The sequence below is a fragment of the Taudactylus pleione genome, unplaced genomic scaffold (genome assembly GCF_031769625.1).
Source record: "Taudactylus pleione unplaced genomic scaffold, aTauple2 ptg000848l, whole genome shotgun sequence".
In the NCBI taxonomy this organism is placed as follows: Eukaryota; Metazoa; Chordata; class Amphibia; order Anura; family Myobatrachidae; genus Taudactylus; species Taudactylus pleione.
In genome coordinates, this window is record NW_028285250.1 from 833,028 (window position 1) to 905,116 (window position 72,089).

Below are 72,089 nucleotides of genomic sequence, written 5' to 3' on the forward strand. Positions count from 1 at the left end.
GATCCCACTGGGCATGAGGCGGCATCGAGACTACAACTACTTACAGAGGTTCAGACAGAAGTACAACCCATTCTGGAAACAGAGGGTTAAAACAGCAACTGGAAACCATCAGCGAGCCCAGGCGAAGTCCACTTCGCCTGGATAAAACAGCCAACCTCTGGCAACAGCGATAAAGAAAACCACAGCAAAAAAACCCACACAACAGATGACTTCAAACGTGATGGAAGTGTGTAGTCAGTACCAGCTTTTGGCCTGAACATAGTATGAAGACAACCGGAATACCCTACCAGTAAAGAATCACGGATGCAACAGCCACCCAGGGAAAGCGAGCTGCTAATACAGGGAAGCATCCTATACAGCGAGGCTAGAGCACTAGGACAATCATGATGGTACCTGTCAGTGTAATGAAAGTATCAACAGATACTGAACAGAAAAACCAACAAGGCTTCCCTGCTGTCATAGGAACCAAACCTGTGACTGTCACACTTTAATGTAAACATGTGCCCTAGCCCATAGATGCACCTCAGACCAGAATGTAGCATAACCCCAACAGATTCTAGTATAATAGTGTAACAAATCTCTATGTTGGAACTATGAACCCACTAGGAAAGCTCTAAAGTGTAGAGCAACTGACGTGATCAGGTACCATAAAAGGGCAGATGGCTGCTAGGACAGCAGCTAGGGTGCGGAAGGGAGAATAATGTAATGTCAGTAATAGGGGCATCTTCCGAGGCTTTAATGGGGCAAGCCCACTTACTTGTGAGTGACCAGAAGACCTCTGGATGCTAGGTAGAATATCACTGACCTTTTCCATCTCACGGCAATTTGCCTCGTGAGTCAGGTATCTAAGTCCTAATGCTCTACAGCTTTGACTTCAGCCTGGAGATGTTGCAATAGAAAATACTGTAGAAACTAGCAGAATTGTAAAAGGAGACATGAAGGTCATACAACAGGACCGCATTCTATGACTTTACCTGAGGGTGTTCCATTAGGGATGTGTATCCATATACCCCAAAAAATGGTCTGCTAGTGTAACATTAACACTTATAATGGTGAAGTGCGTATTAGCCAAAGAGGCAGAATCACAGGATAGCGTAAGATATTAACTAAGATCCTGTACCGGTCAAGGTACACATAGAAATATCACATATTTGATAATGGATCCCCACCAGTGACCCTTGACATTTATAGAGGTCACAACAAGAGGATTATTGAAAACAAACAGTAAACTTGAACCACAGGTTCCAGGATTTACTTGGTGCCCACCAATATAATACAACCCAGGTCTGACCCTGACTAAACTCTTGGCGGGTGGCACTCAGGCCTTCAGACATAGTAAATGCACAAATAAATTGAAGCGCTGATGTTTGAAATACCACACAAAATTAATAAATATGGAAAGTTTATTAAAAACAACAATATATTCAACATATGAATTTTCAGTACTAAGATGTCACATAGCTGCCCACTCAATATGACTGGGGTAACATACACCGTATATCCATAGATGTTATATGGCTCAATAAAAGTCCCATATAGAAATGCTTGTTGATATATAAATGTCACAAAGGATGATTCACAGTGGCCAAATGTTGACCATTCCTTTAATAAATATAAAGGGCTGCTATATGCAGTATGATTGCACACACAAGTTTGTTCGTAATTTATATTGGGATGCTCACCACTCCGATTGTGTAGAGACACTCGCCGCTCGTCAGCGTGGGTCTGTTAGCTGGTCACCGAGGTGTTTCAGGCGACGGGAGCAAAAGAATAGACCTCCGACTTCTGTGGACAGGTCTCAGACTCCGTACGGCTGCCGGGGCACCTGGATTCGTAAGAAGCGAGCAGCCGCTCCAGCTTCTATGGGTGCACTTGTATAGTATACCGGCTCCTGAGGGTGTAATAGCCGGGAGCGGTGTCCCACAGTGTAACAGTCAAACGACTGTGTGCTCTGGGTAGAAAGTAAGTCCAGCCTGGAACCACATCCAAGGTGTGCCAATATGAGCTCGTACTGCGACTCCAAACTTGCTAAATAGGCACCGGGTAGATAAGAAATAGTAGTGAACCAAATAGTCAGCAAGAGCACTAATGTGAAGGTCCTTGACGCGTTTCTCTGGGTTCCAGCGTCCCGGTTTCATCAGAAGGTGAATTGTAAGACTCCTGCACCAGGAGATCAGCATGCTTATAAAGTACTTATAAGACACTAAGAATGCAATATTCTAAGTACCGGGCACTGCCAAGTGTGCCACTGGAGTTAAATTACTGCAGTTTTAAATAGCAATAGGCCCCCCGAAAGGGGCACCTTAAATATTAACTGAAGTGGACAATACTACTCTAGATATTGTCCAAGGTCGCGATGCTATAGCCCAAAACCTAAGAGTTGTGAGGCAGAATGCCCCTCTTAGAAAAGCCTGAGCTGAACCTAGACACCTAGTGCCCCAGGAGCACCTATGTGAATACATATCTTTATATACATGTGTGGAATTATAGGTATACCTATATATCTATTTTAATATATAAATACCTAGGGAGAGATAGTGTAAAGTGGAGTTATTGCACCAAACTACCGCACCAGGTGAGCCCAGCCTCCAATCGCAACATTGTTCCTTTTAAAATATGTTTGGTATCAGACATAAACTGATAAGAGCAGATCCTACGCTTGCCTTTAGGGTAAGGACAAGAAGCGATACATATATATATATATATATATATATCAATGTAAAAAGAGAGGAGAGCGCTCCATGGTGCAGATAAACACAAATTTTATTTGGACATATACACACTTAGGCACTCTATTGGGTGCCGCTTGTACCTTAAAGCAAACTGTGTGGGCTGGTTACCACGTGATGTGTAAAAATACTCCACCGGTTGCTGTAGGCGTTGTACCAGAGGACCGCCGGGCTCACACACCCCGCTGCCGGATACTACGATGTAGACCACAGCCGGTCGGACCACGAGCGGCTGGGACAAGCTGGAGGCAACTGGGGATTCCTACGATGTGCGTCACAGAGGCCCCGCCCTAACGCGTTTCGTCATGGACTTCGTCAGAGGGCTGGGCTCTGTGACGCTGCACACACCTCTTCTAGGCTGGTTCAGCCAATCAGTGTGCAAACAATACGGGCACATACCCTGACATTGCCATTCAATAAAAAACATCATGTAAAATTTGTTTTTTTTAAAAACATGCATTCTTAGTTATTTATAGTGCGCTAATTATAACTAACTCTTCATGGGCGACTTGCTGTAATATACTCTCAACAAGTCACCTACATTGTGCACACTGTAGAAACACTCATGCATAATTATAATTACTATATGGTTTACAATTCTGGTATATTTGTGTACAAGAATCTGAAAAAAAATATATAAAAACAGATACAAATATGCATAAAATACTATAAAAAAACATGAATTATTTTTAGATAAATAGCAGGAGAAAACTACCAAGACGATTTATTACCTATCACGTATGAAGGGAGTAATTTCTATCCCTTCATTCAGACCGTTGGGAGTCAGGGTATCTAAGGCTAGTATCCAGTGGGTTTCTCTTTTCATCAAATAATTATTCAAGTCACCACTAAAATCCTTGGTGTTTATCTTTTCAATGCCCTTAAATTTCAACAAATTGGGATTACTTCCATGACACTCCTGAAAGTGTCTCGGTATACTATGATTCATAATTTTATTTTTTATATTACGAGTATGTTCTTAGATACGTATTTTCAACACTCTCTTGGTTTTGCCGATGTATCTCAAACCACACAGACAAGTTAACATGTACACAACGTACATAGAATTGCAATTGATAAAACTTTCTATAGGATGAATATGACTCAAATTTTTTCCACAAAAAACATTATTTGTACCCCGTTCTGCTAGTTTACAAACTTTACAGCTACCACACGTAAAGAAACCTTTTATGTCTCCAAGAAAATGTTTAGTGGATCTATTCGGTTTTATAGGCAGATTTAATTTACTTTTGGATACGTATGATTTAATATTCCTCGCTCTATTATAAACCATACTGGGACCAGTAGGTAAATGTTCAGCGAGTATGGGGTCTAGTTTAAGAATATGCCAATTTTTCTTAAGCAGATTCTTAATTACATTTGCCCCACCGTTGAAGTTAGTAACAAACGGACAAAAGAAATCTTGGTCCATCTTTGACTCCCTGACTTTATCTTTTTTATATATTAAAATGAAACAAATAATGTTTTTTGTGGAAAAAATTTGAGTCATATTCATCCTATAGAAAGTTTTATCAATTGCAATTCTATGTACGTTGTGTACATGTTAACTTGTCTGTGTATAATTATAATTATGCATGAGTGTTTCTACAGTGTGCACAACGTAGGTGACTTGTTGAGAGTATATTACAGCAAGTCGCCCATGAAGAGTTAGTTATAATTAGCGCACTATAAATAACTAAGAATGCATGTTTTTAAAAAAAACAAATTTTACATGATGTTTTTTATTGAATGGCAATGTCAGGGTATGTGCCCGTATTGTTTGCACACTGATTGGCTGAACCAGCCTAGAAGAGGTGTGTGCAGCGTCACAGAGCCCAGCCCTCTGACGAAGTCCATGACGAAACGCGTTAGGGCGGGGCCTCTGTGACGCACATCGTAGGAATCCCCAGTTGCCTCCAGCTTGTCCCAGCCGCTCGTGGTCCGACCGGCTGTGGTCTACATCGTAGTATCCGGCAGCGGGGTGTGTGAGCCCGGCGGTCCTCTGGTACAACGCCTACAGCAACCGGTGGAGTATTTTTACACATCACGTGGTAACCAGCCCACACAGTTTGCTTTAAGGTACAAGCGGCACCCAATAGAGTGCCTAAGTGTGTATATGTCCAAATAAAATTTGTGTTTATCTGCACCATGGAGCGCTCTCCTCTCTTTTTACATTGACAGATTTTGTGGACTTGGCATCCATCCTTTCTCTAGTGGAGAGCTGCGGTCCGTTAATATCTGGGACCTGATGGTATATGGAAATATTCAGTCATCGCCCTAGATTGGTGCTTTGAATGCTGGACTCATTAGAGACTATAATTTCTGGGCAGTGTTTTGTTACAGAACATGCGCAATCACTGAATCTTTTTTATAGGGATGTGCAGGCTCGGTTCTACTCGGTTCCGTTCGGTTTTTTTTCCCGAATCTTATTGGGTTTCAGCTGTCACGAGTTTTGTATAGCCAATAAGATTCGGTAAAAAAAAAACGAACGGAACCGAGTAGAACCGAGCCTGCACATCCCTACTTTTTTTATTGTATATGTATATATATATATATATATATATATATATATATATATATATATATACAGGTTGAGTCTCCGATATCCAAAATGCTTGGGACCAGGGGTATTTTGGATAACGGAATAGTCCGTATTTTGTAATAATTGCATATCATAATGAAATATCTTGGGAATGGGACCTAAATATTCACACAGAATGCATTTATGTTATATACGCCTTATACACACAGCCTACAGGTCATTTTATACAATATTTTCAATAATTTTGTGGCTCAAACAAAGTTTGTGTAAATACATAAAATTAATTTGTTTCATATACACCTTATACACACATCCTGAAGGTAATTGTATACATTATTTTTAATAATTGTGCCTTAGAGTTTGTGTACATTGAACCATCAAAAATCAAAGGTTTCATTATCTCAGTCATGCTAAAAAAAAATTCCGTATTTCGGAATATTCCGTATTTCGGAATATTTGGATATGGGAGACTCAACCTGTATATATATTACACATACCTGCATGCAAGATTAATAGGGGACGTTCAGTGTCGGACTGGAACATGAAGGGCCCACCTGGTGAATGCAATGTTTGAGGCCCATTGAAAAACTAACAACCCGCCACATAACACATTTTATTGTCCTTTCAAAAGGACCTCTAAGTACCAGCTGCATGAGCCAGGGACTCGGAAATGTAGCTAGCATACCTCCCAACTGTCCCGCATTCAGCGGGACAGTCCCGTTTTTATGGGACTGTCCCGCTATCCCACCCGCGGGGGGCCGCGGTGTCCCGTGGTGGGGGGGAAGTTGGTGGAAGCATACACAGCTGCTCTGCGTTTATGCAGAGCAAGAATAGATGCTGTGCGCACGCGCACAACATCTATTCGCAGTATGGGGGGGAAGCCCGGGGGCTGCCCAGCATCTCGGAGATGCCAGGCATGCCCCAGAGTGATGAAAAGAGGGCGTGTCGCTAGACCATGCCCTCTTTACGCATAGGCCACACCCCCTTTGGGGAGTGTGCGGATGTCCCGAATTAGTACTTTTAAATGTTGGGAGGTATGAGCTAGTACAATCACGTTATGGAACGCAGACAGGACAGGCAGACACAATATAAGGAACACAGAAGGGACAGGCAAACACAATATATGAACATATAGAAGTTTTAGAATAGCTGGAGGACACCATCCTGTCCGCCTCTGCTCAATAATAATACTGTTCAATTCCTAAACAATAGACCAACATGCCTATCCAAATCATATAGTGTGCATCTAGGACTTTATTGTACAGTATACCGTACACTCATGCCAGTTTCCCTATCAACATGAAAAGAGCTAAGCAGGCAATATGGCAGAGTCACAGTGTATTATTTATCAGATTAATAATTTACTCTACAGTTACAAAGGGGCCCATTTATCATATAATATTTGCGGTGCATTCCCGGAAAAAAACGCCTGTTTTCTGGGGATACCCGCAAATATTAAGTATCCCCCTAATGTATTATGGAGGGATCACAACAGATAGCTCCGATATCTGCTGCTGTCCCTCCAATTCCGACGGCACCGCAACCCCCATAGGTTTCTGTAGGGGTTGCAATGCTCTCAGATTTATCAAGTTCCGGAATGTGTAACCCGCCTTAACTTATGGGCTACATATCGCAAATCTAGCCGAGAGTAGGGGGTTCAATAGGAATCCTCCCCCCGGCAATGGCCACCATGCTTGTGTGGTCACTAGACTGCGCATGCACAGGACTCCCAGCACAGAAGTGAAGAGACCGCTGATGCTGTCACTTCACTCCCAGCACATCACAGGGACCCTTGTCCCTACATGTGCTTTTCATGATCGCATCCTGATCAATAATTGCGAATGGCATCCAAAGAGGTTCTGCATCAGCCCTGGTTATTATTAGCCATCACTTTCTAGTGCAGTGGTCTAGCTCAGGTAAGGGAAACCACCAGATCCCAGGGACATCTGCAGGAACACTGCACAAACAATTCACAGCACAAAGAAGAATAATGAAAGGAGAGAATTGCAATAACCTTACAGTTTATTATCGCCTGGGTGCAGCTGCCGGCAGTGGCGGAACTAGAGAGTGGTGGGCCCTGGTGCAAAAATATGCTATGAACGTATACCACATACTACATATGTATTTATCCCCGTATGCAGTATGTATACCATTATTATGCAGTATTTATCCCATTATTTCACAGAAATCTCCAGCAAAGTGCTAATTAGCACTGCAGATCGCAGTCCCCAGTATTATGAATGGGGACTACGATCTGACCCCCTGTGTACTAAACTCCAAACAGCGAAGCTTTTCGGAGTTTGGCCCCAGTAGTTTACTCCATCTTCAGATGGTGTAAACTGCTGTAAGCCTATGGGGGCTCCCGATGCAGGAGAGAGATCTTTAGAGGTTGACGCTGTGTGCATGCGCAGTGTAAGCTTCCCCCGGCGAAGTCTTTCACAAACGTGAAAGACTTTTACTAAATGCCAGGAATATATCTCGCAGGGACAGCGGTTACTGCAACCGCTGTCCCTGCGAGTTTCCCTTTGTACATAGCCGGGACATTTTCATTAACAATGAAAATATCCCCTGCAGTATGGATCCTTAGTAATTGCGGCAGTGCCACGATTATTAATACATAGGCCCCATAGTATTTAATACAATAAACCATAAACAAATTGGGCATACATATAGAATAGAAACTCAATGTTAAACATAGAAATTAATTCATACACTCTGAGAATCAATATATACCAGAGTTTCCCAAAGTCCGCCATTACAGTCCACGTTTTAGGGATAGCCATGCTTGAGCACAGGTGATTTAATTAGTACCTCAATCCATTTGATTTAACCATCTGGACTCAAGCTTGGATATCCCTAAAACGTGGACTGTAATGGCGGACTTTGGGAACCTCTGATATATACCCTCTGTTTATTGATGGGTACAGTAAGTATATAGTATTGTCATTCTCTAACATAATGGTGTGCTTTGGTGATTTCAAAGCAGCACCAATAAATGAGAAGAGTTATAGCCTGGCCTGTACTTAATCCAGTAATCAGTCAGTAATGCAGCACAACACTTGGACTTGAATGCATTTACTTACCAGGCCTCCTGGATAACTGCAGCGCGTGGAAATGGCTGCCTGCTCCTCCTCTCCTCCCTATACTGAGACATAGTGGCGCCGGGGACAGTCACAAGATCCTCACATCATTCAGCAACGAAGGTAAAGACACCCCCCCCCTCCAACTGGTCCTCCTGTGGGTTGGACCGCAGATAAGTGGAGGAAGGGGGAGAAGTGACGGTGGCCTCCCCCTCCTCAAACATGGACTGCAGCACGGACAGCACTACTGTGCATGCTGCCCCCCCCCAATCTGCTAAGCCCCGCCCCCTCTTAGAAAGTGGTCTGGAATCAGTAGGGCCCACAGGGGAATTACCCGGCGGCCCAGTACGAGCCTGGGGACGTTTATAATTTAAAGTAGAGCAGGAGAATATAGTTAGAGCCATGGAAGGAACTAACCAGAGACCTTGGTTGAGCCAAGGACCTAGTTCCAGACATGTATATGTTCTAAAGCAAAGCTTAGGTAACTGTGTTATATACAGTAAATACAAATATATACATGTGGCTTACCTCCACGCAGGGAGACTGCTCATGTGCCGCGTGTGTACTGCTGTCATTCTGCTACGGCGTAGAGGGCAGGATATGAACCCGCTTTGGTGGCGACCCAGACGCAGGACGAATGCACGGGCCACCATACCAGCCTGCGTTAGCTTATGCAATAGCAAACAAGTTGGGTATTTAATTCAATATACTATGAGGCCAGCAAGGTGTCAGAGTTCAGCTGGGGATCGGCCGTCCCTTTCCGTCCCGCCGGCTTCCTCTGACTTCCCGGGCAGTCGGGCGGCTGGTGTGGCGACGTGGGAGGTGCTGAGCATTCTCCCTGATGCTGGTGTGTCAGGCGGCCTGGTGCGCGGGGATCGGAGTCTCCGTCATGGGCGCCGCCATGACACTTCCCCTTGTGACTTGCCTTCCTTCCCTGACAGTCTGGCCAGTCAGCTGACGCTGTGGACCAATCAGCAGGCTTCCAGGGGGGTATACATCCGGCTCCTGTGTAATTGCCTGAACAACCATTGTTGCTGCTAGTGTTACTAGTGGTCTCTCGTTCCAGGTTCCCTTACTTCCAGTGAGCTAATCCCAGCGTGTCAGTATTCCACGAGCAACAGTGCTTTACCACCGCAGCCTGTGTGCAGTATACCATCCATCTCACCAGTGCTTTACCACCACAGCCTGTGTGCGTTATACCATCCATCTCACCAGTGCTTTACCACCGCAGCCTGTGTGCAGTATACCATCCATCTCACCAGTGCTTTACCACCACAGCCTGTGTGCGTTATACCATCCATCTCACCAGTGCTTTACCACCGCAGTCTGAGTGCAGTATATCATCCATCTCACCTGTGCTTTACCACCGCAGCCTGTGTGCGTTATACCATCCATCTCACCAGTGCTTTACCATCACAGCCTGAGTGCAGTTATACGTATCCACCTCTCCAGTGCTTACCACCACAGTCAAGGTCCAATACCACTACCCACCTCGTCACTGGTCTCTGTGGTCGCTACCTGTCTCACACGGTATTGCACCGTGGTGCATTCCTTCCGACCGGCAACCCGGTAGGGTGTGTGCGCAGTCACACTCCGTAGTGTACTCTCCCTTGTACCTCAAGTACAGTATCCCGAACCGGGGGTTCCATCCCAGTTCCTACATGCCTCCTCCTGGCACCTTGCCCTTGGGCCACAGGTGTTTGTTTCTCCTTTTCCCGCGGGGCTTGGTCACCGAGTCAAAGGACCGCGACCTGCTTACGGGGTGCAGCTCAAGCCCATATCCCCCACCTTTGACTAGGTCTCACCAACGACCAAGACCCGTAGAGCTTATAGCAGTCTAACCTATAGCCGCGCTGAAGTGTAAAAGCCGGCGCCGGCAATTCTATCATACAAGCACCAGCGCGGCAACTAACAGTCACCCTTCAGCCATTTATCCTGGTAAACAGGCACTAAGTGCAAGGGATATTAGTGACGCCCTTGGTCACCCTGGAACCAGGTGTCTGATTCAGACCACTACTGCATCCCCTATTAAAGGGAAGCCTGACAGGAGAACTGAACCGACCACCAGCAGTAGCTGACAGGATACCAGCACCACGTGCGGCCTGACCAAGGTGAAGGACTCACAACTGAGCTATCGTTCCCCATAGCTCAGCGGTTTTCAACCGGTGTGCCGCGGCACACTAGTGTGCTGTGGCCGGTTGTGAAGTGTGCCGCAGGGATGTCCGAGCCACTGGGCACATTTTACTGTACTTCAGCATCCCGGGCCGCTGAGCTCCAGGCGTGCCCGGGTAGTGACCTGCAAAGACGCAGCGGCATGACATCACAGGTTACGCACGTCGCGTTGTCCACTGCCCTCCAGCCTGCTTTGCCAGCCAATGCCCTGCGCCAATCAGCCAGCCCGCGCTCTGTCTCTCTTTACCTCCCGCCCGGCGCCAAACAGCCAGCCCGCACTCTCTCTTTATCTCCCGCCCGGCAGCCTGCCTGGAAGCCCACCAGCACGCGATCCTGCTGCAGTGTGAGTGACAAGGGGGGAAGAAATGTGGGTTTTGTTTATGTCGGTGGAGACCAGACATTTTTTTCTTCTTAGTGGGTACCAGCCATAGTTTATTTTTTCGTGGGAACCAGTCATGTCACTTTTTTTTTAGTGAGAACCAGCCATATGTTATTCAGCCATATATTTGCCTATTTAGTGGGGAACAATGTTTTTTTTTTTGTTTCTGTGGGGCCAGCCATAGGTTTCTTTTTCTGTGGGGAGCAATGTGGCAGTTGTCTTCTGTGGAGAGCAATTCTGTGGGGCACAATGTGGTATGGTTGTTTTTTCCCTGTGGGGCGTAATGTGGTATGGTTGTTTTTTTTTGTGGGGAGCAATGTGGGTTTTTTTTTCTGTGGAGGCCAGCCAATGGGATTGTTTTATTCTTGTGGGGGCTAATGTAGTGTGTTTTTTATTCTTGTGGGGGCCAATGTAGTGTGTTTTGTTCCTGTGGGATCCAATGTAGTGTGGTTTTTCATAGTCCGCGCACACCGCATAGTGTGCCTTGGCAATTTTAAAATCTTGCGTAGTGTGCCGCGAGTTGAAAAAGGTTGAAAATCACTGCCATAGCTGTTCAAAACATGACCGTCACAAGCCGCCGCGTTGTGAAAGCAGGACGAGGGGAACGATGGGCGATCGTTCGCTGAACTCTTCCTACCAGCTGTTCATCATCCCTGGCCCGATCTGGATTGGCTCCTGTGGCTATTTCCTGCTGGTGTGAAGGCTGCTCTGATGCCAGTGATAGTTTTCGTATTTATGGTTCTGGCATTGTCTCCTGTGATTTAGTCGAGCTCCAGTTTTCCTGTCTGGATTGTTATTCTGACGTTTGTATCATCCAGGTGGCACAATTCACATACCATTTACCTGCCGTTTGTGTCATCTAGGTGGCACGGACAGCACTCTGTGTCCAAAAGTGCGCAGTCCTGCGTACGCTGCTTGTGTCAACCTGGCGACACAGGCCACACTCCAGCGTCAGCTGCTTGTGTCAACCCGGCGGCACAGGCTGCACTACAGCGTCCATAGTATGCAATCCTGCGCACCAACGCCTGTCTCTCCTGTGACATTAGTCCATCATCTGCCGCATCTATCCAAGTCATACCAGCCCTCAAGGCTGCTGCATGGCCCAAAGGCTGCATCTTGTCCTACGGCCCAAAATCGGCCGATTGTTGCGTTCTGCGCATGCATCGCAGTGCACGAGTCGGCCACTACGATTGCAGTGACTACACAGACCCATTGCAGAGTGATTGACAGGAAGTGCCGTTTGCGGGTGGTGACGGTGCCAGTGCGTTTGGTCGATGCAGGGGCGTGCATAACTTAGCCACTGCGATGCCCTATGCAGACTGAGGCCTCATAGCGTGCGTGGAAGTTAGCAATTCCTGAGTAAGGTCAGAGCTTGTGCAAGTGTGCGTGAGGCTGCAATGGTACTCCATTATACCGATGGTTTCGCAGTCTTGCTAAACATTACCGATGTGTGCAAGGTAAAGTAGGCGTCCTTGTGTTGTGCTGCGATGTCATTGCGATCGCAGTGGATTAGCATACTATCGCAGTTAAGTGGGAGACACAGGTGGGTAATATAAACAGATATGCTGGAGGTGGTGACTACCAGGGTATAAGGCGTCACAGAGATGACACCAATACGATTAAAGCCAAAATAGCTTGGAAGAGTGAACATTACATTTGCATGATTAAAAAGTACCATTTATATTTAAATAACAACAATAATACATTAATACTTGCTGCAAATGTATACATTTATATATCGGTCAACTACAGGGAATTGTAGGCTTGCGAGCGGGGCCTTCCTACCTATATATTTGACTATTATTACCGTTTTGTTCTATAAATGTTTCCAATTGTATAGCGCAAAGGAATATGCTGCGCTATATAAGAAACTGTTAATAAATAAACAAAATAAAAAGCTGGGCAAGCTACTATCATTTTTTTTTCTTTCCTAAGTATCATGCTAAAAAGACAAAACAGCTGCTTTGCTGCCTGTGGTAAACATAACAAAGACACTGTGCCATGTAATTGCTGCTGCGCACATATTTCCGCCGCCATTGCTCTCCCATGACGGTATTGGGGACCCGAGGAAGGGGCGGGGGGCGGCTGGTGGGGCCTCATAGCACGGGGAGAAAACACAGTAACACACGTCCCTCTACCAGAGCGCTCAGCAGCCCGTTCCCCCTCACCGCCCACCCACACATGACTACACCACCATCCCATTGCCGGAAGTGTTTTTGCTGCAGGTAATAGTCCGCGCAGTGACACGGCCCCATCACCCCCCTCTCCTCAGCAGCGGCCCGTTGCACGGCGGCGGAGGGATCCCGGGCGCGCGGCGCGGGGAGGGTTTATAGGAGGAAGGAAGGACGGAGGCCGCCATTTTACAGCTTCGACTCAGAAAAACGCTCGGAGAGGAAACAAACAGAATAATAATAATAATAACTAGTAGTGATATTACTATAAAGCGCTATAAATATATATGTATAGAGAGAGAGAAACAACAGCGAGACACGGCCGGAAGAAGAGGAGAACACGGCGGGGAGGAATCGGACGTGTTCGGGGTGCGTTGTGTGAGGGGGGATCCGGGGGTTGACGGGCTCGGGCCTTGTGTATAAGGAAGCGGGGAGCAGAGTGAGAGGTAGGGGGTGATTGTCCTGACTATGGCTATTTCCCGTACTGGGGGCGATCAGCTGTGGTCAGGCTTTGGGTGGCAGCTAGGCCTCAATCCCCCCCTCCCCCCTTCTCTCTTCACCCCCACCTTGTGACAGGTTGGCTTGTTTGTTTATTACTCTTGTCTAGGTGGGCAATAAGCGCTCCTCCCCATCTGTTGTAGAACTATACATACCAGCATGCCCTGTCACAGTTTTACTGTTTGGCCATGCTAAAACTGTTGCAAGACATGCTGGGATTTGTAGTTCGACAGTTAGGAGAGCCGCTTATTGCCCACCCCTGGGACTCTAGTAGGACTAGATTGCTCCTATCTAGCACTGCAGGCCTCCCCTGTAGATGTCCGTGTGATCAGGCTGTAAGTGCTGCTGGGCCTGTAGGTATAAAGTCCTATAGAGAGGTTTGGGGTCCTTTTGCTTGTGTAAATATAGATATGGATAGTAATAGTGTCATTCATGATCTGGGAAATGTAACTATTGTGTATAACTAATACTTTCAAATGTTACCACTAAACTGTACTATGTGTGTGTGTCCGTGTCCTCTATCTGTTTACACTGTACACTCTCTTTCCCAGTATAGTTTTGTTAGCTCTTTTTTCTTTTAAGTACACAAATGCATTATTTCTGTTTTTCTAGCGAGCTGGGCCATTAGGTAAACTCTTGAACTATGTTTCGGCAAAATACGTGGCCAGCTGGGCATGTATCGGCTGATTATGGTATCCCCGGAGTTGCATGTCTTTCTGTGCTCCTCTATGGGATGCAAGGCAAAACCTGCAAATTTGGTGGATGTAACTTTTTGTTCCAGAATGACAAAGTCCCTTGTCAAGAAATGTTTCCCCCAATCCCTCTCCTCCTCCCCCGCACCCCCTACATCTTCAATACAGGTTTATGCAATATGGAATGATCATGTAATGTTAATTTGTGTATTATGTTTGCATATTGGGCTTGGTTTGCCTGCAGTGAACTCAGATGGGCGTGTTGAAAATGTTAATTTTGGCTAGTTCCTGGGTACTATGGGCACAATTCAGTTGTTTTGGCCCCTTCTCACGCCCGACGAAGCTATTCAATTGTTGCTCCTGTCGGGTGCGAGCTGCAGCCGGCATTTCAGCTCGCACCCCCTGTAGCACCCAGCAAACTCCCTGTCAGTTTAGACGGGAGATCAGGCGCACTAAAACAATTCAATTGCGCTCTTAGGGGGCGATTCAGTTGTTTTAGGCACCCTCCGTTGGGCGTCTATATGATTGGGCACCCGACAGAGCAATTCTGTTGTTCCGTTCAGACCCCTAAAGCCATGGGGGGGACACATTTCTTCTCACAGCCTTATGAGGTGGCAGAAGAAATGTATGTAGTGTCTGTTTAGTGTTCACTCTAGCTCTGGTGGCAGGCAGGGCGCCGGAGCTAGAGAGGGCAACCTTATGCGCGCCCGCCTGAAAAGTGGGCGTGGTCATGAAAAGGGGCGTGTCTATAAGCCGCGTCCCCTTTTCGTCATACTTGGGGGCGTGCCGGGCGCTTACGGACATGCCGGGCAGCCCCCAAGCGCTGCAGAAAGGGAGAATAGATGCCGGGACACTGCGTCCCGTGGATGAGAACGGCACCCGCAGGCTGTGAGGGCAGGGCGCTTTTTGCCCTCCAGAAGGAGGGCAGGGTGTCGCGCCCCGCTAAAATAGCCTAGCGGGAACGCTATCTGTTTGAGCGCAGCCTCCTGAGATGGCAAGCAGAAATGTGTGCCCTAACGCGGACTTTAGACAGGTTTTACGCGGCTAAACCCGGTGCTTTTAGGCGCGACATACCCAATGAGTAATGGGCACCTTTTGGCTTAACGCGGCTAATCCCTTGCATTCTCGCGTAAGAAAGGGGCTGGTCACGCAAATAATTAAATAGCTCCTAGGCAACTTCGAAAGGAGCTACAAACCATTGAATCACCCCCTTACACCTTATGCCATTTCCAACAAGCAACTACTACAAAAAGTAGTTCTGGAATTAAATGTTAAAATTAACTCATGAATTCTATGTTCTGTGGATCCGAGATATATACCAGTGCTTGTAATGTCCTGAGCAGGATATTATGTCTCCTGCTCTAGTAGGCCTTATTTGGGTTGAACTGTGAACAGGGTAGGCTGCAGCAGGGCATTTGTCGACCCTGGGTCTTGCTGTGTCATCACATGGCTCTCAGCTGCTGACATTTAACCATTTATAATGTAGAGACTTCAAAAGATAATTTAACATTATTAGAATTTATTTGTAAGGCACCACAACTTTAAGGCATCAATGTACATCAACGTACATAGTATCAGTTATATAGCTCCAGTATATTTAATTGAACTTTACAATTGGGGAGAAAACAGTAATACAGCAAGACTGTAAAGACTGAAATAGCGGTAAGTAAGGTTACAAAACATGGTAAACAATGAAAGCAAGTCATATTCTACATAAAGTAACATATTTACTTAAATGTAAGTGCAGGCATAGCTGTAGCGTATGCATATTGGCTGGGGGTGTATGGAGGAGGGGGCCATGTTGCAGGAGCTGACCTTCTGAAAGAAGGGGTGACTGGTGGATGGTATAGGGGAAAAACCAGGTATTAGCGGAGCGAAGAGGAGATCAGGTATCTGGTACGCTGGGTGATTCCTTAAGCATGGACATTAAGGGAAGAATTCAATTGTTAACTCGCCTGCAAATCCGAACTAAAGTGACATTCAATTTAGTGTCACCGGACGCGAGAGCAGTGGGTGCCCATTTTCGTGCAGGTTGTGCCTAAATGCATCGGGATTAGCTGCGTAAAGCGCCTAAACTCATGCAAACTGCTGGGTGTGCTGACCGTACAATATTCTGGATGCCCTAAAGATTTTTGCTCGCCTCCTCAGGAGACTTAAACTATTTAATAACTCCACTCCCTTTAGACTGGAGCTGCGGGCGTGAGTAAATTTAATTCCCCCTCCTTGTCTCCTATACAATTAAGAATATAGGAAATTAGTGGACTCACAGGACCCCAGCATGTTCCTCTTAGTATGTCTTAACTGCCACTTTGATGTGCACGAGGCAAAAGCCTTTTAACAAAAACTTGATACCATACATTGTTTGGGGCAGCATGGTGGTACAGTGGTTGGCATGTCTTAGTTCCCAACCAGGGCTGTATCTATTATCAGTTATTTATATAGTGCACACATATTCCACAGCGCTTTACAGAGAATATTTCCCCATTTACATCAGTCCCTGCCCCAGTGGAGCTTACAATCTATATTCCCTATCACATATGCATACACATTATGGTTAATTTGTTTTGGGAGACAATTAACCTACCAGTATATTTTTGGAGTGTGGGAGTAAACCGGAGCACCCGGAGAAAACCCACGCAAGCACAGGGAGAATATACAAACTCCACACAGTTAGGGCTGTGGTGGGAATCAAACCCATGACCTCAGTGCTGTGAGGCAGTAATGCTAACCATTACACTGTCTGTGCTGCTCATCTTTTGTAGACTTTGTATGCTCTCCCAGTTTTGTACAGGAATAAGTGATAATTACTGGATGCCTGTTGGGGCAATTTGATTGTTATGGGTGCCCATTAAGTATCGTGCTTATTGTGCCAAATAGGGTAAAGCCACGTATAGTCCATGGACACTTCGCACCTTTCTGCTTGCCACCTCAGGTGGCTTCAAGCAGTAATGCCAGCGGCTCTCACGCCCTAACAGCAACAATTGAATTGCTCAGTCAGCTGCTCATCACTGACAATTGAATTCCCCCCCAGGATGTCTCTGGCAGTGTTATGGAGTCATGTTATTTGGGGCTTATCAGGTACTATGGGGCTCTATAAAGAGCACCTCACTGTCCTGAATTTAAGTAGCCAAGTTACCGGTAAGTATACATTTTACTGTGGCTTGTGTCACTATGCAGTGTTTTCAGAAATGTGTGCTCCCGCGCCTGAATGGAGCAACGGGCTACCCCCATGCTGTCCCTGCAGTGTAAACCGATGCTGTGTGCACAGCATCCATTCACTCGGCGGTGATTGTTTCACTGCAATGAGCTCCGCTATGAGTATTTTTTTAAATAAAACAATTGATTTCTCCCCTTAGGGGTGATTCAATTCAGCGCAATGCTGAATAGCCCCGGGAAGAAGTTCCCAGAGCTATTAAATTGACCTCGTTAAGCCAGACTACAGGCTTTCTGCTCGCACACTCAAGTGCCAGCTGCAATGCTGTTTTCCGGGGGTATTCAGCATAGCTCTGAATTGAATTGCCCCTTAGAGTGATAGTTTTCCCACTTAAAAATGCAGGTGCTTTCTAGATGTCAAATGCTACTGCAGCGATGTCTTTTAAAAATAATAGCACAATGCACACTACAGCATTCAGCTGATTGAATATAAGCAACTTTGTGGTTTATACACTAAGATTTATTTGCGATTGTGTTGGCATTCCCTGATGGCTGTTAGTTCCCTGTTGTCCTCTCCCCTGTTTAAAAGTGACACTGGGTGTTACTACTCCCATGTGAATTTTTCCTCCCAACTTCCCCATTCTTGTTGGATCGGTAAGACGTTTAGAGTGCAGCTGTAGATGAGATGTTAGCGGCTAATTTCAGGTATAATGGCTTGTACACAAATACCACTCAATTTATCCATTCTTTTTTTTAAATCCTTTTAATAATTTGTTTTTATCAATTTATACTCTTTTTGCATACTACTGAAATCCACATTTGTCACACCAGACACCTACAGTTTAAGCGCTCCTACCCATTTGTGTATCCCCTTTCTTGTGACTGTTTGAGGTACCATTATTGCTGGCCTCTTTTCTTTGTACAGAATTGGATTTGTGGGGCAATTTAATCTTTTTGTCTGTACCATTTGCGCCAATTACTTGTTGCGCCCAATTGTACAGAGTTTAGCCGCGTAATGCAGCTAAACCCATCAAAACTATCGAATGCACTGTTCAAGCGGTATTTGCACATAAGGACAGTGCAAGCAGAACTGGACATCCTATCGGAGCACCAATCCATTGGCCCATTACTAACTAGTCCCTAAAAAATGTTAATTTCTTTCTTAGGGGGAAATTCAATAGCTTTGTTAGGTGCTCTAAGTAATGGGCACCCAACGGGGCAATTCAATTGTTGCTTCAGTCGTGTGCTGCAATTATGGTGTGATTGACGCTCTCGACCAGTGCTGATGGCCTACTTTACGCGAGGCAGTGTCACAAACCATTGAATTGCCCCATAAAAATTAGATTATATTGGCAGTATGTTTGCTGAAGTGAAATCTGCAGTTTATATAATTAGGCCATTGCTAGTGCTCCGCTGGATTTTATAGTGTTTGGCTTAATAATTATAACTACAATTTGGCCAGACTTGATTGAAAAGCTTTTCATGTTAGATGTTTAAATCCATTGCCTGCGGAGCTCTGTGACACTTTTATATATGGCTGCACATTCATGTACCTGCAGCCTATCCAGGGGCTGCTAATGGCAGCTGAATAGTATCCACTCTGGAGGATGCAAGCAGAACTCTGTATTAAGTGCTGCCACAGGGCTAGTCACAGGCCGCTAATTGGGTAGCTATGGGTACGTTTACTCAGGAGCTGAAGCTGCAAGTTAATAGCCCGTGGCTAATTCAATTCCCCCCAAGTGTCTTGTCCAGTGACAGGTTAGGAGAATTGAATTAATTTTACACTAAGGTGCTGATTCAAGTAGCCGAGAAAAGCAGAGGCCGGCGAAAAGCACAATGTGTTCGCCTGTTTAGATGCGATGTTTTCTAAGCGTCCCCGCTTTTCGCCATATTCAAAACATGCGAAAACAGATAGGCGAATGTAGTGAATAGCGAAAATGACTTCATATTTTGGGGAAATCTGTCTGTACACCATAAAAAGCCTAACTGACCCTGGGAATCCATATAGAAGAGTATAAATAGCCCTAATAAAAGAATTTGGTGATCTTCTATTGCGTCAAAGGGCTGTTGTATGCATATTTGCATAAGTGTGGAAAAATTATATAAGAGCAATGTTTTTGGAGAAAAATAAGTACCCTAGGTAATTTTGGGGTACATATACATGGGTACTAGTATATTTTGGTGTCTCTAAAGTGAAGATTTTAATAATACAAATAATAAAATTACACCTGCTGCAGCTTCCTACAATACTAAAAACACCTGTCTCAACCTTATAGCCCACCCCCCCTCCACCCAAAATATCAGGCCCCCTACTTTACCCATTTTCTAACACTTTTTACAATTTCGCCCCAAAAATGTTTTTTTTTGGGATGTATTAAGATAATTTGTTTGTCTAATTAGTCATTAGGGGGCTGTCCAAATGGTTCTGAACCAAGTCCCTACATTTGTACCCCAAAATATGGGTTTTGCACTTGTCTCTGGCCTTTTGCTGGAGAAACGTCCTGTAATTGAATTCAGAGATACTTTAAAATACAGGCGCAAACCGAGCATCAGCTAAAACTTTTCGCCAAACTCAGCTTTTCGCGGCTAATTGAATTCGGCCCTAAGGGTTAATTTTTGGTGTTAACCCGGTTTTGTAATGAGGTACCTTTCCATTTGAAGTATATGCAGTGAGATACTTGACATTTGCTTCTTGCTCTACGCTTTGCAGCTCCCATCTAAAGCTGTGGGCGATATTCAATTGTTTGTGCTATTGGACTCGAGTGCCACAGGCAACCATTACGCATCACGCATGTCGCGCCCAATTACATCAATGTTTATCGCGTAAAGTGGCTTAACCTGTGCAAACTAGTAGGCATGCTGCCCAAATTTCTGCTCCTTACCTCAGGAAGGTGTGAGCAGAATAATGGGCACCAGTGGCACTCATCCAGCGACACAGTTGAATAGCTCCCGGGAACCCAAGACTAGAGCTGCGGCAGCGCAAGCCAATTGAACCCCCCCCCCAATAGTTATATGGACTTTCTGGAAGCAATTAAATAGTTTTTTCGTGCCGATCTCCTGTCTATAGTGACGGGAGATCAGGGTGCTATGGTCATTTGGGCGCCCATATTTTTTTTTGCACATGTCGCGCACAAATAGACCGCGTATAGCTGTGTAAAGTTTCTAAAGTCCTGGTTTGTGCTCCCAAACAGAAGTTGAGCCATCCAATAGCAGCAGGCGCAAACAGTTGTATTCCCCCTTTGAGTTTTCTGCACTTAGTTTCTTTTTTAAAAAGTGTTGACTGAAAAAAAAAAAAAAATTTGTATCAATAATTCTATATATCAATAAGTCCATGTAACGCTTGTGTAGGATGACCTGAGATGCATGACACTGCTTCGTCACATGGAGGACTAGCTGGTTTCTCTCTATTTACCTTATTACTTTATTTTGACATGCCCTCAAGGTAACTAGGTCAGTTTAAATAGATGAAGTTTTGAACAATCACTAGAGTTTAGGGCAATACTCGCTATCTGCTTTCTTCTTGAGCATCATTTGTATCAGATTTGCTTGATCCATTTGTTTTAGGGCAAATGAAAGTATGGGATTTGCTTTGGTTTGACTGAGTTTCTAAAGAATAGATGGGGGAGGCTATTGGGTTTGTGTGAGGGAAAACTGAAGTGCAGTTTAGTACACTGGGATCTGTTGTAAGGGTGCGGTGTATTTGATTAAATGTATTTAAAATGTTTACATAGATTAAGGCAATGTGTGGTCACTTTGAAGGCGGGAGGGCAGCATTAGGCACGAGTGTCACGGATGTCTGGATTTCTGCTCGCACTCTCCTGAGGTGGCAAGCAGAAATCCCCGAATAGTCCGTCTTTTTGGCACTCACATGGCTGTTTGGGCACTCTAACCAGGACTTTAGATGAGCAGCTAAACCCAGTACGTTTGAGCACAATAAGAATGGCCGCCCGCGGAGCTTGCGTCCGATCGTTCCAACAATTGTACTGCTCTGTCGGACACCCATTACTTATGGTTGCGCAAAAAAAAAACATTTATTCCCCCACCCTACATTCTCCTATAGTCAAATGTTTTTTAAAATATACATTTGTGGAGTTGCAGCAACAGATACAACCCTAGGTGTAATTAAAATGATGTATGAGCTTCTAATGAAGTGTTTTGCTTTGTTCAATTAGGTTAAAAAAAAAATGCTGTAACGTTTAGTGCAGTTACAGGATCTAATGACTGACTGAATGCATTTCCTGCAGTTCAGTATTATCTGGTCACTTTAGGTGTTTGCTGTGGTAGCAGTCTTCTTATTCCACCTGACTGATCAGTCTGTCAACATGTATTTGAGACAAATCGTGCACACGGACATGTTAGAAAATGCACTATGGTGGCATTTAGAACTGAAAGCAGATGTTCACATACAACTTAGCAGGAATAGTAATGAGTACATGACTACTAACAATCTGGGATACTAAACCATGTTGTACCAGTTATCTGGGAATATTAAAATCAGATCTTTGTCTAATGCGTTATCCCACAATTGTTGCTTGGAACGAACCAAAGCGATGTGGAAGCGCATTTAGTCTTGTGGCTACACTGACATGCATGCAGTTATTGGTTGATGTAAAGCAATGTGCCTGTACAGTTGCTGGTTAGGTTCTACCCCCCAGATGACTGCAAAATGTCACCATCCTAATGTGTATCTAAAACTAAAAGTGTGTACCCAGTGATGTGACCCCCACTTGCTGAAGGGCCCACATATTGGACACGCTAGACTATCCAGTGCTCGATATGTTGTCGGCCCTGTCGCATCCCGCTGCATGGGGTCGTCAGGTTGGACTTCATGTAGGGCCGACCTGACTATGCGGCTGACGACCCCACGGGAGTGCGCGCCGCTTGACTTAGTGCGTACTCACTTAACGATTTGTCATTCTGATCCGTCTGAATCGGGCAAATCGTTAAAAAAATCGTCTAGTGCAGTGGTTCTCAAACTCTACCCTCGGGACCCCACACAGGTCATGTTTTCTGGGTTACCCAGCAGGTGCACAGGTGTAGTCATTACTCACTGACACATTTTAAAAGATCCACAGTTGGAGCTAATTATTTAACTTGTGATTCTGTAAGGAGACCTGGAAAACATGCACTGTTTGGGGTCCTCAGGACCGAGTTTGAGAAAATGTGTTTAGGGTGTATGCACCTTAACTCAACGGTTTGTGTGTGTTTTATGCTTCATGACACTGTTAAAATGCCTCTGTGAACAAGGCTTATCCCTGCCTTTTAAAGCTTGTTTAAAAAAAAAAAAAATGCATACTTACTAAACAAAGTTCAAGGGTGAAGCTGTCTTTGATGAACAGTTTGTTCTCAGCAGATTGGTTTTTGGTGTTACCGCTTGCTCAGAATTGCTTAGCAGCTTTATATACCCTTTATTTGTCATGTATGATGTGTCTACACAACCCCTACAGTCATAGATAGTAGTTTGTAAATATTTGTATTTCTAGTATATATTCATTGTAAATGTTCTTAAGAGAAAATGACTTTATCCATAATTCATGTTTGTTATACCCCTTTAACACCGGCCTGAAAATCCCGGCTTGATGCACGTGAACGTACGTCAACCCGAGATTTTTGTCAGTGTAAATGTATTCACCCGGGTCCAGGGACCCGGGGATCTAACTCGGGTAGTTTGCAGGGTTGACCACGGGTCGTTCCCGTGTCACCCTGCAGTGTTAACGGCACGGCAACCAGCGCTGGCTCGAGCTGCGCACCCCACCCTCCCTTCCTGCCTCTGGAACGCTGCGGAGTGAGATAAGAGGGTCGGGAGGGGAAGAAGTGCTGCTCACATGCGCCAGAAGAACCTTATCAGTGCTAACCCGGCTCCGGCAAGAACGATGCGGCACCGTGGTGTAAAAGGGTCTGATCCAGGTTGGAAACGTGTTCCAAATCCCGGGTCAGACCCGGGACTTTGGTATAAAAGTGGTATTAATGACTGGGTTATACATCAGTGGCACTTTGTAGTTTGCGTACTCGTTAGTGACGACGTAGCCTGACATCCAGTTGTGGTCACATGAGAGCACTACTGGGCCTGAAATGTGCTTCTGTCCAACAAACTAGTGAAGACAACGTTATTGAGCAGTGACTATGTAATTGGATTAAGTAGTGCAATGTAATAACGGGAAAATAAATGAGCACCACCTCCTAGTGTTTAACGGTCTGAAGGTGTACATCTTTATCAGCGTTTGTCCTTGGTACAGGGTAACCAGTTAGGGCCTCATCACAATACAAGACCACCTTCATTAATCTGCTCATTAAAGCTGGGGTGCACACTGACTGATATATTGGCCGATCAGTTGATCGATATCTGGTGTCCGTCGGCAAGTGTGTACCAGCGATTAATGACGTTGTGCAGACATATCGCGTTGGCTATGCTGCACAGCCGATGGACCGATATATCTGCAGATATCTCGGTTCATCGGCAAGTGTGTACGGGCATCCTCTACAGATATATCTCCTAATTGCTCGATCTGCAGATATATCTTTGAAGTGTGTACCCACCTTTTTGCTTTGTACATAATTGTCAACTTCTGTGAAGATGTTTCTAGCACAAATCAAGAGCATATAAATGGCTGTGCACAGAAGTCCTCCTAAAAATGAGATGCACGTTTGCTCTTATATTTTTGTGTCCGTTTAATTTGTGTTGCTGTTTTCTAAATGCAGCTTCCATTTCAGTGTCCTGACTCCTGTCAGTGTAGTTGCAATCCTATTCATAGAAATGGGAGTGTATTGTAAATGTAGTGAAAGGTTTGATTTAGATCTGCACTTCCCCATGCATTTGTTTTGTACATTGTAAATGCTGATGACATCGATTTTATAAATGAGTCTCTAAAACTGGGTGCACACCTAAGATATATCTGCAGATCGATTGATCTGCAGATAGTTGTTCAGTGTGTATGAACCACAATCTGGCCAGGGGTCGCGCCCCAACCCCCTCCCAGCGGCCTCCACTGTAAGTGTACGAGTGGTCGGCTGACCATCCGTATACACAGCACGATGGACAGATATAGCTGCAGAAATATCAGCCATCGGCTGTGCAGCAAAGCAGATGTGATATGCCTGTGAACAACGTCGTTCAGACATTTCGCTGGTACACACTGGCCGATAGGCACAGGATATATTGGCAGGTCAATTGATATATCTGCCAGTGTACCCAGCAGGTCCGGCGGCAGGCAGGATGCCAGGCCTAGAGCTAGGGCACTTTTGCTCGCGTGCCCAAAAAGAGGGCGTGGCCAATGAAAAGGGTGCGTCTTTATAACGCGTCCCCTTTTCGTCACTCTTGGGCACGTGCCCAGCACTTACGGACATGCCGGGCAGTCCCCAAGTGCCGCGGTCACTGAATGGATGCCGGACACGTGTGCCCGGCATCCATTCACCAGCGGTGACCGCTGCTCTGCCGTTTCCCCACCTGCGGGACACTGCGGGCGGAGGACAGAACCCACAGGCTGTTTCAGTGGGGCGCCGCGCAGGAGGGCAGGGTGCTTTCTTCACTTCACAAATAAAGCAGGGTGCAGTGCCCCGCTGAAACAGCCTAGTGGGAACGCTATATGTATGTGTGTGGTTTTATTTAAGCTTTTACTCTTAACGTTGTGCTAATAAGGCATTGATGCAAACACCAGTGTATGTAGTCTTCTGTGGAGCGGGCGTCGTTTTTTACAAAACTGATTTGCAATGTCTGGATTTATTTGCAACGTATTGTACATGTTATAATTGTTGTTTCTTTTCTTTTAGAGAGCATTGATAGAACTTAAGTGAAATCTATGTCTGAGGGCTTTTTTTTATAAAGAAGGTTGATTTGGTGCATCAGAACAAGTGACTTCACAGTTCAAAGACTTTTAGCAAGAACAAGCACTTGTTTACGTTGCAATAACAAGGACTCATTTATTGAGCAAGACTTTATCTCTTCATTTTGAAGAGTCCTATAAACTGTTATTACAGTCTCTGTACTGACTTTCAAACCTTGTGAAGTTGAAGAAAACTTTCAAAGGGACACTTTAATAGAAAACAAAAATGAGCACCACAAGAACAGAGAACCCTGTTTTAATGGGTCTGTCCAGTCAAAATGGGCAATTGAGGGGCCCAGTGAAACCTAATGCAGGTCCTGGAAGTGGGGGAACACAGACACAGCAGATAAACCAGCTGAAAAATGCCAGCACAATCAATAATGGAAGTCAGCAGCAAGCACAGAGTATGGGCAGCGGTATTAAGTGAGTATTACACCTTTTTTATGTCTTTCTCTTCTGAAATTCTCTTTGCATGAATGCAGCTCCCGGGTGAAGTGCCCAGGGGATTGAATTGCTCGATCTGTAAACCTGAGACTAGTGTATTTCTGCTTGCCCCCCCATCTGAGGTATGGGCAGAAATCTGCACTGACTAGTGCCCGGGGCTAGATGCAGTATTTCAACGTGCGGTAACAGCATCGTGCCCTGCATTTTCCCCAGGAGATGTAGTTTCCCTGGGCATTAGTCGCGATATGGTGCATCTCCTGGGCTAAGTGTCGGTCAATGGAATAGCTCCGGGCACTTATCCTACATCCTCGAGAAAAGTTGATCGGAATCGATTTTCCCCCACCTTAATTTACAATCTTATTTGTAATGCTTCTGTACTAATCTTGTTTTGTGTTTCTTGTTCTACAGACTGCACATATTAAGCAGGAAATGTATCTTGTTCCTACAGTGTGGTTGTAGTAGCTTGTTTTTCTTGTTGGGGTTGGGGCTTTGTAGTTATGCTGGGTATACACTAGCAGATATTTTGGCCAATCAATTGATTGGCCAATATATCTGGTGCCCGTCTGCCAGTGTGTACCAGCGATATGTATGTGAACGACGTTCAGACATACCGTATTAGCTGTGCTGCTCAGCTGATGGCAGGTATATATTGGGGCATCGTGCTGTGTGTACGGGCAGTCAGCCAACTGCCCTTAAGCTGGCCACGCACATAGCGATATTTTACCCGATCTACATTCCGACACATTGGAACGACAGATCGTGTAAAATATGGCCAAATTGAGAATAAATCGTGAGTCCCCACTCACGATCACGATGCGAGTCCCCGCTGGTCGCACATCGCATCGTCAGATCTGCCGTGCAGTAGGACAGATCTAACAATCTAGGAAGCGATGCACTGTGAAAGTCTGGATGCAGGAGAGATCGTATGAAGATTGGACACCAAATTGTGTGGAGATCGTGTGCTGAGCTGCCGGGGAGAGTTTCAAGGAAATCGTACACATCAGCTGATCGTGTGCACATCGCTACGTCTGTGGCCAGCTTTACCTTTCCTGCAGAGGCGCATGGAGGGGGTTGTGACGCAACCCCCATCCAGTGTGACCCGCAGCCAGATGACAGTGTGTGTACAACAATCCTCTGTAGATCACTAGATCTGCAGATATATCTGTTACGTGTGTACCCAGCTTTAGGGTGCACCCTCCACATCTGCTTTCCTCACTTTGACATTTATATTTACCCTGCTGATGTTCATTGTCAGGCTAAATGTCACTGGGCAATAGGTGTATTTCCAAGAAATTGGGACATTATAAATGAAAACTGGTGCACTTCAGAGAATAAGGCGGGTATGTTACAAGGTGAATGCTTTCATTTTGTAACTGGAGTCCAGAGTGACTAAATTATTTTAGATTAGTACCATGTCCCTGTAAAAGGAAAAATACATTTTTGCGGGTTCGTGAAATCTTATTGCATAATAAGACCAGAAGCTGCTTAACTGCAAAAACAGGAAACCTGAAATAAAGAACACAAACTTGTCCTATCAATTATCTCAACATTCTATAAACAATCAGTCAGTTACCGTTGCAAACAACTGTCAGGGAATGTCTAGAGGGACTAGTTTGCTCACCTTTACAATAAGTTCCTGCTTAGGGGGGTATTAGATTTAGCGGCAAAAACAATTTTTCTCCAGACCAGGCGGTAAAAAAAAACAATCCCTATTTTTGGCTAAAAATGTGGGGATTTCTTTTAGAACCCTTTGGACAGCCCTCCCCCAATGATTTACCCCCAAACAATTTCGTAAGTTGCGCACACTGGTGAAAAACTACTGTGCAATTTTGGCTGAAAAAAAATAAAACCGTTGAAAATGATAGGAAGCATTTTTTTTCCAGGAAATTACTGTTCCACCTAAACTTGGGGTACGTTAAAATGGATGCAAGTATATTTTCGTGTCGTAAAAACGCAAACGACGTAACAAAACGCCTGCTGCGACAGTGTGCGATGTTTAAAACACTTAACACATCCATACCGCCCCCTGAAAAATCAGACCCATTACATTATAACCATTTTCTATGTTTTTTTTACCCACATTTTGCGTGGTTTTTTGCCAAAGTGCGCAACTTACAATTTTTTGGGGGGGCCATTTATCATTGGGGGGGGGGGGGGGGTGTCCAAAGGGTCCTGAAATAAATCCCCACATTTTATGCCAGAAATAGGAATTTTTATTTAGCTTTTTTCGCCTGCAATGGAGAACTTTTTTCTCCAGTTTTTTTCGCCTGTTTTTTTTGGCTAAAATATTGCCTTTTTTTGCGAAAAACTGCAGTTTTCTCAGTTAATTGAGTACGGCCCTTAGTTGGAAATGATGCATGGGTTTGATGAAATCGCTGTGACATTGTGGTGGGTGTTTGTCTACAGCTGTTGCAGGCTCTGGAAATGCCATTAATGTGATTAGCAGCTTGCCAACATAACCCATTATAAAACGGTGGAGTAGTGACCTCTTATCAAGTATGATCTTGGTAGAACATAGTAAGTTCTTAGCTGCCTCGGGTAGTCCCAGCTGTTAACAAATGAGACCGTATTGCTATATTTTCAAGAGCTAGTTGCTTCTATTGATGGCGCTATCACGTTTTCCCTTGTATGACTGTCTTTCAAATAAAAAACAAAACTAATTCCTGTGTGGTAGCAGAAGAATATCTTTCATTTCATGAATTATTTAATTTTATTAAAAATATAGGTATCACATGGTAAAAAACAAAACCCAAACATGATTGTAAGCTCTTTCGAGCAGGACTCTCTTCCCTCTAGTGCTTTTCCATTCCTCACTTCTACTATCGTCTCCTCACTGCCAACAACTGCACCAAACCTTTGGGTTCTGCTGTCCCGCTGCTGATGGTTTATAATCCTTATTCTGCAATGTTTTGTTCTGAAAGTCATTTTTTTTTTGCTTATAGACCTGGTGATGACTGGAAGAAGACCTTAAAGCTCCCTCCAAAAGATCTTCGAATCAAGACTTCGGTAAGACATGGTTTCCCTTTTGTTTCAAACATTTCTAAAGTTAGGGGTGTTGCTGATTTAGTGTTGTAAATGTCATCCACTCATATTGGCCTTTTTTCAAGGAAGGTATTTTATGGTTAGATTTTCAGACCTGTTTTGGTGCTTGTATCATCCTAAATGACATGACTATTTTAATATTCATGGCTCAGATTTACTGCTGCCTCTTGCAACTTGTGAATGTCTATAGTGTACTGTTACAGTGACAGCATATCTCCCAATGATTCACCTGGGGGGGATTCAATCTTATCGTGGGAAGCAGCTCCTGTATAAAGTGACGGGAGCTATTAAATTGTATTTGGGTTGCCGTCACTAGCGTGAATGTTGCGCCCTAAAAGACGTACACCGTGCGGTTAAGGTGACTTAAAGCCTTACTTTGGGAGGAATCCTACTAGCACCTCAGGAGACTGCGAGCAGAAATCTGCAATAAGTAATGAACACCCGCAGCACTCGCTCCCAGTGGCATAAACAATTGGATAGCGCTTGTCACTTTAGGGAGGAATTAACTGGGGTCTTAAGAAATACTGTAACAACCCCCCCCCTCCCCTTCCCACCCTCTCCTGCCACCACTTCCCCCTGGAGTGTCGCATAAAGGTGCATGCATGCATGGGACAGTTAAGTGAGTTGTCGCCAAGCACTCAGCAGTATTGGGACAGGTACAGTGCCTTAATCAGATTTACTATATTCGTATTCCTTTAGTTATCAGTGGCTGAATGGGACAGGATGATCTACATTTTTAGATACCTATATTGACCCAAGATTGTACTTGCATTCCCCCATTGCTTTATTTCAGGTTGGAGCCAAAACGTATCTGCTTTAAACTGCTATATGTAATAGCGGTTAATCTTTTATTAGGTTTTTAAAGAAATGAAAATGAGCAGTTTTCATAATTGGTTTGATTAAAAAACTTCCTCTAAGAGTAGAACATTACTAAAATTGGTTTGACTGGCAGCCATCGTTCTGCCGGCCTGTCGGGTCCCCTCCATGGATGCTCACCTCTATGTAAAAAGTTAAAATATGAAACTAAGGTTTTCACTTGTTGAATTTTCATGTTCCATGTAGGATGTCACCTCAACAAAAGGCAATGAGTTTGAAGATTACTGTCTAAAAAGAGAGCTGCTCATGGGGATTTTTGAAATGGGATGGGAGAAACCATCTCCAATTCAGGTAGGTGTTAGACATCACTCCCCACAGGAGACTGAATGCCCCACTTCTATTACACTGATATTTTTTTTTTCTCCCTCCATCCCCTCATTAGGAGGAAAGCATTCCCATTGCATTGTCTGGTAGGGATATCTTGGCTAGAGCAAAGAATGGAACTGGCAAGAGTGGAGCCTACCTCATTCCCTTACTTGAACGGCTAGACCTAAAGAAGGACTGCATACAAGGTTAGGAAGAGGCGCAGCAGTTTGTCTAGTTGTGGCTGACCACACAATGCAAAAAAGTGAATGCCGTAGAGGCCTACTTTCCAGACTGGTTCTTTGCATGTACTTTAACTTTGTATATTTATGCCTGTTCTACAGCAATGGTGATTGTACCCACTCGAGAGCTTGCACTCCAGGTCAGTCAGATCTGCATCCAAGTCAGCAAGCACATGGGAGGGGTTAAAGTCATGGCAACAACCGGCGGCACCAACCTGAGAGATGACATAATGAGGCTGGATGATACAGGTAATGTTAGACTTGTACTAATGTGTGGTGGACTGTATTTAGCAAATTACACTGGAGTCAAGCTTATGCTACCAATTTTTCATACTCTCCGTGCCTCATCTCCTGTCTAATGTGATGAGGTGATGGTCAAGTGTTTGCATCGGCGGCTGTCTGTGCCGGGCGTCCAGAGCGATCCAGTTTTGTTCTGACTCGAACAGTCGCCGGCATTTTTGTGCACCCCCTTAGGCGAGCAGAAATGTGCGATAAATCCTGAATTTGGGTCCCCTAACCAGGGCTTTAGACGTGTTTAGCAGTTTTACGTAGCTAAACCCGGTCTAATTAGGTGCGACAAGCGAGAAAATTGGCTCCCAAGAACAATTGAGTTGCAACATTGGGCGCCCATTAAACAATTGAATTGCCTCCTATAAATTCTATGCTTGATTGTTGATAATGATTGTGGTGGTAAATGTTGAGTTACTTGTAGTTTGTGTTGGGAAATACTTTTGATTATGAAAATACAGCTGGATTTCTCTTGAAAATTAGTATTTTGTTTGAGTCAGTCTATTTTTGATATGTTCCTCTTTATTTATTTTTTTATTGAACTTTTATTTTTTTCTGCAGTTCATGTGGTGATTGCAACTCCCGGGAGGATTCTGGATCTTATCAAAAAAGGCGTGGCTAAAGTAGACCACATTCAGATGATGGTTTTGGATGAGGTAATGATTTAAAGGATCTTTAAACATGCATTATTTTGTTTGATAGTGATAATGCTTTAGCCTTTGCTTGTTTGGCATCTCTCTCCACAATGCAGAGTTACCAGCACTTCCTCGGTGAAGTTTCATGAGTGGTGGTACTACAGTGTATCTTCAGGTCGCTACCTTCATGATCCTATGTACTTACCTGGGACAGCATGTGGGGCAATAACTGTTCATTCCTCCAGAAATTTAATGAATTAACTTTGACTTCTTATGCATGGGACACAATCTGTAGAGATGTTGCCTGGTTTGAGCAGGGTTTATTTATTTTGCTCTGAGTGGGTTAATGCCTTCAGACTTGGTTCTCTTGTCTGTCCCTACAGGTTCACCTTCATTATTCTGAAAGTGTTCATTTATCTGAATGCATTCTGTTGTCTGAAGAGAACCAGGTTTTATGCAAAATCTTGTTCCAGAAACTAGATTAGGGTTGTCAAACATGTGGCATTACAGCTGCAGTGGAACTACACATCCCAGCATGCACTGCCAGAGTTTTGATATTAGGGCATGTTAAAATTGTGGCAAGGTATGCTGGGGTATGTAATTCCACAGCAGCTAGAGGGCCGCATGTTTGACATTCCTGAGCTAGATGGATACTTTCCTGTATTCATCATCTGTTATGTTTGGTAAAATTTACTAAAGAGTCTGGAGGGTCAGAATCGGTAGTCATTGGGGGCTGTTCAGTTCAGCATGAATTGAATAGCGCTAGGAGGGAGCTCCCGGGGAGCTATTCAATTTAGAGCGCTGTTTTCTTCGACGGGAAGTAAAGTCTTAACGCCGGTTCTCGCTACTTAACCTGGGTGTTGAGTCACAAGAACTGGCATTCTCTGACCCAAAATGCTGACCGCGAGGTTATTGGCGTCGTGCTTTGCTGGAAATCAGCCTTGCGGCCGGCACTTTAGTCTGATTTCTCAAATCATTAAACAGCGCTCTGAATTGAATATCTCCGTGATCTCCCTCCCGTCGCTATTCAGTTCACATTGAATTGTCCCCATTGTGTCTGTTTTGGTGTTTTTTTGTGCAAAATATTTCAAGTTGTTTAACAGTCAAGTGCACAAGATGAGACTTTTGCAGATGCTGTGTGTGTCTGCATGTGGTGCCACTGGACTGGCTGAAGCAACTTGTGGGGGGGGGAGCTTTGGCCCTTTTGTTTGGTCAGTCAGGGTCCTCTTCGCTAGCTATGCTGAAGCCTCAGCAAACTGCTCCTCGTCCAAGGGTTGTAAAGATTTTGTAGGGACTCCACCAGCTCTTGTGCAAAGCCTGGAAGTTGTGCATTAGCTTGTTTAAAGAGGATTCTAGAGTTAGCCTGCTTTAGAGATCTTAGTCCTCAGTAATCTCCCCAGAAAATATTTCCAGCTCGGTGGCATTAAGAAATATCTACGTGGGGGCAGTGTAATCTGGCTGGAGACCAATATCATTCTAAAGCTGGGTACACACGTAAAGATTTCTGTCCAACCAGTTGATTGGTTGGAATGAAAATCTGGTAACGTATGGGAGTAACTGATAAGCAATTTGCTTTTAAATATCAGAAAACAGATGAAAATGGTCGTCAGACAAGTTTGTTAAATGTTTGTTCATACAGTTTTTGTCTATTTACTGGTATTTGGGAGAAAATTGCTGACATTTGCTTTTATACCTTGCCAGATTTTCATCCCAACCAATCAACTAGTTGGATGGTTAGACAGAAAATCTTTACGTGTATGCAGCTTTAAACACTCTTGCAGATCTTATCCACTTGCTTGCTGGACACGGAAATAATTGTGTCCAGCAATGCACACTGTTCCAAACATCCAAACTGCACCCTGAGGATCTCTATTACTGAGTCTGTCACAGTAATGCAAGAGCAGCCGCGACTGATGTTAGCTGTCAGACACCTGGAGCAGGATAGTACCGGGTAGCATATGAAGGAAAGCCGGGTGGAGCACAAGTGTAATTGATCTTGGTGAACAATGGTCCTGCTGTGGTTTGGTCCTGGGGGAGTGCACGAATGAGGATTCCACTAAGCCAGTGGTTCTCAAACTCAGTCCTCAGGACCCCACACAGCAAACTTTTTCCAGATAGCCCAGCAGGTGCACAGGTGTATTCATTACTCACTGACACGTCTTAAAAGATCCACAGGTGGAGCTAATTATTTCACCTGTGATTTTGTGAGGAGACCTGGAAAATTTGCACTGTTTGGGGTCCTGAGGACCGAGTGAGAACCTGTGCACTAAGCTGACCAGGTTTAGATGTGTGGCTTTCTGGCAAGCTTTAAACATAGGACAACACATAGTCAAAGGTGCCTGATCTAATATAATTGTCTATATGTTCAAAGTTAGCGCTAAAACTACCGAACAGACTTTCATGAAAACTGCATCATTTTGTAGTGGAAACTCCTAGAAATAACCTGCACGGTTTCCTCTTGATTTGTCAAGTTAAAGCTGTGCAATAACCAAAACAACTTATTGACATCAGGTGTGCCACCATGCGGGTGGGGGAGAGGTGCTTTGGGCCAGTGTTCACTTGAATAAGAGGCTATATAACGCATGCCCTGTGCACAGGCTGCTAACATTGGTGTGAGTGGTGGCTGAAGGCACTTCTGGTCACGTAGGCCATTCCTGTGACAGAGCCTCTATGCAAAGCAATACAACTAGAACACCTCAAATATAAAATGTTGGCAGAAGTGATTTCATTATGGGTGAAGCTAGTACTTCTATAAACATCAGAAAATGTTAATTTCCATCCCTTCTCTGTTGTAGTAATAGTGTAGTGTGGGCAAACCCTGAACAAAGGTTTAAAGTCTAACACAGGTTGCAGACACTTTACCCTCTACCTAGTGAGAATACAGAAAATTGGGAATCCCCAGCAATGATGGAAGTTCCTGTAGCATGCTTACCGAAGACCACAACTGTTCCTGAAGCCTGCAGGTCCCTAGTGATGGCATGAATAGAAAATCCGAGACCATCCTTACAGCTATACTTGCTGGAACCTTTCTAACCCATTTTAACCTTGGATTGAGATGGAAAAGTTGTCAGGACAGATCTTTAAAGATTTTTGGTCGTGAAGATCCAGGTCTCCATTGTGGGGTTTTTGTCTCTGTGCAGGAAAAGTTCTAACATTCAGAGGGCGATACTCTGCTTCTTGTGAATAGCAAAGTGCGAGACATTTCCTCCAGGTTCAGTAGTTCACTTCCACCACAGAAGGATGGGTTAAGGGCATATATTTTAAATATCCTGACGTTTTTCCACCCAGTTATATTGTCACCACTAGCCATCGGATATCATGCTCTCTGGGAAGCCGTTCATACTATACCTTTTTCCTTCATCCACAGGGTACACTGGAGTCAAGACTGTGGGGTGCAGAGTTTAGCCGGCACTTTAAGAATTTAGAAGTGTGAGTGGATCCTCCACCTCTATGCCCCTCACCTCTACAGTTTTAGAAAAAGTTCCTCGAGGGAGCCAGTCCCTGGGCACTGAGTATAATTTTCTTGTTAGGGTTTTTTTTTCCTGTTCAGACAGTGTTCACCCCTGTGTGCCTGCAACGCTGGAGCTACCGGTGGGACTTGTCGCTGCTTCTTGAGGCGCGCGCCGAATCCCTGACCATAACTCACAAACAGTGAGCAGGGGACCAGTCGCGGCTGGGCCTGGGTCTTCCGCGCAATGGCGGGGCAAGTAGTCCAGCCTTCCCCGCTAGCAGGGGAAGCCCTGGTCGTACAAGTCGCGGCTATAGGAAGGGGACTTGTTGCGACTGCATGTGAATGAGTTCGGCTCCCCCACAGCTCAGTAGGGGCGGCCATTGTCTTAGGGGGTGGAGCTTCTCCCTGACTGAGAGAAAAGAGCACGTTACTGCTCCTACACTCTCACTGGCCGCCATTACATAGCTACAAGAGCAGCTCCTTCTGACAGCTCCACGATTTCAGCAGCACTGTTCCTGTCTTACACTGGGAACAGTGAGTTATTGGGGGTACTGTCTGGGAGCCTTATTGAGGTTGTGACTCCTCCCTCTATTGCTATGCCAAATTTCCCCTCTATCTTCACTCTTTCTTTGTTTCTGAGTGTAAGGAAATACTATCTGTCACTGTACAAGTATGACAGGCAGAAGTAATGCCTGATAATGTGTAATTCTAAATTCACACAGGCTCATTCAGAAGGGGCTCTTTTATGCAAGTCATGCAACCCTGGGCAACACACTCCCAGGGGGGGGTCTTCCCAGGTCCAGGAACCCCCTCCTCCTTGGTCCATGCTTGCTGGAGGTCATGGTGGATTTATCTGCGGAACTCGCAGAGTCCCGCAAAGCAAGGGAGACTTCTCGGGAAATTGCTGAGCCGGCCTGAGCTCAGTCCTTAGTGCATTCTATGGACAATTTAGTTCAGGTGGTGGGTTCTGGTTCACAGGTCCAGGCGGCGCCACCACCACAACCTCCGGCCAGGAAGAGAGCCGTACCTGCTATCTTGCAGTCGGAGGAAGACCAACTGTTTCTAACAGTAGCGGGCGTTCTCCTTCAGGATTCGGGAAGATGCTTCCGGAAGAGGATCCTCAGGAGTCAGAGGTTCCTAAGGGACTAGACGCTGTCATTCTTTTGGTACGCCAGGTACTTAAAATTTCAGATGAGGAGTCTCCGGCTCAGATATCCCTTTTCGCTAAACAGAGATCTGCTGTCACATTTCCTACTTCAAAGGAACTTGATCAGTTGGCGGTGGCTTGGAAACATCCGGACAAGAAGTTCCAGATGTCTAAGCGTCTTTTATCCTATACTTTTCATACAGATAATAGAACCCTAAGGGAATCTCGTGCTCTGGTGGACTCATTGGTATCCCGTCTCTCCAAAAAAACTACCCTCCCAGTTCCGGGAGTCATTTCATTGAAGGAGCCAGTTGACCGCAAGTTGGAAACTACTTTAAAATCCATATATACTGTAATGGGGGTTCTCCTTCGTTGCCCTTGGTAGGTTCCTGTGTCAGTAAGGCTATTGAACAATGGGCTGAAGAGTTAGCAAGAGGTTTGCGTTCAGGAACGTCAAGATCAGAACTCCTTACCTTATCGGAGCATATTAGAGAATCCGCCATCTATCTTGGTGAGGCTTCCAGAGATGTAGGCGTCCTTGGATCCCGGATTTCAGCAATAGCATCTCACAGAGCTCTCTGGCTTCGCTCCTGGCAAGCAGATGGTGAATCTAAGTGTGGTGGAGGCTTTATCTTTCGCCGGGGATATTCTTTTCGGACCATAGTTGGATAAGTGGATCTCTTAGGCCACAGGAGGCAAATCCACTTTTCTGCCATCCTCTTCCTTGTCGACCCCGCAACCACGAAGGTCTTACTCTGGGACTTCCTTTCGCTCCTTCCGGGTTCTCACAATGTTCCGAGGCTTCATAAGGAGAGCAGGAGGTAGAGGAAGTGCAGCTGTCGCCCCAACACCCCCCCCCCCCCCCCTTGCCGTCAGGACCTTAAACCTGCCAACAAGTCAGTGGCATGACGGGCTACCAGTTGTTTTTTTTTCCTCTGTTCAAAGAAATGTGGCTTCAAACTTGTTCAGACCGCCTGGGTCCGAAATCTAGTTTCACAAGGTTACCATATAGATTTCTCAGTCCATCCTCATCGTTTCTTCATGACCGGACTTCCGACTTGGCCTGCTGCAACCCCCTTCTCCATTACCGATCACAAGGCTCCTCGCTTCAGAGGTGGTGGTTCCAGTACCAAGACACCAGAAGAATCACTGCCTCTGTTCAGATCTTTTCGTGGTACTGAAGCCGGACACCTCGGTTCGACCTAATCTGAATCCGAAGTCATTAAATCCTCAACGTTCTTCAGATTCAAGATGGAATCTCAGCGCTCGGTGATAGCAAGTCTGGAACCGGGGGAATTCCTGGTGTCTTTGTAGATCAAAAACTCTTACTTACACATTCCCATCTGGGAACCACATCAAGCGTTTCTCAGATTTGCCATTCAGGATGCTTACTATCAGTTTCGGGCTCTTCTGTTCTGACTTTCCTCGGTCCCCAGGGTGTTCACGAAGGTCATGGTCACCATGGTGGCACTTCCTGTTCAGGGGATCACTATAATCCCGTATCTGGACGATCTTCTGCTCAAGGCCCTGTCACCAGAACTGCTTCTTGTGGATGTATCTACCACTTACCACCTGCTTCAACATGACTGGATTATCAATTTTACAAAGTCGTAGTTAGTTCCTTCACAGTGTCTTATTCCTGGGGATGATTCTGGACACCACTCTTCAGAAGGTGTTTCTTCCAGAAGACAAAGCTGCAGCAATCAAGGAATTAGTCACTCGTCCTTCAACCTCTGAGAGTCTCCGTGCATCTTTGTATCAGACTTCTTGGAAAGATGGTAGCGGCTTTCAAGGCCTTAGTTCCATTGTTTTCACTCTGACCTTCCAACTGGATCTCTTGTCCCTATGGTCAGGATCTCATGTCCACATGTACTGCTTGGTGTGACTGTCTCAATAGATGCGGATTTCCTTTCTTTGGTGGCTACAGTCCAACCATCTCCTGGCCGGAAAGCATTTTTGGTCTGTGGGACTGGCTTAATCTGATGATGGACGCCAGTCTAAGAGGCTGGGGAGCAGTGGTTCTGGATCATTATTACCAGCGCTGTTGGTTGGGTCAGGAGGCCCTTCTGATTTTAAATGTTCTGGAACTCAGGGCACTTTTCAACACCCTTCGAGACTCCTTCCCTCTTCTGCGGGGGCTGGCCACTCGAGTTCATCTAAATCAACAGGGAGGAACTCTAAGCCAGGGAGCCATGAAGGAAGTATCCCACATCCTCTGTTGGGCAGGAAGTCATGCCGCGGCGCTATCAGCGTTATTCAGTCCAGGCATTGACAACTGGGAAGTAGATTACCAGGTGAATGGGCTATTCATCCTCAGGTTTTCCAGGACGTAATTCAGCTCTGAGGCAAGCCACAGAGCGATCTCATGGCGCCCAAAACAAAAACTATCAACTCCCTCTTTATTGCTCCCGGGAACCGGAGGCATTGACTGACTCGTTGACAGCTCCGTGGCTGTTCCAGTTTATCTGTTTCCACCTTATACCCTTCTACCTTGAGTGCTGAAGCGCATCAAGCGGGAGAAGGTCAGGGTCATTCTGGTGGCTCCGAACTGGCCTCGCAGGGCTTGGTTCTCAGACCTAAAACTGCTTCTCGAAACGGATTCTTGGTCGCTGCCTCTTTGTCCAGACCTCCTTCAACAGGGTCCTTTTTCGCTACCCCACTTACACAGACTGCGTTTGACGGCATCGCTGTTGAAACTATGATCTTGAAGCGGAAAGGTATTCCACGAGCGGTTATCCCTACTATGATCTGGGCTCGGAAACCTATGACCTCGGCCCATTATTACCGGATTTGGAAGGCCTATGTGGCTTGGTGTGATAGACAGGGGCTTCATACCTCGTCCTTTCGTTTGGGCCAACTTTTGGGTTTCCTTCAGTCAGGTCTGGATGCAGGCCTTAGCTTGGGATCATTCAAGGTTTTTTTTTTTTTTTTTCTTCAACGCAAATTGGCGTTGTTTCACTGACTGCCCCTTGGGATCTTAACTTGTTTTTTTTTCTTCAGTTTTCCATATTTGAACCTTTTGAAGACTTGATTTTAAAATATCTTTCTTGGAAGATGGTTCTGGTGCTGGCCTTGGTATCAGCTAGTCTCGGAGCTTGGAGCGCTGTCATGCCGCTCTCCTTATCTAATTTTTCATGTGGATCGGGCAGTCCTCTGTACTTGCCCTGCCTTCTTGCCTAAGGTGGTTTCTTTTCATTTGAACCAACCTATAGTGGTCCCAGTTTTGCAAGAGGAACCTCCTCTCGTTCCTTGGATGTGGTGCGCACCTTACGTATCTAGACCAGACTGCTTCATTGCGCAAGTCCAATACCTTGTTTGTTCTGTATGAAGTGGCTAAACGAGCATGCCTGCTTCTAAACAGGTTCTGACACGTTGCATACAACTGACTGTTCATCAGGCTTATTTAGCAGCATCTCTGTCCCCTCTGACTTCCATTTCGGTGCATTCTATGCACTGTCTGGTCATCTTGGGCGGCTGCCCGAGGAGTTTTTGTCAGCTCTGCCAAGCGGCTACTTGTTCGAGGACTCATACGTTTGTTCGGTTCTACCGGTTCAGCACTTTTGCAGCTTCTGATGCTCCGTTTGGTCGTTCAGTTTTGCAGGTGTCGCAGCACTCTTTCCCATCTGGGTGGCTTTGGGATGTCCCCACAGTCTTGACTCTAGTGTCCTCTGTGGATGAAGGAGAAAACAGAATTTTGGTTCTCACCATTAAATCTGTTTCTCTGATTCCACAGGGGATACTGGACGTCCTCCCTGCGCTGCTGTTATGTTGTGTGACTGCTGTGTTCTTGCAGTTTGTTACTGTGTATTCTGCTTGTTCTAATTTTTCCTCCTTCTCTAGTGGTACCCCCCCTCCATCTGCTCTCTGCTCTTTTCTGAAGAGGTGAGGTGCATAGAGGGGGAGGAGCCAGTCACCCTTCTAAATTAAAGTTCCTGCTCCATTCTGCACCAGTCTATGCCACACAGTCTTGACTCCAATGTCCTCTGTGGAATCAGAGACAGACTCAACGGTGAGTACCAAAATCCTGTTTTTCCATCTTGGGTTTGTTTATATCCAGTGCTTGAAAACTGAAGGGAACAAAGTTCTGTTCAAATATGATGTTCCAGAAGCTAGATGGATCCTTTCAGTTGTTGGGCGCCGGATGGGTGATATTCAAGTGATTTACTGATGGGCATGAGGGCCGCGGGCGCCCATTACCCAGATACACCACTGTTGGCCTCATAAATCGGTTTGGACTCCCAAAAGGTTGACTTTGAGCGGACTTCTGCTTGCCTCCTCACCCATTGACACACACAACTGAATTTGTTCGCGGTCACTTTAGGTGGGAGCTGCGGCAGCGATAAATGTATGCCCCCCCCAGTTTAAGGAACATGCTGAAGACTACAACCAGGAAGAAACCTCTATATGTCAGTTGACGTCCTTGCTTTTTTTTTTTTTTTATTGAACGCTGGTTTTTCACAAGAAGGTGGCTATTTTGCTGGAAGTGCACTTATTTTGCAACCTCTGTACAGCCCTCCAGTAGCTCCTTATGATTTAAATTCAGTCTTGCCAGCTTTTACAGCAACTTGTTAAATCTCTTGGATTTTGTAGATTTGCCCTTTCTAAAAAAAAAAATAAAAATAAATAATTAAATAAATGCTACTACAGTTAAATTAATCCACCCAACACCCAGAGATGCATGTTTCTTAAGCTCTGGTGTGTGTACCCTAGGGAGTGGTAACCAGGAGGATAGGTGGTGGATCCGATGTTATTATGAGCAGTACCATCCCTTAGAACTTGCATTCTCTTGAGTACGATTTCCCTGGAAAGTGATAAAGTGGAGAGTGATAAACAACCAACCACTCAGCTCCTAACTGTCATGTTACAGACTGTGTTTGAAAAATGAGTTTAAGAGCCTGTTGGTCGTTTATCCCTCTCCACTTTATCACTTCCCAGAGCTTAATACATCTGCCCCAATGTTTTAGACTGTGGCAGTTGATTCCAGTGGCAAGTTGGGTGCTGAAGTTCAGAGTCCACATTCACACTGATTTTGTCTGGTTTTCATTTCAAATCCGAAAGGTCACTGTCTTTCGTTATTAACACTGAGCAATGTGAGTCAGGTAGGGAGTCTAATGCTTCTGACTTGTCTTAAGGCTCAGTTCCAGCCTCAGTCTGATTTCAGCCTGGGTTTAATAGATAATCTAATAAGAGCCATCTATAAAGTAGTGGTCACTGATGAAGCTAAAGAAACTCCTTGCAGGAAGTGCCGTCTCAGGAGTAGTCAGAAAATAATGGACATTTACTCCTTAACAGAGTTAAAGGTTTGAGGGCGTATAGAAGGATATATGCAAGTACCTGAATCATTATTGTTCCAGACTATAAAATCCAGTGCTTTTGTGTTTTTGTTTGACTATTGCCCGGCCTGGCCTGTATTTGGACATGGTGCTTAGTAAATGGCACAGTGACATCATCAAACATGTAAAAGCTTCAGGAATGTTAAATTCTATACTGGCTGGAGTCCAGATTGGCTCTGTGCACAGAAATATGAACATTTGCTCATTGTGTTCTCTGAAATGCTTAAAGCTTGCAGAAGACTTGCTCCTTGTGTACAATTAATGCAACTTTTTTTTAAATTATTATTATTATGGAATAACTTTTGAGCAGTTGCTAGTAAACCAGTTTCTGTCAAGCGTTTACGCTGCTTAATTAAACAAGGTTTAGCGTGAGCTCTGGACTTGTTTGAACATCTTACCGTGATTTCATTTGAGGCTTATTGAGCTTTCTGTTGTAATCTTGTTTAGTTATGTTCATCCAACTAATTGCAAGAATATGTAAATGTTCCTGCGTTCGATGCATCACTGCAAATATGATTAAGTTGCTTGCATAGGATAGACAACATTAAAGCCTTTAGCTGCTTTATCTATAAAGGTCATCCAGTGAAGTGACTATGGAACCCAGGTGACTGACAGAATCAATATGCTGTAACAAATGACTACCTTTATAATTGCTCCTAGCCACTTCAAGGAAGCCTGTTACATGCCTCAGCTATCGAGTGCGTGCTTCAGTAGCCCTTTAAGCATGGGTGATATGGGTATTGTGATCGCTGAACAGACTGACCTGAAAGTGGTGTATGAACAGTGGAAGTATGTGTAAATAAAACCTTATTGAACATGTTTCTTTGCAGCTCTGTGGCAACGTCTTTGCCAGTATTCAGTAGTAGTAATACTGAAACTGCTTCTTTGCAGGTTTAGCTTATCAGTTTCAATCAGAACGCTTTTTTTCTGTGTTTTTGCCACATCTGATAACTGCTAAATAAAATAATCTCTTTACTATATTTGCAGGCGGATAAACTGCTGTCTCAAGATTTTGTGCAGATAATGGAGGATATAATTATTACGCTACCTAAAAACCGTCAGATTCTCCTTTATTCAGCCACTTTTCCACTTAGTGTACAGAAGTTTATGGTAAGATTTTTTTTTTTGTTTGTTTCTGGTCTGGTGCAGGAATGTTGTAACCTAATAATAAAATACTTTGCAAGCACTTTATTAGAGGGTTTTGTTCCTTAGTTTTTATTTTCCCTTAGACATTTCACAATCACTCACCTGCAATATAAACTAAACTTGCAGGCAAAACTTCTTGAAAACCTTGGCCCTCAGAGCTTGCAGTCAACATGACAGATATCAGACTGCAACAAATACTGAAATACCACCAGTTCTCTGAAGCCATAGGCCCATCTTTAAGATCTACTTGGTCATTTTAAGCTGGTATACACTATCGGATATATTGCTTGTTCCATTGATCTGTAGTGCATCGGCTGGTTTGTCTACCAGATACGTCTGTGAATGACGTCTATCAGACATATCTGATCGCCCTTGCAGCACAGCAGACGATTATTATAGATATATATAGCTATCTATCTATTATATATCTCTATTTATTAGTTTCATCCAGCCTGGCTGTATAGCCTACCACCCGATATGTCTGCAGCAGAGGTCATTCATTATGATTTCGGCAGATCTATTCAAATAGCTATTCACTTACCGATCGGCGCCCGAACGATTGGTAAGTGTATATGCACTTACCAGTCGTGTACCCAGCTTGAGCCTAGAGTTGCTTAGGGAAATAGAATTGATACTATACTGGGCTTTCCAGTATGTGGTGGTTAAAAAGTTTAGGGGTTTTGCTTACACATCTCTTGATTTTGGAACAATAAGAATTGTGCAAACTTAAAAATAAATTGCTAAACTCACTTGTCTTCCCTTCTCATTGTAGTCCTCTCACTTGCAAAAACCATATGAAATTAACTTGATGGAGGAGCTTACACTGAAGGGAGTAACGCAATATTATGCCTATGTAACTGAGAGGCAAAAAGTTCATTGCCTAAACACGCTGTTTTCAAGGGTAAGTATCACTGCAGATAACTTCCTGTAGTCACACATTCTGCAATTTCACTTAGTTGCTACCTGATAACTTCTTCGAGGCTTTGCAATTTGCGTATTAGTGCTGCAAGGGAAAGTGTGAATGTGTGTTCAGAAGCATTTTGAAAGGTAACTTGAAAATGCTTCCTGTTAGCTGCTTCAGTGGCTTTTGCAGGCTGTTGACTTTGTCTCATAGGCTCTTAAACAACATTGAATTAAAACTGCAGTATAACCTGGCAGCCGTAGTGGGTTGGTTGCCCATATCAAACTGACAACCTAAAGCATTTTTGTTTCTCGTCCGTTTCAGAATTTGTTTCGAAGTATAGTGTCTTAATGTGTATTTAGCTAATGTATCAGTTGCTTTTTTTTTTAAATATTTTTTATTTTTTAATAAAAGAAAAAAATCATCTCATTGACCGGTTAATGTAAAATGGGCACATTGCTGCGTTATCAGGGCCCATCCCAAACTGGGGAATGTTGACTCTTGAAACTAATAAAGCCAGTAAATTCTCCAACTGGTGGACTGGTACTTGCTATCACATATCTTTAATGGGTGAGATCAGTAAGGCGATGTGTGTTATGGATTATACCGTACTTCATGACTATAGAAAAGCAATATGTTGTACTTATGAAGAGAATGGTGAATTTAGTTTGCTTATGTTAATGTACAGTACCAGTAAAAAGTTTAGACACACCTTCTCATTCAATGGTTTTTGTTTATTTTAATAATTTTCAACATAGTATATTAATACTGAAGACATCAAAACTATGAAAACACACATATGGAATTATGTTGTAAACAAAGTGTTAAACAAATCAAAATATTTTATATTTTTGACTCCTCAAAGTAGCCCCCTTTTTGCTTGGGTGACAGCTTTACACACTCTTGGCATTCTCTGTCAGCTTCATGAGGTCTCCTGGAATGGTTTTGAATTAACAGGTGTGCCTTGTCAAGTCAATCTGTGGAATTACTTGCCGCCTTAATGTGTTTGAGACAATCAGTTGTGTTGTGCAGAGGTAGGGTTAGTACACAGTGGACACCACTATTTCACTACTGTTGTAATCCATATTATGGCACCAACCACTCAACTCAGTAAAGAGAACGACAATTCATTACTTTAAGACATGAAGGTCAGTCGATATGGAAAATTTCAAGAACTTTGAATGTATCAAGTGCAGTTGCAAAAACCCTCTAACGCTATGATGAAACTGGCTTTCATGAGGACCGCCCCAGGAAAGGAAGACCAAAAGTTACCTCTGCTGCAGAGAAAGTTCATTAGTTACCAGCCTCAGAAACCGCTACTTAACAGCACTTCATATTAGAGACCACATAAATTCTTCACAGAGTTCAAGTAGCAGACAAATCTCAACATCAACTGTAAAGAGGAGACTGCGTGAATTAGGCCTTCATGGTCTTATTGCTGCGAGGAAGCCACTACTGAGGAGGAACAACAAAAAGAATTGTTTGGTCCAAGAAACACAAGGAATGGACATTAGACCAGTGGAAATCTGTACTTTGGTCTGATGAGTACAAATGAGAGCTTTAGTTCCAACCGCCGTGTCTTTGTGAGCGGATGGTTTCTGCATGTGTGGTTCCCACTGTGAAGCATGGAGGAGGTGTGGGGGTGCTTTGCTGGTGACACTGTTGGTGATTTATTAAAAATTCAAGGCACACTTAACCAGCATGGCTACCACAGCATTCAGCAGCGCCATGCCATCCCATCTGGTTTGCACTTACTGGGACCATCATTTGTTTTTCAACAAGACAATGACCCCAAACACACCTCCAGGCTATGTAAGGGCTACTTGACCAAGAAGAAAAGTGATGGAGTGCTGCGTCAGTTGACCTGGCCTCCACAATCACCCGACCTAAACCCAATTGAGCTGGTTTCGGATGAGTTGGACCGCAGAGTGAAGGAAAAGCAGCCAACAAGTGCTCAGCACCTCTGGGAATTCCTTCAAGACTGTTGGAAAACCATTCCAGGAGACTACCTCATGAAACTGATTGAGAGAATGCCAAGAGTGTGTAAAGCTGTCATCCAAGCAAAGGGGGCTACTTTGAGGAATCTAAAATATAAAACATTTTGATTTGTTTAACTTTTTTTTTTTTTTTTTTGTTTACAACATAATTCCATGTGTTTTCATAGTTTTGATGTCTTTAGTATTATGTTGAAAATAATTAAAATAAACAAAAACCATTGAATGAGAAGGTGTCCAAACTTTTGACTGGTACTGTACATGTAAATGCGATGGAAAAAATTTACAGTAGCATAAGTTGCTTGTAGTGCTTCAATGACTAGGGGCTCTATTTACTACAATCCGCATTCAAAATGCAGTTGTGTGATATTTTCGACTAAATTTGCATTGCGAACTTAGGAAATCACGGATTTATCAAAACTCCCTTGCAGGGACAGAGCTTACGATAAAGCTCTGTCATTGCGAATCCCCTCCGCAGCCTTAGGGACTCTGTCTGCGCATGCACAGCCATCTGCTAGCGCGACTGACAAATTCCCTCCTCCCAGAGCAGTAGTCTGGGAACCGGGGGAAACCCTGGGTAACGCTCATTTTGTTTTTAGTATATCTGGGCAGATCACATTCCCCATTAGTTATGAGAAATGCGATCTGCTTACTTTTTGGAGTAGAATTTTGCAATTGCCCTTTAGTAAATGTATGCGATAATAAAATGTGACTAGTGTAAAAAAGTCTTCACTTTATTTTACTAAAAATGTTAGATAGGCCCCTAGGTGCGATTTGATCTTTCTCAATTACTGTAAATTGCAGTGAGCAACTTCTGATTAAGCAGCTCTTCAGTATTTCATTCAAATACTGTGCAGTACCCATACCTTTACAATGTGTTAAGGCGCATATTCACTACACGATATAAATGGACGATTGAGCGATTACGTTATGTTTGAATCGTGCAGTCAATATGCCGGCAATGACCAGCGATGCGCGTTCCCGCTGGTCGTCTGCATGTCATCGCCTGAACATACTGCCCAACCCGCCGATATCGCCAGGTTGTGCATGTTCGGGGATGAGGGAGGGTGCCTGCACTGAACGACTTATCGTTCAGTGTGGGCACATTATCCACTGCACAGAATAATGAACGATAACTGTCGTCGTACAGTTGTTCATTACTCATGTAGTGGATATGCGCCTTTACAGTAAAGTAATCTATTAGATTTTGGTGTATCTTGCACAGTGTCTCCACTGAAATCCAGTGTTAGGAGATTGTATACATGACAGATTTGCTTTATTAAACAGATTACAAATGCTAATTTAAGTAGTGATCATTTGGATTACATGGTATAGAATGGCTTTTTACAATCTTGGAGGAAGCAGGCAGGGTAACCTGTGAAACTCGTTTATGCCTATTCCTTCCACTTACCACTAGTGCGTGTCACGGTTACGCTGCCCACTTCCTCAGTCTGTTTATGCCAGTATTTCTTAGATGGTTAATTGTTAATGTTAATTTTGGTGATGTGATCAATATTTTGCACCTTATAATCCGAGTGCCAGCATTGTCTTGTCCTGTTTTGCAGGTCAAATACTAAGTGAGTCTCATTTAGCCTTTGGTCTGCAATGCAGGAGGATGCAACTTGAAATATTGTATTATCAATATTAAATTAACTTTTTTTAAAAATATACTAGCATAACCAGTCTGAGGAAGTGGGCAGTGTACCTGTGAAATGCGCTCAAGGGACGTACAAATTCCTTCCACTTGCCACAATTTAATGGTTTATCCATTGTTTGAGATGAAATTTATACATCTCCATTTGAGATGAATTTTCAATAACCTAGAAGCTTATTTCAAATTGGTGGTATTGACTCTGCAATTGGTAGAACCTGTGTCAAAAGGAACCTTTACAGTTGGATTCTCAGAGGTTTTGGAGATCCCTCTTTTCCCCTTAAAGCGGCCTACACTACCAATTGATACACTTAGCTTTCCCAGTGAGATGGGACAGACCACTTTCTTTAGCGTTTAATAGATGTTTTAGCATGGAATATATCTTCTTGGCTGAAGAGTTGTAATTTTCTTTTTTTTCTTTTTTTTTTTCTTCTTTCCTAGCTTCAGATAAACCAGTCAATAATCTTCTGCAACTCCTCTCAGCGGGTGGAATTGTTGGCCAAGAAAATCTCTCAATTGGGTTATTCCTGCTTCTATATCCATGCAAAGATGAGACAGGTTAGTAGAGAGTGGGCTGGTTAACAGTCCTGGAGAGCTGACAATGGTATTCCTGCAAATGGACACTTGTGATATTGCACCTAATTCACAGTCGAACTTCAAACTATGGGCAAATCACTTGGCTGGTGTCACAAGGGTTTTTGCTGAAACTATGATAACCTGTTTAGTAGTTCTGGCTGACAGAAAACACAGCGAGAACAGCCCTACATAGTATGTTTTATTAGTGCTTGCAATGCAAGAAGAATGTTGCCTACTATGAAACCCTTTATCTACTTGCCCTAAATGCTGTTTGCAGTTTTTCAATAAAGGGCAGGGAATATGCTTGTGTAAATCTGTACAGTTTCTACCCCCAAGGAAAATCTTCTGTGCTGGAGTTTGGCATGAAGATGTACAGACTAAAGTGTTACTTTGAGCCCATGCAAATGTCTGATCCCTAAGTAATTGTAAATCTCTGTTCCCTGAACGCAGTATTAATGCTGAGCTCAGCCTAAAGCTGCATACACAACAATTTTTTGAACGATTATCGTTCAACTGTATTTATCGATAATCATTGGAAAAAATCATTCACTTTCTGAGTTGAACGATTATCGTTCATGCGCGTTCACGTTTGTAGTTCAGTCAAGACTTGTCAACTCAAGGATTTTCATTAAGGGAATATGCAAGAATCGTTTGTAGTTCAAAAAAATCGTTCATTACACTTTAAAAAATGACAGAAAATCGTTCATAAAATCATTGGTAACAAAATCGTGTGTGTGTGTGCAGCTTTAGTATTGAAACAAAGTATCAGCTTTGCCTGAAAGTAAATTCTTGTTGAGGGTTCAGGGCTGGATAGATTGACAAACTTTACCAACTGAAATACCAATAAGTGTCAGTTTTATTCAATAGAGATGCACAATAGTATTAAGACTTAGGGGGTGATTCTATTGTTAGCGCCGTCGCCTATCAGTGTTGGGTGCCAGATGGAGCAATTCAATTGTTGCTTTGTGCACGAACACCAGCATTTCTGCTCTTCACCCCTCCCCCTCCCCCTCCCTCCTGATGTGGCGAGAAGAAATGTGTGAAAAGTCCCATCTTTTTGGCGCCCTAATCAGAACGTTAGATGGGTTTAGCTGCTATACATGGCTAAACAGCTGTCTGGCGCGATAATTAATGGGCGCCCTAAACAATTGAATTGCTACATTGGGCACCCATTAATTATTGTGGCGCCTAAAACCATTTAATCGCCTCCTGAATGTGGATTTATGTACCAAATGCCATATTTCAAAAGCAGTGACCAAATAATCGGAAGCAATGTGTTTCACACACTTCAATCTGGAAGTGGCTAAAACAAGATGTACCTATTTATTTCTTTTTTCCCCACAGGAGCACAGGAATAGAGTGTTCCATGATTTCAGAAATGGCTTGTGCCGTAACCTTGTTTGCACTGGTAAGACTCCTCTCCTGCATCCGGTTTTATTTTTTGTTTTTTCAAACTGATATTTTTATTTTATTTTGTCCTTTTTTTTGCACCCCTCTAGATTTGTTTACCCGTGGTATTGATATCCAAGCTGTGAATGTGGTGATAAACTTTGACTTTCCAAAGCTGGCAGAGACCTATCTACATCGTATAGGCAGATCAGGTAAACCTCCCAAAGTGCTAGTCTCTAGTTTTCCACAGCAAACTTGCATTTACCCATCTGTTGTGCTACATGGAGCCTTTGCAGGCTTGGATTTTGGGTCGCAGGCCACAAACCTAGGTTGTCATGTGAAATGCTGGCTTTCTGCGTGTTGTAGTATTAGAATAACTTTCTTAACTGACTTTCTAAAAAAAAAAAAAAAAAATTTCTTCCTATGTTAACAGGTCGCTTTGGCCACCTTGGCCTTGCCATAAACTTGATCACTTATGACGACAGATTTAACCTTAAGAGTATTGAAGAGCAGCTGGGAACAGAGATCAAGCCCATACCCAGCAGCATTGACAAAAGCTTATACGTGGCAGAGTATCACAGCGAAACCGGAGAGAAGCATTAAGCTGCATGTCAGTATCTTGCTTCATATCATTTTTTTTTATTGTCTACTTTCCTGCTTTATTACAAGACTGATGCCATAATAAAATGCTTTGAGTTGTAATTTGACATGATTACTTTCTCTTTCAGGTTTCACTGACCCCCAGAAGATAAGATCCTGACCATGCATAATTTTCCTTGATGAGGATTTCTCCCCCTACTTGCCTGGCTCCCTTCATTTTATATGTTCTGCCTTCTGGAACCCTGACCAGCATAAGCCTAAGGATGTGTACATTTTTTTGCCTCCCTCCCAATTCCCCCCCCCCCCCCCCTTCCTGTCCCCTGTGTCCCACACCCCAAATACTTCATTACTGAACCCCAGCTGTATTCCCTGTGCAGTCACAGGATTTAATGTAGTTGCACTTAATTGCTTTCTCACATTTTATTCCCATGGGAGAAGGCAGCAAGCATACTGGAGCCCTCTAACTAACTTTCTTGAGGACCCTTGAACTATTGGGCCTTAGTTTCTAAAGAATTTTATCTGCAACTGAGCCAACAGTGTAATACTGTATATGGCTGTCCCTTCTATTAGAAAGTTGCAAGCAGTTCAATACTAGCTTATATCATTATTCCTGTGCATCCACTTGTGGCAGTTTGGAGTTCATGTCTTAATGATATGTGATTTTTATTTAATTATTTTTTTTTTTTTCCATAAAGCAGACTATTTTACTTGTGCGAAGTGCCTTATGCTACAAGACCATTCAAGATTCTCTCCACTGCAGCCCTTATAAGATGAGAAACAAATAGATTCACACCCTTGCTTCATTTTTTTTTTTTTTAACCACATGTAAATCTGCAAGTCACTAAAGCTGGTGCTTTTAGATCAAAGCCGCTAGCTGTGAAACTCTTCCATATGTACATTATTCCCCTTATTGTTTTCATCTGGAATGCAAATGATTGCAACTTCAGGGGTTCCCATAGTTTGTAAATATGTATACCTGTAATTACAGAAGCAAAAGAAATAAGCCAGTGTCAGAAACCCATTTGGGAGGCTTAAGTGCAAGTTCCAGAGTTGTGTTTTTTTTTTTTTTTTTTTTTAATTTTAAACTTCGAAATCTCCCCATCTAGGTGGCAGTTGCTGGTTTTGAGTAATACTTGTTCCCAGATAAACACTAAAATGTGTTTTTTTTTTTTTTTTTTTTGTTTTTTTATATCCAACTTTCAGCAACATTTTTTCAGATGTATTCCAAAGCCATGCCCCCTCTTACAAAAGTGTCCCTTGCATGAGGGGTAATGGGGTTAAATCTAAGGAATTTGATGTGTATACTTGTACAAAAAAAATGTAAATATTTTTGTTTGGGGGGTGGGAAAAGGGGATATTTTGTTTTTAGTTTCTTTAATGATGGTTTGCTGAAGGTTTCTGTGTGGTTAGGACCGCAGCTAAAGCTGAGAGAGGTTCAGATTGTGGCAACATTATACAGAACGGCTATCTAAAAAGGGGGTGGTAAAGAACTACATTTTTATTTTATTTTTATTTTTTTTCACCCCTTGGTCATATGAAGTGACTCTCAGCCCAATAACTTCATTAGACCTTGACTTTAAATAAGTTTTAGAGAAACAAAAGATAGGTGGGTTGGCCAAGCGCTTCAGTCACTAAAGCTAGAATGTTGTACAATCACCCATTAATGGAAATGCCTCAGTTTCTGCAAGTGTTGTTTTGAACTGACCCTCTCCCAGTATGCTAGATGCTTGGCCTTATCTACAGGCAAAATGAGTGAGGAGCCATCACTTGTTCGTTTAGTTTAATTGTCCCTACAACTAAAGTCACCTGGAGCGTGCAGTATTACATAGAAATTGCACATTATGCCTCAGTTTACCATAAGTGTATCCCTCTTTCTTGATTGGAGTTTGTGCTGGAATGGAATCTGGCCTTTATTACTGCACGTCCAGGTGCACGTTGACGCACAGGCTTGTATGTACAGCTGTTGTGTAAGACATTCACAAAACCTGAAACTTCAGTAATGCAAGAGCACAATTGGCAACTTTTTTTAATTTTTTTTTATTTTCGTTAATGGGGTGTATTTAATAATTCTATTTAACTGAGAACTGCTCGATTGCTCTGCTACTGAAGGTTTTGCTCTTAAATATATTCTTTTTGTTTGGATCATGGTGCAATAAACTACTTCCTCTTGCCCAGTTCTATCCAAATTGCACCTGTCATTGTGCAATTATGTGCCATTTCAACTCTGAATGGCAGTGCTATGCTGGTGCTAAATCCATGATCCTTGTATGAATACATTTTTTATTTTATTTTTTCCCCCCCTAACCCTTGTATAAATTAAGACCCTATATAATGGAGGTTCTGCTCTCTATGCTCCTCTGTTTGCACACAAGGGTTTCACCTATTGAGGACTGTGGAAATATCTTGGCAGCCATTTAGAAGAGGCTGCCTTTGTTTAGGTGCTGTGAAGGTATTTTACAGATGATCATAAATGCAAAACTGAAAGATGCTCTAAAATACACAAATTTAATATTTTTGTCCCTTATGCACAAGATGCCTAGTCCGTTTTGAGTAGCAGCCTTCCAAATGCTGGTGACCATTTCAGATACAAATCTGCTTTGTAAGTTATCACACCATGACTGCAAGTGGATGACTGTGAAATGGCAGCATGACTCCAGAGCGGCCAGCGGAGCTTCCCAAATAAAAATTATTTTGGAATGCTCCCAGTACATCCTGAATATTTCACATAACTAATTCTGGTTTATCTCCAAATTGGGTTTGGGAGCAAGGAAATAAGTTTACACTTTTAATTTTTAAGAATGAGATGGGAGCATCTTTTCATTTGCACGAATTTAAAAATTGGTGACCTGCTTTGCAAAACATACAAATATATATACGGTATTACTGTTTGGTGTCAAAGAATTAGGAGTTGGTGGCATCTCTGGCACTGAACAGGTTCAACATCTCATTCTGCTTTGTTCTTTTAAGGGGTTGGGTAGGGTTAGGATCTGACGTTAAACATACTGGGATCAATTACATAAGTGATCTCTAAAAATGAAAGGTATATTTTTGTTCCTTGATAAAGACTGCAGTTTGCCCAGGTAAATAAGTGAAACTGTGCTGGATACAATACTCTAGTTTATTTTTTATTTCATGGAGGAGTACCTTTTCTTCTTTTCCCACAGGAAGCAGTGGGATGCAGTTTCCTACATTAGGTTTATTTCTAGAAAAAACAAATTAAGTTATTCCTTTTATGTTTTATGTCAGATCTAAATAAGCCAAGAGGGGTGGGTACAACTTTAGTTTGTACCCTTGAAATGGTGGGTGGGGATAGGGGGGTAATAACTGTTCGGATGTCAAACGATTACCATAATGCAAAGCAGTGCAGTGTCTGTTGGCAGACAAACGTGTTTGACTACCCTGATCTCAGCAATGTAACCTTATAATGCTGCTGTCCTTGAGACATATGCACTAAAAGGTTAATGATGCCATTTTCCGACCTACACGCCAATGTAGGTAACAGCTTAGCTGCAAGTCACGGAGTTTGTGCAGTGGAAGTGAATATGATTGTGATAGTTGGGCAACTAAGCTGCTTTCATCTTGAACTTCATATGAAATCAAGAAAATGGCCCAGTGGGAATTTTTATTTTTCCAAGTCGTTGATGGTGATTGTTAAATCAGTCAGAAATATGTATGAGAGAAATGGTACCATCAGAGTTGTGTTTTGTTTTTTTTCTTTTCGTCCTAATAAAATCCCACTGGAAATCACTAATTTGTGTGTTGCATTTGTTTTAATATGTTCTACTGCATAATTTATTATCATGACCTTCATAATAGGGAGTGGAAGATAATTCATTTGCTTTTGTTCAGTTTCTGCCTCCTTTAGAACACTGGCGTATATCACTGCTGCCCATTAAAGGTAGTTTGATTGCTCTACGCTTTAATTTCCCCACTGTTTTAGAAGTATAGACCAGATTCTTTACTGGGTTTGGTCACCACCTATGTTTAGTAATTACCTGTATGTAAAAAGAAAAACTCTAATTTTTCTTTCACTTGTACATTCAGGAATGAGAAATAACAGAATATATGCTTTGTACACGTTACATATGTCACATTTGAGCACTCCCAAATCACCTCCCAAAATTTGTGTTTTAAACTTTATTTTTTTATTTTTCAGGCTAATTTCATAAAATTTAATAATTTACAAATTTTACTTTGCTGTAATGACCACTTCAGATTTATAAACAATGTTTTTTGGCTTTGCAACTGGTACAACAGTTTCATGGATTGAGCCTATATGTTTTACTGTATACAAAGCCAGAAGGAAGTCTTACTTGTACTTTCATATCTAAAGGGCACAAAATACTTAGTGGCATATTCAATTGGCTGCAATTTTTTCTAAATACCTTGCTCCGCAATTATTTTTTCCTTTTGGCATGAGGTAGGTTAACTTTGCACAACTTGTAAAGTTTTTAAATATCCCTAAATGTTAGGGCTTGCTTCAGAACCTCTTTTGCCCTCCACAGTGACTAATTAGGCAATTTGGCTTAATTAGTCCAATAATTACATGTCATTATTGGTTACAATTGCCTCAATCTATTTTTGTCAATGTATGCACCCCAAATTTAATTACGCTGTTTAAATGAAAAATAATTGCTTTTTATTTTTAAAATTGGCCTAAAATTTCCCCCATCACACTTTTGCGTTTTATCTTTCTTTTGTAATTAAACAAGTTTGTTTTTTTATTTTAGTTTTGTGATCTTAAGTGTCAGCAATTTCCAGCATTTTTTTAAATATTAAAATATTATTCTTAGGTTACAGTAGGGTTTCTGTCCCAAATATATATTTTTTGTAATGTACTTGTTACTTTTTTTTTTTCCTTTTTCCCTGCAGGTTATTTGTGTTAAAATTACCTCCCAACTTTTTTTTTTTTTTTTTTTATTGGACAGCATGGAGATAGGGAGGGCACTTACCCTCGCTAATGAAAAATGGCTGCGATGTAACATGGATATTTTTACCACAAATCGTGCTCCCAGCTGTGTATGCCCCCTTAATGTAAGAGAGTGTCAAAGTTTTTTTTTTTTTTTTTTTTTTTAAATTAAGAGCCATTTTTAAGGGTTTAACCTGGAACTGAACAGCATTAGGGCTTTGGGTTTAGCTAGTGATAGTGCTCAACAACCACTGTATGTATCTGTTTCAGTGAGAGTGGTACTTTGTTCGGTTGTACAATTTCCTGTCAGCTAGTGCCTGGTCTTATACATGGCCTGCAGTTACTGAGGCCAGCAACCGTGTCCAGTCACAAGTATAACCTTAATCGAAGACCATAATTAGCCCTTGCACAGAGTGCTTCAAGGGGAAACTTCCATGTGTTAGAGGATTCTCTAAGAAGACATTCAGAGGTGAACACTATCGCAGCTTTTTGTGCAGTCGCCGTGGCGATATGTAAATGCTAGCTTCAGCTTTCCTCTTGTGTACTAGCTTGCAATGCCTAGAGACTACCACTTTTAGTAACAGTGGACAGTACAACACCAGCAGTGGTTCTGAACAGTCCACCATCTTGTGCACCATCAACCCTTGCTTAGACGCAGTGTCTCCTGAAATTGGTATGAATCTGGCCTCTGTGGCTCAGCATTTGGGAATGCATGAGCGTTTCACGGCCTCGCCTGTGACACTCCCATGACACTGGCTTTTTTTCGTTTACTGCAGGCCACCACCCAGCAAAGACCCTGGTTTTAGCTCAGCAATTTTAGTGCCAGCAACTTGTTGCATAGCCAGGTTTCTGCATACACTCTAACGTAGGGCTGGGCAATAAGCGCCCCCCCCCAATCTGTTGTAGGGCTACACATCCCAGTATGCCCTGCCACAGTTTTGCTATGTGGCAAAGCTAAAACTATTGCAAAGCATGCTGGGATTTGTAGTTCAACAGCTGGAGGGCCTTTAATTGTCCACCCCTGCTCGAACGCATGTGCTGTAGGAGTTTTCAGGACTTTTCGCGCATGTACAATTGCAAATCCCTCAACTTCGCAAACACTGCCCTTGTGTCCACCTCTGAATCAGGCCTATGGCTACGTAGTTGTCCACAAACTATTCTATACACTACTACCACTATCCCTCTTGGTGGATTTGAGAGAGAGAAAAAAATTTAAGATTGCACTGGTTTGTACACAGTATGAGGTTTGGCTTTCAATTCTCTGAGTTTATTACATTTCAATACGAGGGGTGTGCGGTTATGTTTCTGGATGTGCAATGCAGTGGTAGAGTAGACACAATCTGACTGGTTGTGATGTATAATCTCTGACTAAAGTTCTTGTGGAAGTTCAGGCCAGAGAGCAGCACTGCACACTGAAGAAGTCCGCTTGTTCCGTTCCTTCAAACATTTATTATGGAGCTGAAGAGGCCACAGGAGAGCCATGATCTTCTAAGACTACAAGACTGGTCGGCAACAGTTTTGACCAACTGTGAGCTGCTTTTGGGTGGAGGAAACACCGTCCTGAACCACTGTGGTTTGCAGAAATTTGGCCCAGGAGATTGTCCCCGGAAGATGAGTCCTGCAGCAGACCTGTCCCCGCCATCAGAGGATAACATTGCTGCCCTGCAGGCCATAGTTGAGGTGGACGCCAGCGTGACTTGCCCAATTAGAGAAGAGAAGGGCATCTCATTGGGATTCATCGTATTCCATGAAATGTTTGTCCTGAGCAAGGTTTCTGCATGCTGAGTACACAATCAGCTGGCTAGTGAGCAGAAGGATACTGGGATGACTTGGTACCACAAAATAGGGGCCAGATTTGGCGGTTGCTGGGAGATCATCAGTGGCAATGAATCCTGGATCTACATTTTGCTACTCTGCACAGATTAGAGATCACTGCTCCTTTCTTGGGGTTGAATGGCAAAGCTAGTTCTCCATAGAATGGTGGTCAGGTGCTTTGCTGATAACAAGGGGTGTGCTGGTTCTAATAATGCATAAAGGGTGAAAAGACGTGTACCCGACAAGTCCGTAATACAATTCTCTATCCAAGTTTTCTCAGAAGGATAAACCTTCAACCCCAAGAAAGGAGCAGTGATCTCTAATATTTGCAGAGCCCACAGTGCAGCGTGGAATGTGCACGGACAAAGCGGTGCTGTGCGACAGAGCTTTGGGGAACAACGCAGTGAGCAGTGCTGCTGAAGTGGAAGAAAAGTGTGTACTTTCACCGGGTGAGAAACCTCAACATGCCTGAATGTGAAATAAGAGTGTATATATGGACTGGACACAGTGATTCATAGCTGCATTATGTGACTTACAACTATTGGGATCACTATAGACATCATGCAGTATATCCATATTACAAGCTATACATCTCCATCTACTCCTACACTTTTTATTCAAGGCAGTGTGGAGTCATACATATTTCTTCAGGGTCCACAGAGAGACCTTGTGGTGGTTGAGGACCGGGCACCACACAGTTAAAGCTTTTAGCTCCTAGGGTTCACTGGTCCAACCCCCTATACCCCGAGCCAGAGGCACCTTGGTTTCATTGGTACCTGGCTGGAGTCGGGTCACCATTATGCAGTGGGCTGCTTAGGCAGCCCAAAAATCTTTTTTTTTATTTTTTTTTATTTTCTGATTTGGTTTTTTGTTTTGTTTTTTTGCTGATCGTGCAGCAACAGACTGTCCACAGGACGTCTGTGCTGCCGCTCAAACACCCCTCCGGGTGCCACGAAGTTTGGCTGGGGATCGGTGGGCATCCTGGGGTCCTCACGAGCCAGGCCACGCGGACAGACCCAGATTGCAGCACGTACGCAAGGGGACAGGTATGGCGTGTCATCGCTTGCGGTGACCAGTGGATGGCAGTCATACTTCCGGTCTCTGGACAGACCAGTGGTGCTGAGAGTGAACACAGGCTTTGTCCAAAGTGATCCATTAGACCACAGGGTACAGATGGAGCAGGAATGTAGTGTCCCGGGGGTTAAAAATCGGCATGGAGAGATCCGCTTTCCCCATTAAAGTGGTCCCTCAACTCAGGGCGCTATTCCTCTGAGGTAGTGGTTCTTAACCTGGGTTCAATCAAACACCAGGGGTTAGGTGGAGGTGTCCATTCCGTTCGCCAGGGTTGCCAGGTGCATTAATATTCTTTTGGTATTCACACAATACTTTTATGGCATTTTTGTTTTGTTCTTTGAACACAGTGATTTTATGTGCAACTGATGCATGGTTCATTTTATACACTAATAAAATATATATCTATGTTTTGAATTTGAAGAAAATTTTTTTTTATTTTTCCAATTATGAAGGGTTTGGTGAATGCACATATGAAACTTGCAGGGTTCAGTACATCCAACAAGGTTAAGAACCACTGATGAGGTCCCTTCACTGAATGGCTCTCCTCTGACCACGCCCCCTCAGTGGTTTCCGGTGGCCATTTTCTCTCAGGGAAACGCAGGGTATGGTCACCCTACATACCTCTCCCTGAAGTCAGGTTATGTAGTGCTATAGCCTACCAGATGTTGAGTCACTAACTACAGAATCTGTGTAGTTGTTTAGAACTGCAGAATGGCACTACATTGTATTTCTGCATTGTATGTGACTTCTACTAGCGCTGCCTATCTGGTTATTTCTCTATTCTGTCAGTATATCTTTCCCCTTTTTTTTTTTTCTGACTTTGCCCTAACATACAGGTGTATTCAGGGTTTTTCCCAGTACATCACATCTCTACAATAAATGTATTGGTAAGGGTTGTCGCATACATTTGGTTACTGTTCCATATTTGTGCTGTGTGCTCCTGCAACTTGCCTAAGACCGGATCAGTATATTTAATTTCTACTTGTATCCTGCATACCCAGCCGTTGCATTATACCCAGTGCCATATTGTGTGCTATACTCCCCTACAGCCATGTCTAGCAGAGGCAAGAGTAGCAAGCATCTGCACCCATACTGCTATCATGCAAATTATGTGCTGCAGGCTTAAGTGAGGAGGATTTGATACAAGATGGGTTGTTCAGTGTTATAATCCACCAGGCCCATCAAACCCCCTTTCCCCCCCATCGCTCAAGCACAAGAGCCCCCCCTGGGCTTCCTTTTCTCAGGTGCTGGCTACTATCACGGACCACCTAGTGGTGCCAATTGTAATTGAGGTTACCACCTGCAGGCTGTAATTCCCCCTCTGGGGTTGCCAAAACAGGTTCAGGCAATACAGGTACATCCTGTGCCCCCACTACGGGTAGACGTACTCTCTAACTCTGTACAGACTGGTGGCTACCTCTACTGCCTTTCAAACTATGTTGCAAAGTGAGAACCCCCTACCCAGTACTAAGCATCCTGTTATCTTCACCGTCCATGCAACTCTCAGATTCTGAAGTGTCATCGGAGGAGGCCGAAGATGCTGATCTGTCTAACAATGACTCCCCTCAGGGAGGACGAGAGTCAGTCTAAAATTAATATTCCTGCCTTGGTGCGAGCTGTTAGATCCGTCTTACTAATCGAAGATGACGAGCTAGCCCCTAAATCAAAGCACCCAATAATGTTTAAGCGACAAAGTGGCTTCAGCAGAATTCCCTCTAATTAGCTGAACACATGGCTGCCTGGCAGATGTCTGGTAAGAGGTTTCAGCCCCAAAAATGTCTGACCCCCCCCCCCCCCCCCCCCCGTTATCCATTTCCTGCGGCTCACCGTTCAAAATGGGAGACTCCCCCTGCCATGGATTTGCATGTTACGCGTTTAATTAAAAGTGCTAAGTTGCCTAACCCTACAGTATCAGCTTTGAAGGACCCTACGGATAGAAAGGTTGAATCTTGCCTTAAGTCGGTATATACTCAGGAGCTGTTGCCTGTCTGACCATGGCTATTGCATGGGTGGCTAAAGCTATAGACCGCTGGGCTGACTCACTTAGAAACTCATTTTCCCTCAGATGCTTCTAGGGATATGATGACTTTCATTGCTCACATACGAGATGCAGCTTCTTATATTGGAGAAGCGACATTGGATGCCAGTCTCCTAACCTCCAGAGTTTCAGCTACGGCAGTGTCTGCCCACCGCACCCTGTGGGGGATCCCAGAGTGGGAGGCCGACTTTGCCCAGTGCTGTTGTCAAACCACCACGGATGCTTGAGTAACAAAAGTCGTCTCACTGGTACGCCCTCATTTCTTCGATGGCCACCCCACCTGTCTCTGCACAGGCCCTCCTTCAGACCCAAGCAAGGCCTTACAAATCCAGAAAGCCATTCAGTCCTTGCTGCAAGCATGGGTAATTGTGCCAGTCCAGCTATCTCAGCGGGGTACCGGTTACTATTCTACTCTTTCTTGTTCAAAAGCCAAATGGGTTTCATCGGCCTATCCTCCACCTCAAATCCCTGAACAATTTCCTCAGGGTACCCAGGTTCAGGACGGAAACCCTACGCTCTATCATCCTAGCTTTGGAGCCTGGAGATTTTATGGTATCTCTGGATATTCAGGACTCGTACCTACATGTACCTATATCGCCCTCACATCACTGATCTCTCCGGTTTGCTATACTACAGCAACACTTCCAATTTCAGGCTCTGCCCTTTGGACTATTAACAGCGCCGCAGGTGTTTTACCAAAATGATGGCTATCATGGCGGCCCACCTACGTGGTCAGGGTGTCTGACTGTTACCATATCTGGATGATGACCTGCTCTTAGCAGGCGCCCCATAAGTGCTTCACCACCATCTACGGCTAACAATTTCTTTCCTTCACAAGCACAGGTGGTTAATCAACTGGAAAAAGTCCTCCCTGAATCCCTCCACAGAGAATGATTCATCTGGGAACCCTGCTGGATTCTCAGGATCAGATCATCTTTCTATCAGACAAGATCTCCACACTTCAACTACAAGTGCACAGATGTCTCCCCAGTCGCCAGGTATCGATCCACTCAGCAATGCAAGTTCTGGGATCCATGGTATCCACCGAAGACGTGGAGTATGCTCAGTTCCATTCCAGGGCTGTGCAGAAGTTGATTCTCTCCAGATGGAACTGGTTACCCCATCTTGTCAAAGCTCATACAATGTTACTCTCTCCAGAGTTGCGTCTGTCTATCCATCTAACCAAGGGTCGCCCCTTTGGATCCCGGACTGGGTACTCCTAACAGACGCCAGACTCCATGGCTGGGGCACAGTGACCGGTCCACACTCCTTTCAGGGTCGCTGGACATTGGTCGAATCAACCCTGCCAATCAACATATTTTAACTTCGAGCTGTCTACAGGGCCCTCATACTGGCCCAGAAAATTCTTCACAGAAAACCTGTACAGGTACAGTCCGACAATGCCACAACAGTGGCTTAAGTCCACCATCAAGGAGACACTCTTAAGTTGGGCAGCAATGACAGAAGTGTCACGCGTTCTGACATGGGCCGAGGGTCACCTCCAAGGCATCTGAGCTGTTCATTCCGGGAGTTCTCATTTGGGAAGCAGACTTCCTCAGCCTTCATGACGTGCATCTCACGGAATGGTCTTTTCACCATGAGGGTTTTCAACTCCTAGTGAGCAGATGGGGCCTCCCGACACAATTACAAACTGCAAGTATATGGGTCCAGAACAAGAGCTGCCGGGGCAACCTTTGTAGACGCATTATCAGTGAAGTGGACCTTCCAGTTTGCGTAACTATTCCCTTCAGTCTCCCTTCTTCCTTGAGTTCTTCAGAAGTTCAAACAAGGCGGAGGCACTGTCCTGCTGGTGGCTCCAGCTTGACCCAGACGTCATTGGTACTCAGCTCTTCGGAGTCTCTCCATCGACACTCCTTTCCTTCTGCCTCACTGAACGGACCTGTTGTCTCGTGGTCCTTGCCTTTACCTGGACCGTCTGTCTTTGGCTCTTGAGACATCCCTCCTGAGGTCCAAAGGATTCTCCCTGAGGTCCAAAGCTGACCAGCTTTGTAAGGTGGCCACATGGTCCTCTGTCCATACCTTTTTCTGAGGTTTTATGCCTTTGATACATTTGCCTCTCAGGATGCTTCATTTGGGCGCTGGATTCTCCTCTCAGCACAGCATGGTCCCCTCCCTTAAATGACTGCTTTGAGACAACCCCAAGATATCCCTGTGGATCCCTATGGACCCTGAAGAAGAAAATGAGTTATGGTGAAACTACCTTTGTTAACTCTTGTTTCGAAGTCCATATGACACACAGGGCACCTGCCCTGATGCACCTGGCTTCATATGGGTTATGTTTCTGGTCACCGGTTTCCAGTCTCCTCCTACATGAGTGTGATTCTTGTGTGTAGCAGTCTTCCTTCTCTATTCTTCTCCGGCCTTTGGTTTGTCACGAACAGAGGTACCTCCTGGTTCGGGGGCGGGGTATAGGGGGTTAGACCAGTGCATCCTGGGAGCTGAAAGCTTTTAACTGTGTGGTGCCAGTCCTCAACCACCACCTATACCCCAAGGTCTCCCTGTGGACCCTATGGACTTCGAAGAGAGTTAAAGGTAAGTTTTACCATAACTCATATGCTAACATCGGATCCTTATTGATTGAGATCTACAGGGATCTGTTCAAAGGAAAACTATTGCAAAAGCTTTTTGATGCATTGAAAAGAGAAAAGTGAGTCAGATTTTATGTACACAAGAGATACATTTGGGCTAAATTTGGTATTCTATATGAAATCATTACATGTGTAATTCCTGAATACGAATACATATATGGTATATTGTTTTATGGTTTCCATGTGGGACTGATCATCCCTATTTATATGGTAGATTATATCTATTGCTAATACATTATTCAAACAGAGTTGCAAAGTGTATATTGTCTCTAATTGGAGTTTGGGCGCTCTCAGATTTGTCCATGTTTGAGGATTCTTGCTTTTTAGGGTATTGGTAATTACCCTTTAGAGCAGCCACCCCAATATAGGTGAATGAGGTGGCACACTATATAAACACTATTTCACATTATGACTTTATTTTGGCCCATGAACTTAAAGCAGAGATGGATTTGTTTTCTAAACAAAATGACTGACTTGGAGGAACAGTCCTGTTGAAATTACATTAAAATACATTGCATCCCTGACTGTTTCAAATGCTGACCTACTTGTCTATGCCATGTCCCTCTCCTGGATATTGCTCCCTAACTTGACTGAGGACCTTCTCATCGACCGTATTTATCGCCTTCCTAGGCCTCAGCCAGCCTCTGGTCAGGAACACCCTTCTACGTGTTAATTTTTTTCTAAGTGAGGAGAAACTCATAAGCTCCTAGGGATTGCCAGTCACTGACCTGCTGGGAGGCCTTCAGTTGTTCCCAGACTTCTCTGCCATTTCCTTTGCTAAACAAAGGTCTCTGTAGCCAATCACTACGGCGCTCTGTGCTCAAGAGGGCCCCCTATTGGTGGGGCTTCCCTGTGAAATTTTGTCCAATATGAAGGTTTCACTTATGTTACAGTATATCGTCACTTAAAACTGGAGTTAGTCCAATATATTGCAATCAGATAAGCGCTGATCTCCATCCTGCTGCAAAGTTAGGTTCCTATGTTTCTCCTGATCTTGGTAATGATGTTGTGGCTTCCTAATCGACTGGCGTTTATTTCATCTATGGTGTCTTTGGCACTTATAGGTGTACTTCTGCTCAGATGCCTATTTCTCCATGATTTGGGCTTTCATGGGATGTTTTCATTTGAGACCTACAGTAGGGGTATATTTACTAAAAGTAGATTTTGTTGTATATTTCAAAGTTGACTTGAATCTCCAAACCGGTGTTTTACTGTCCAAATCATGGGCTTACCTAGTTTGAGTCTGGATTACATAATGGCAGGGGGACCCAACGTTGTCTACCTGCTGTATGTCACCCAGCTGGTTCAGCACAGTGCTGCCTAATGAAAAATTAGTGAACCCCATGACTTGTTTTTTTTTTTTTTTTTTCTCCCCCTGACCAGACCAAGCTTAAAGGTCCAGGGCTGATTATGGATTTAGATGGGCTCTGCTGTTTTCTTTTTTGTTTACATTTTTAACTCCTCTCTATACTTTTAACTCTAAGAAACCTTCACCTGCCTCGGGCAGGTCTATTGTTTGGATGGTTGTGTCTATTTATTTTTAAAATTCCCATTTGTAAATCCTGAGATCCTGTAGTTGTCAGTAAAAGTATCGATGTTTGGTCGACGTTCGTTTTTGGTTGGAATTCGGTTTTATAGTTTTTGTTTTTTTTCGCTGATTTGCAAAAAAATTTACGAAAAGCGACTACAAATAGAATAAAAACCTGAAATCGACCATTCGTAAATTTACCCCCTGCTGTCCCTAGCATGCGTGAGTTTCTTTTGGGACTCTGATATGTTTATTTTTCTATTTAGCTGTCTTCAGTGTTCTCTGCACTTTATTTTTTTCATTTGCTTTTTGTTTTCTATACTTTAATAGTGTTTTGAATATTTTAATACGGTTGCCATCTGACTGTTGAAGTAGTATCACTTTGTAATTTATGAACGGACTCCTTAATTCCTCAGCCTTCAGCATCCTAGAGTATCAAGTCCTTTTTTAGAGGGCTTTCGCTTACATTCCTTACTTGCTGCTGATTTGCCTGGAATGCTGCTTTGACCCACCAACAGGTAGAACAGGTGATTAAGTCTCCTCGACTGAGTGGGTTTATCAACAATTTTTATGCTATTTTCCAGGGAAGTTTAGTAAATATACACCTAAGGGTAGGAATTAAAGTGTGGGTTTTTAGAAGTGGAGATGTTGCCCATTGCAACCTATCAGATTCTATGTAACATTTATCTAGCACCTTATAGAAAATAGCTAGAATCTTTTTGGCTGCTATGGGCAATATCTTGACTTCTAAAAACCCATAGTTTAGTAAATATGCCCCTTTGTCTTGTTCAGTGAGATAACTGGTTGTAGAATGTTTCCACTTGTATGTTGCCTTATTAGCTACCTCTCAAATCTGTATAGGTGCTTGATTGATTATATTATTCTGCATATAATAAACATCTTTTAATCAATACCGGTCATAGTTATAAAGGGATTAGAATATAAACAGGATATAGCTGCACCCATGGCCCGACCTGTGTTTAGTATATAACTTTTGTTAAATCTCTCAGCATGCATCTATGCATCTCACATTCTGCCAGGCGTGAAGCCAGGCTCTGTCACCCGGGAGAAAGATGCAGCTCAACGCCTCCACAAGTAGATGGCAGTCCTCCTTTGCATGCCTGAGTACTGCTGTCAACATTGTAAAGACTGAAAGGTTTGTTGGGTGAGAGTAAAACCTATTTTAGCCCTGTGTATTAAGGTGAATTTTTAGCCGTTACAAATAAACTGCATGCTATCAACAACTTCTTCGCCAACGCTTAACATTCTTGCTATCACTGAAACCTGGCTTACCTCTATTGACACTGCTTTTTCCTATGGGGTTCCCTCAATCACCCATTTCGCCAGGAGACTGGGACATCCTCCTATCCCCCAATAGCACTTTTTGCATCATCTGCTATGAGCCGTCCCTCTCTCCTCTGAAGTCCACTCTGTCTCTTCTACCCCATCCATCCACCATCCCCCAGGCCCAATTCCATTGACACCCCCACTGACCCTGCATCTGCCAAATTACTTACCCTTTCTTCCTCTTTTGGCCTCTCAATGGACCTCCTACACCACCCACTGTCTTGGCCACTCCCTTGTTCTTGTCTACTCCCATCAATGTGTGCTCTCTGCCTTTTCCAACTTTCCATTCCCACTGTCTGACCACCATTTCCTCTCTTTAATGCTTTCCTAGTCTCCCTGCTCCCCTCCTCACGCCCAAATATACCATCACCAGACACAATATTGAAGTGCTTTACCACATTTATTGTGTTCTCACTTGAAACTCCTCTCCCCTCTACCCTGGCCTGCCCCAACCAGGTGGCCTCTCTACAACCTCACCTCCGCCCTTGACTCTGTTGCCCACCTGCCTCCCAGTTCCTCCAAAAATGATCATGCACTGCCATACGGCACAGGAGGAACTCACTGCTTGGCGGACTTTCTCCATTTAATGTATCTCCCGCTATGCAATCCTTCAAGTCCCTGTCCTCCAATCCTTGCTACCTCTTTGCAAGATTCAACACACTCCTTCGCCCCTTCCTACTGCTGCCAACTTTGCCTTTTTTTTCACTTCCAAAATTAAGGCTATCCATCACAAAATCTCCCATGACTCTTCTGCTGCACCACCACTTGTACTCCTTTCACCCCACCATGGGTGGCAAAGTCCATTACCTTTATCCTCTCTCCCCTCTACTTGCACCCTGGATCTCATCCCTTCTCCAGTGACTACCTCCCCATATCCTTCAAACATGCTCTTCTCTCGTCCATTGTAAAAAAAAAACTAATACCCCTCTGCACTCATTAGCACCTCATTTATCCCTTTTGCCTCCAAAATACTCAAGCTGCATGTCTACAATCATCTCACTTGCTATCTCTGACAACTCTATCCTTGTTCCCCCTCTAATCTGGCTTCCACCTCTTCCACACCACTGGAACTGCCCTGCTATAAGTCGCCAACAATTGTTTCTCATCTAAATACAGGGGCCACTTCTTCCTGCTCGTCCTCCTGAACCACTCTGTGGCCTTTGATGCCGTGAATCACTCCCTTATGCTGTGCACCCTCTAGGCCACCAGCTTATGACACCATTCTCTACTGGTTCACATCGTACCTTGCCAACCAGGTCCACCTCCCATGCATCTAACCTACCTGTGGGCATCCTGCAGGGTTCTATCCTTGGCCTTCTACTTTTCTTTTTTTTCTTCACTCCTCTCTGGGAGAACTTATCAGTCCCTTCAGCCTCAAGTATCATCTCTATGCCAATGACACTCGACTCTACATCTCTCACCCTCCCTCAGTTGTCCGGTTGCCTCTCCTCCTGGATGTCTGAGCGTGGTCTCAAACTCAACATGGCCAAAACTGTACTCTCCCCTCCATCAAGCAGCCCCCCCAAACTTTTGCCCAATCCGGTTTCCAGCTCCGCAACATTGCTTGCATCAGGCAGTTTCTCTCCCAGGGTCTCACTAAACCTATTGTCCACTCAATGATCATTCCTAGTCTCGACTACTGCAACCTTCTCCTCACTGGCCTCCGCCACTCATGTCTCGCTCATCTCCAATCTGTACTTAGTGCTGACTTATCCTGCCACCCTCTACACATCTCTGCCAAACCCTACACTGGCTCCCTTTCCCCTACAGAACCCTCTTCATACTCCTAACCTGTATATATCTAACCACCTCTCTACATACTCCCAACAGCCCATTCCAATCGGCTAATGTTGACCTTAGCTCACCTCTGGTTACCACTTCCCACTCCTGAATCAAGATTTTTGCCTTGCTGCCCCTACTACGATCTCCCTCATTCTATCAGCCTATCCCTTAGCCTGCATAACTTCAAACTAGTGCTGAAAACCAACCTGCCCAAGTTAAAACCATGTCACCACGTAGTTTCCTGCCCTCTCTCTACATCCATCTCTCCTACGGTTGACCCTGCCCTCAGCTACCCTGTGTCATCCATCTGTCTCCCCCTTAGTATGTACTGTATGCTCCTTTGCCTTGGATCTCCACACCTTTATTTTCAGTGGCACCCTCGGGTTTCCTCCTCATGCACTTTGTCAGTAGATGTAATGTATACTGTTCTGCTTACTGTATTGTACTGTTACCATGTACGGTCTTGTTGTTTGCCTTCTGTACAGGGCTGAAGACCTCATGTGGTGCCCTACAAATAAACTTTAATAATAATAAAAGGTTGAAAAATTACTTTTTTGAGACATGCCTGAGAATTAGTGGAGACGTTTATATATTCCAGTATAAAGTTCTTAATACATCATTCTGGTGGACTTTTTACACTCATGTGGGATTTAATACCCCTACCTAGATTGCAAATTTGCATTCATTTTAAGCTATTTTTTTGTACATTTTATTTTATCTATAAAATATTTACATGTGTGCTTTTTAAGGATTTTTATACTTGCCATTAATTGGTAATCTTTTATGAAAAATTCAGTGTTCCTTTTATTGGTCAATTTATATTCTAGATCTATAATCTTATTAGGATCATTTTATGTTTGACTAAATAACATGGTGGTGTCTCACCATAGTTTTACATGGGGAGGGGGGGAGGGAAGGGATGGGGGAATGGTGTTGGCTGATAGTGCACCTCTGACTAAATCCACAACATTTTAGTAATGGTCTAAGGGTTGGTAATGTGGTATACCCTGTCTATCTAGGCATGTCAGAAGCCGGTGTGATTATTATTACGTTCGGCTAGAAGACGTTGATGCAGAAACCAATCGGGGTTTTCAAAGAGTTTGAAGATTTTTGTTTGGGTATCGGGTTCTAGGGATTCTATAAAAGTTCCCCATTTTTGTAGAATTTAAGTTATTCCTTTTTCAATATCAGGCAAGGTGGACTTACTTTCCAAATAAAGTAGATTAATAAGTTTGACTTCTGATAGAGAGGGGGAGGAACAAGATATCCAGTGCAACATTATAACTTTTTTTGAAATGGTGACTATTATTGTTAATAATGGAGATATAGAGTTACCATGTGGTTCAAAATCCCAGTTTTTAATATACAGATATTTTTAGAGTGTTTATTGGTAGTGCTGCCTCTTGTTCATTTTGTAATAATAGGTGCCAGCGCCTGCTGATTTGTGTGGTTCTGGTGTGTGTTCTCATTTTAAATGGAGCATAGAGGCTCCTCTGTCTTACTGTCTACTTGCTAGGTTCAGGCAGAACTCTTCCATGATTGCAAACATCTGAGCATACATGTCCTCTGTAAGTATCTTCTAAAGATTGCAGATAGCATGTTTAGGGGCTGGTGGAGGAGGTGCGCAGTATATCAAGTATTGAAAGTTATATCTCAATTTTTATCGCACAACTGGAGCCTAAAGTAAATTTAATGGGAATGAATGGAGAATTTCCTCTGGACCTCCTGAAAGGAGCATACATCCACCCTTCTTGCCACCTAGCACACACCAATGTCCTTACTGTGTCCAGGTCCCATATGATTGAAGTCTTGCTTTCATTATGAATCAGAGGAGACCTTTGTGAAGAAATGCCCTTGCAGAGTTAGTTGTCTCGAACATCCTAGGGTGCAAAAATCGAGGCAATTTTTGGAATCCTCGGTAAAATATTTACTGTAGTATGGGTGACGTGGCTCTCTAACCATTGCTTTGCACGATCATATCTGGCCCAATTCATTATGTTGCTAAGCATTACTGCGTTATAGGGCTACAGAAAACCGTGCTGGTTATAAACCCCCTTTCAGTGGAGACGCTCATATTTACATCTGTGTTTTGTTTTGTCGAAGCTGAATAATTGGCTGAGACAAGTTCAGTTTAAAATTTAATCGCAGCGACGCCATCTTGCGAATGGCCGCAAGACTCCATTTTAGAAATGTGATCGCAAGACGCCATTTTGCGAATGGCCACCTAAGCGGTGAACTCACAATATAGTACATGTGGCGATATTTATATTAGTACAATGCGATCGCTTCTTTCATCATTTCTCATACACACAATAATACTCACAAGAGCGCTATTAACTAGTCGCATATTAGCGAATGCATAAGACTTTATATGAAACTGCTGAAAAAGTAGCTTTATGTGCACGCATCTGTCCCAAGTTAACTAGCGTCCTTATACCAAACCCTGAACACCCACACATTTCATATTCACTCATAAGGTTCAATAAGCATCAAATGTATGATTCAAGTTGGTTTAGTTAGTTATCAAAAACCTTTATTTCTCAGCAATTAAACTAAGGTATTATACATGATAAGCAAGGTGTGTTTGGTCTTGTTCTGATGCGTATGTTTTTTACAGCATCCCTGTGTTATCGGTGGAGAGATCGCATCATGCAAACTCAAGTTACGGATTGCAGAACTTACAAGCAACAAAATGTTTAGCTGTTGGAATGTTACAGGAGGCGTTATTAGAAAGATTCCCCTGCTGTTAGAGGCAGGGGGAGTCTATTTGAACCAGCCTGTTAAATGTGTGGTAACATATGTTTCTCCTCTGGGAACCAATGACATCAGCAGGAAATTTCCCCTTTGTCCTGTTTTAGTCTGGGGGGGGGGGGATAAATACATGTGCCCGAATACTGGTTAGGGAGTCCATGCTGAATGCTGTATGTACTGAGGGTCTCTAGTCTGAGGTCTATCTCTGGGTCCGGAGGTGCAGCGTATGTATACTGTACTTGGGGTCTGTATAATTTCCTTTTACGCCTAAATTGTGTATGTATCAATTGCGTGTAACTGACCGTACTTTTACCTGAATAATACGTGCGTTGGAACCACAGATTCCACTCCTGTCTTTATTTGCGGTCAGACTGCGTACGCAAATTAGCGTTATTCTTAGAGGTTTATAGGAAGGATTTTAGAAGGTATAGGCAGGGGTATATAAAGGTTCTGATCCAGTTTCGTTAGTTTCCCCAGTCAGTCATGGGTCACTTCGGAGCCCAGAGAAGAAAAGTATGGGCACATTTATCTGGATATCCTGAAGAACATCCAAAATATTTGGAAGTGTATTCATTATCATGTTCCAAGCCAAGAGGATTTCTGAGTTGCCCAACATTTTAGGGCCCTTCAGAAATGATGCAGGAAGTGGTTAAAATGTAAGTTAAATCATTGCAATTACTAAATCACCGCACGAAGTTGGCTGATTTAGAAAATCTGGACCTGTGTTTTCATGGTTCTCTGGTTATCACAGGGAGACTTAGGACACATTTTGAAGCAAGAGCTGTGGCTTGCAGTGGGCGGTCATGTGAGGTCATGGGGCTGAGTAGCTTGACATGGGCCTATTGTGAATGTCTCACTGACTGGCTAAAAATGCAGTAGCACTGATACAGGGCGCCATGACTACACAAACACTGTTATAGGGCTGGAGCAAGCTTTGATAGTATGACCGAGCTGGGTTAGCGCTGCAGGAAGTGGGTGTCTTAGTATGACCTCTGAATCCGCCCTCATATAATATGTTCATGATCAAGGTTACGGATTTTTTTAATAGTTCTAAAATTGTCTGTGACATCATCATAGCCCAGTGCCACAATAGAACCCCATTCTACACAAGGAGGAGTAGAAGCCTGAAGCTGCCAGCTGTTGGACCTTCATGTTACTGGCTGTCACTCTGTTGGTGCCATGGAGACAATAAAAGTACAGAATGAGTGACATGTCAGTTATACTTTAGGACCCTCCTGACAAATGTATAGATGCACCTAGTGGTAGCGTCCAACCTGTAGGTGTAAACACGGCGCAGGAATCGCACTATCCTAGACAGAGTAGTTATTAGGAACCTTTATATCCGTAATGTACGGTGTTAAGTTGCAATAACCATACTACCACTTCCTCCATCATACGCTGGCCATACTATGTGGCAGGAACCACAAGGTCTATGGGTCGGAGACAGATGTACAATAAGTCTGTTAGTGCACATCTCTCATGAATTGAGATCAACGCATGTGCAGATCTTGTTCGCGGGCCATCACTCGCAGTGCCTTAAATGCTGCAGACTGGTTGGCAGGCTGCGGCCGTGTGGAAGCAGCAACAGGGAGCATTTTACAAAGTGGGGGCGTGCCAGCACCGTTTTATAGACTGGCCGAGTCCATGGTCAGCGTCTTCTGCTGCAGATTTACTGCCCTCTGCAGCGGAATTCCACCAGCCCTACTGAGTAACTGGAGTTAATGGTGATGCAAGTGATCCAATACTGCGGATCACACTAGCCAGCAGGAAACGTAATTTTACATAAGATGCCTCCTGCGGCATTTGTATAATCTCACAGGTGCTATGTCTCTTTCGCTTCTGGGTAGCATTAGATCACTATTTGGAGGAAACTAAAGGCGCATATCCACTACACGATAAATTGGATGATTTGAACGTTAAAGATATTGTTCATCATTTGCAATATCGTGCAGTGGATATGCCGTCAACGACCAGCGATGCGCGCTCCCACTGGTTGTTGACGACCTCTATCATCGGCCGTACTTGCAGGGCAACCTGACAATATTGTCAGGTTTTGCAAGTATGGGGATGAGGGAGGGTGATGTCACTGAACGATATATAGTTCAGTGTGGGTGCTCAATGTCATTAATTACATTGAGCACTTCACTACCGGGGAAACACTACACGATATCGCTCATGGATGATGTTCAAATAGAACTGCCATGTTCCACTGGTACCAATAAAATGCATTTTAGTTTTAAATGTTAAAGCATCCTCTCCCCAATGTTATACCAAATCTATTGTGCCCTATTGAGTGAGAGTAGGCAGGACTATATAATTAAATAATTTTTTTTTCTTCTTGTCCCTATAACTAAGTTATCAAGTATATACAAGGGTTCTCACTAAGTAAGGTAACAAGACCTCTCACGTGTGTAATGTTCTCTATTTCATTCTAATATCCCGCCATGCCAGAGCAGGTAAGAACACTGCTTCCCCTCACGCCCATTAGACTGCACCTCATATCAGTCATACTGTCCCAGCATCAGTTGTAGGATGGTGGGACTGGCGGGAACATGGTCCAGCATTGAGGTGCGTAGTGTGATCATATTTCTGCATCTAAAGAGTACATAAGCAACTGAAATTCATCGCCGACTTGTTAAGGTATATGGTAATAACATCATGTTACGGAAACAGGAGTTGCTACGGCGCTACAAATGTCTTTTCCATCTCTGGTTCATTGAAGAAGCACTTGGGTGGAAGGCGATGCGCAAGCGATGGTGGAGTTCAGCAGGTCGTCATGTCCTGGCTTCAGGTGTTTGATGCTGATTTCTTCTATGCCGGGATAGATGCCTTGGTGTACCGTTGGAATAAATGCTTAGTCCCCATATTTGTCTATGTGGAAAAATAATCTGTGCCAAGGCTATGCTATTTATTATACGTATATGTACGAGTTAAATAAATTTACGCAATTAGAGGTCTTCTTACCTTATTTATTGAACCATC

At 43.8% G+C, this 72,089-nt stretch overlaps 1 protein-coding gene across 1 annotated transcript; it reads left to right on the plus strand.

Moving 5' to 3' along the window:
- Positions 1-13,212: 13,212 nt before the first annotated feature.
- On the plus strand, positions 13,213-53,001 carry DDX6 (DEAD-box helicase 6). The gene is made up of 14 exons (XM_088458718.1): positions 13,213-13,442; positions 25,184-25,659; positions 28,623-28,686; positions 29,785-29,889; positions 29,981-30,110; positions 30,246-30,392; positions 30,993-31,087; positions 41,985-42,107; positions 42,916-43,044; positions 47,131-47,247; positions 48,610-48,673; positions 48,765-48,866; positions 49,088-49,264; positions 49,383-53,001. Exons 2-13 carry the CDS (start codon positions 25,463-25,465, stop codon positions 49,255-49,257), a joined length of 1,443 nt encoding a protein of 480 aa, XP_088314844.1. The 5' UTR covers positions 13,213-13,442; positions 25,184-25,462; the 3' UTR covers positions 49,258-49,264; positions 49,383-53,001.
- The last annotated feature ends 19,088 nt before the right edge of the window (positions 53,002-72,089 follow it).

Coding starts and splice junctions, on each gene's coding strand:
- DDX6 (XM_088458718.1), top strand. CDS start 25,463: ATGAGCACCACAAGAACAGAGAACCCTGTTTTAATGGGTCTGTCCAGT. Junction 43,045..47,130: donor TAAACACGCTGTTTTCAAGG/GTAAGTATCACT, acceptor CTTCTTTCCTAG/CTTCAGATAAACCAGTCAAT. Junction 48,867..49,087: donor ACATCGTATAGGCAGATCAG/GTAAACCTCCCA, acceptor CTATGTTAACAG/GTCGCTTTGGCCACCTTGGC.